Genomic DNA, 72,089 nt, shown 5'->3' on the forward strand with positions numbered 1-72,089 from the left:
TTTCCCCATAGGCCGCCTCAAGGTAATTCCTTGGGTAATGTAGATCATTCATTTTTCATTTTCTCACTCTTTGATTTCCCCATAGAGTATTTCCCTCCAACGTGAGACGTAGGGATCCTAGGCCCTGACGAATGCCCCGAGACCTTCATTGGCTCACTTTTGAGGGCAGAAACATGTTGGCTAGTAATTAGTTAGGTGACCCTGTGAGTCCTTGTCCTCACAGAGGTGTCCCAACCCCCCTTTTTTAACTACACCAGTCAGACACCACCATTAAATTTGTTGCTCTTCACAGGTGTCTGCTTAGGTGTTTTTAGTTTTTCAGTAGATTAGCTGGATCCCGATCTTTCCAGAAACAAGTTTATTTACGCACTCCCTCCTGTTCCTTTAACAGTGAGGTCGAGTCCGCCCAGGTGGCACTGTCCTACCTGGGTGGGTCTAGGTGGTCAAATGATGAAGCATGACACCATATAGTGTGTGAGACCACCTAGTCCGTAAAAGGAAATCCCTTTCTTCCCACCCCTCGCTGTTCCACTCGGTAATTTCCAACTGACATTCCACTGACTTTACCCTTCCAAATAGGAATACATACAACCCAGGACTACGCTAATATCCGCGACGTCCGCTTTTAGAGAACCCCGTACTTTCGTGTGTATTTTGAATTATAGGGAGCTAAGTACGGAGTGTTCCTCCATATTTATCCCCCCTCCTCCCTCTTCCTCTCTCCATGTGTAATGATAGTTGAGCAGCTGCTAGCTGCGAGAGTCCCCCCTCTAGTGAGTAATTATTGCTCCTTTGTCCAGGACCACACACCAACACTAAGGTTGTTTGTCTTCTTCCCTTTCTTTTCCCCTCTCCCCCTACTGCCTCATATCGGTGCTCTTTCTTCCCCAGTATGGCGGAAGGACTCTCCTTCAGTGATGAGGATCTGACAGCCATTCTGTCGGCCCCCTCACTTCTTGGTGATACCACCCTCTCCAAGAGTTTGTCCCAGTTGGGCGACTGGGATACACTAGTAGAACTAAAACGATCTCATGTCAAAACTATTCTCCACGGGGCCGTTCTGACTGAATACCTCCGGAGCAATACAGCACCAAATGGACTGTTGGTCACCAATGCCCCACGTATATTCCTTGAAGATCTAGAATTTAGAAAGGATTGGGCTTTGATAGCATGGAAGTGTACTAGAGATTGGCTCATCCTGATCATAAAAACAGCGACAAGGTTATCCGAGGCACTCCTAATTCAGATAAAAACGAGTGAGAATAACCTAAAATCAGGGATGAGCATTCTCTCCTTTAAAAAGAAACTAGAGGAGGTTAACAAAAATATGAACGAGCATAAGGAATATCTCACTCAGCGAAAGATTTCTAAATTCCAAAAAGATCTCGATCGGTTCTCCCACAAGAAGATATACCCTTATACCAAATCGGATTATGTAGCGAAAACTAACAACATATCCGACACCTCATCAGGTGGTAACACCAGTTCAGATAATGATAGTTCATCATCAGATAATTTGCGGCAACGTCGTGGACGACGTGGGCAACGCCGGGGAAGGTGGAATCACCCACCTATGTTACCCCCCTGCCCTCCATACCATAATCAACAATGGGGTTGGCCTTCCCAATATGGACTCCCACCTCAATACCAGGCGCCCTTTTTCCAACACCCTGCACAATGGTCTTTTCCTGAGCCACCGCAGCCTTTTTTAGACAGAGGCAACGGGAGGGGAAAAGGAAAAAGGAAAGAGGTACATTGGAGGCCAAGAGAGGACACCCCAGAGAATACTGCACAAAGGGAACCCCTCCCAGGGACAAGCAAAACACTGTAACGAGCCTGACGGATAATCAAACTGATAACATTATCAATCTGAGTAACCGGGTTCTGAGTGAAATTGAAACTAAGGCACTAAACAAGGGCTTAAACTTTGTGCCCACGCCCAAAATTGACTTATTTAAAACCCGAACAGAACTAGCGGGTTTGTTTCGAAAGATACGCTTGAAAACGTTCTTCTTGGAGAAACATTACGAGGCTTCAGACAAAAACACTGGCCTACGCCCAAAGTCCACTTTCTGCCCAACCACGGGACAGATGCCCCCCGAGGTCCTGGCTTTTGAGAAATCAGTATCCCTAAAAGTCAACGCACTTACTGGGACCACCAAAAAAACATACCAGAATATGAGTACGGCCGAGCTTTCAGCTCTGAAAGGCCTGACATCTGACCCCATGATAATCATTAAACCAGCAGACAAAGGGGGAGCAACGGTAATTTCTCCACTTAAAATGTATAGAGATGAGTGCGAACGTCTGTTGGGTAACACCCACCATTATAAACGCTTATCTCGAGACCCCACACCTGATATTCAAGACGAAATTTCCTTTTTCGTGATGAAGGGCATAGAGAACGACTGGATTACTCGACATGAGGCAGACTTCCTGATACAGGCTAACCCTAGGATTCCCTATTTTTATATTCTCCCAAAAATGCATAAAGGGAAAATTCCCCCACCAGGGAGACCTATTGTATCCGGGATCGGATCGGTTCTAGAACCCCTGTCTCAATTTGTGGATTTCTTCCTTCAGCCATTGGTCAGAAGAATTCCTACTTACCTAAAAGACACGACGGATGTGTTAGTCTTATTAGACTCTGTGGCTTTTGACACAACTAGAGAACTGTTGATCACCCTGGATGTAGAATCCCTATACACCAACATTCCCCAGGAGGCCACTCTGCAGGTCATTAGCGACCTTTTGGAAGCCAATAGAGGAGAGTCACGTACACCGCCTGACTTCATACTTGACTTGGCACATTTGGCTCTCACAAGGAACTACTTCAAGTTTGAGGATAACTTTTTCCTGCAAATACAGGGTACATCTATGGGTAGCACTTTCGCACCTAGCTTAGCATGTCTCTATGTTGATCACTTTGAGAGACAGGTAGTCAACCACGATGACAACCCGTTTTCCCAGCAGATTAAACTCTGGAAACGATATATAGATGACATTCTATTGGTCTGGACAGGAACTAGAGATGAGGCGATGAATTTTGTAAATTGGTTAAATACAGCTAACCCTTTCCTGAACTTCACCATGACCATAGGTGACAACCAACTAGCATTTCTTGACCTATCAATCTATGAAAGCAATGGGGCTCTAGCCACAGAGGTCTATTATAAACCCACAGATCGAAATAACCTGCTCCAATTCAAAAGCTTCCACCCAAGGTCCCTGAGGGAGAATCTCCCTGTTGGTCAATTTTTACGTCTACGACGGAATTGTTCCACCCTCACAGACTACCGCAAACACGCTGAGAAATTGGTTAGTAAGCTGCAAACCAAGGATTATCCCACACATCTGGTGAAGAGAGCATACAAAAGAGCGGGGAATAATAATAGGGACCAACTACTACAACCACGCACTAGGACGTCTGACACTGAACAAATTGTGTGTGTGACTACCTTTAACCCACTATCCAATAAGATTCAGAAAATCATCAAAGATGAGTGGAAAATCCTTATATCTGGTGGTTTACCTTTTCAGCAGCCACTACATGCGTTTAAAAGAGCCACAAACATACGGGACATGGTTGTCCACACAAGACCCAAAGAAGAAAAAAACAATTCCCTGACGACACAAACCACACTATGGGGCCTCCCACCACCAAGAGGACACTACCCATGTGGCAACTGCAGTGTCTGCTGTTTCACCAAAAAGTCAACCACAATAGACCTAGACCTTAAGACTCCATGGGCTCAAAGATCCCTAACCAACTGTAACAGCAAAAACGTGATATATTTGATTAGATGCCCCTGTAACCTTAAATACGTGGGAATGACATCTAGAAAGGTCGCCACAAGAATCTGTGAACATAGGAGTACGATCCGTTGTAAACGAGAGGCTACTAAATTGACTAACCACTTCCTTCTGGAAAAACATTCGGCAGATGACTTACACTGGACGGTCATTGAGCAACTATCTCCATCGTCCTCCAATATGACACAGAGATTGCTCCAGACCGAACAACGTTGGGTCTGGAGATTACACACGGACACCAATGGTCTTAATGATGAGATCCCTTGGTTCACACTCAATAAATGATTTCTCTGACTAATTTATGAGTCCTCTCTTCCGTCCGCTTCTGCTCTATCTTTTTCTTCCCCTTTCCCCCCCCCCCCCCCCGGTTGCATTTCTTCTACAATATCCATGTCTTTCCCTCTTCTTCGTTTCCCCCTAATAAGAAAATCCTTCATCTCCCGCTCTCCTCTCTTTTTCTCCCCTTTTCATTTTTATTTATCATTATTATTTGTAATTTTATTTCTCTCCCCTTTTCCCCCCCCCCTTTTTTGTTTAACCAACCCCCCCCCCCCCTTTCTTCTACTAACCCCCCCCTGGTTGTCACCCCCTCCCTCCCTCTCTTTTCCTTTTTCTTCCCGTTCTGTCTCTCTTTCCCCCCCCCCCCGGTTGCATTTCTTCTACAACACCCAACCCCCCCCCCGTCCGTTTTGTTCCCCCTTCTCCCTCCTCCCTTCCTTTCGTCCCCCCTTCTTGTTCCCCCCCCCCTCCTTCCTTTTCTTTATCCTTTCCCTCGTTTTCCTCTTTTTTTCTTTCTTTCTTAGCCCTTTGGGCTACGGGACCGCTGGGAACTACATTTCCCAGCGGCCACTCTAAACGCGAGCCTTCCGCTGGTGGCGCTCGGGCCGGAATCTTCCGACTCGGGCCCCACCCTTGCACTCGCCCGCATTCATGCCGGCGCCCCGGCACTGCTAGGGCGCCCGCGGGTGCGGCAAAGCACATCGCGCCATCAACCTAAAGAGGCCCGCCTTTGCACTCGATCACATTCATGCCGGCGCCCCGGCTTGGCCGGTGCGCCCGCCATTACGGCAATCATATCGAGGCTAGTAACGCAAAGAGGCCCGCGGCGGTGATTAACATCAATTGAACTCCAATTTACGCGCTAACAGGGCGCACCTGGAATTTCTTACAGCCATAAATAGACCGTTCTCCCTCAGCCACTTGTCACAAGCGGTCCAAGGAGAGGACGAAGTAGGCGCACGGCGAGCGTCCCCTTTGATGTAGTGAGTGGCATACCGGATCACAGGCAACACAGATAAGCCCTTATTGCTTTTAATCTTACTTTTTTTGTCTATAGTCACTTCGGTTTCTCTTAACCAGTATTTTTCTACCAGCAATAGTGGGTTCCTAATGGGAACTTGGTTTCCCCCCCCTATTGCTCCCTCTGTATCTATTCTGCCTACTTCTGTTCCTCTCCTCACTTCGTCTTTATGTTCATCTCTATCCCTTAGTGTGTGACTATAAGGGGACACTCCCCCTCCTGGATACCAGAGGCTAGCTGCCTCTAAGAAAAAGGGTAAGAACTATAATTCCCTGCAGTGATAGGACTGTCCACTTGTGTAGATATACCCACTCAGTCACTCCACGCATGTATTTTACCTTTTTTTGAACATATGTGTTTCGTGCATGAATGCATCCCCTTGACACGTGTGTAGTTGGTTGGTTTTGCAGTGCTGTGTGCCACCAGAGTGCTAATTAATTGTTTTTTCCCCATAGGCCGCCTCAAGGTAATTACTTGGGTAATGTAGATCATTCATTTTTCATTTTCTCACTCTTTGATTTCCCCATAGAGTATTTCCCTCCAACGTGAGACGTAGGGATCCTAGGCCCTGACGAATGCCCCGAGACCTTCATTGGCTCACTTTTGAGGGCAGAAACATGTTGGCTAGTAATTAGTTAGGTGACCCTGTGAGTCCTTGTCCTCACAGAGGTGTCCCAACCCCCCTTTTTTAACTACACCAGTCAGACACCACCATTAAATTTGTTGCTCTTCACAGGTGTCTGCTTAGGTGTTTTTAGTTTTTCAGTAGATTAGCTGGATCCCGATCTTTCCAGAAACAAGTTTATTTACGCACTCCCTCCTGTTCCTTTAACAGTGAGGTCGAGTCCGCCCAGGTGGCACTGTCCTACCTGGGTGGGTCTAGGTGGTCAAATGATGAAGCATGACACTATATAGTGTGTGAGACCACCTAGTCTGTAAAAGGAAATCCCTTTCTTCCCACCCCTCGCTGTTCCACTCGGTAATTTCCAACTGACATTCCACTGACTTTACCCTTCCAAATAGGAATACATACAACCCAGGACTACGCTAATATCCGCGACGTCCGCTTTTAGAGAACCCCGTACTTTCGTGTGTATTTTGAATTATAGGGAGCTAAGTACGGAGTGTTCCTCCATATTTATCCCCCCTCCTCCCTCTTCCTCTCTCCATGTGTAATGAACCAACATGTACCACCCATCAGGAAGACTGCCCAAATCCACACTCACTCGATACCACGGAGAGGACAGAATCGGCTCTGTAATGATAGGTGCAGGCATGTCAGCAGGGCTGAGGGTCTGACAGATGTGACAATGTTGAATCGTCTGTTCTACCCTGGCGTCCATGCCAGGAAACAATACTTTGCTCCTCAGTCTCGCTTTTGTTTTTACAATCCCTAGATGAGAGACGTGAGCTAAGTCGATAGTTCATTGCTGCAAGTCTTCGGGGATCACTAAACGATGACCTCGCACCAGGCACTCTTCTGGTGACACCACCAATTCTTGTCGAATACTGTGCTCCAGGTCGAGACACCACCACAAATTGATATTCCTCAAGCTAGAGGATCCACTTTTCTATTCTGGGTGGAGGTTGAGATGCTGATTTGTTGAACAGAGGTATTAGTGGCTTGTGATCTGTATGTACCACAAACGGATGACCATAGATGTATAAATGAAAATGACGACAGCCCCAGTGGACAGCCAGCACCTCCTTTTCTATATGAGAGTAGTGTTGTTTGGTGGCCGTCAAAGCCCTACTTGCATAGGCTACAGGGGCCCATTCTCCATCAGTTCCTTTCTGAGACAAAACCGCTCCAAGGCCCACGGGACTGGCATTCACCGATATCTCAGTGTCTTTGGAAGAGTCAAAATACACCAGCGTGGTGTCCGCAGACAATGCTCGTTTAGTTGCTTGAAAAGCCTCATCATGGAGGGCAGTTCATTCCCACGGAGTGTGGGTTTGCGTCAGTTCGCTTAACGGTGCTGTGAGAGATGTCAGATTTGGAATAAATCTTCTACAGTAGGTCACCATTCCTAAAAAACTACGGACCCCAGTGACAGATATAGGAGGAAATGCCGATTGAATATCGGCCACCTTTTCCGGATCAGGCCGGACCCCTTGTGCCAAAAAGTGATAGCCAAAAAAAGCGATGTCTTGTCTTAGGAATTCACATTTCTCCCTGTGTAGCGTCAGTCCATTTTGTTGAAGCCTGTGGAACATAGCACGGAGGCCCTCATCCTGACCTTGGTGGGCGACGGAGGCCGCCCGCCAAAGTCCCGCCGTCAGGTTACCGTTCCGCAGTCGAAAGACCGCGGCGGTAATTCTGACATTCCCGCTGGGCTGGCGGGCGGCCGCCTTCAGGCCGCCCGCCAGCCCAGCGGGAAAGAGGCTTCCACGATGAAGCCGGCTCGGAATCGAGCCGGCGGAGTGGAAGCTGTGCGACGGGTGCAGTTGCACCCGTCGCGTATTTCACTGTCTGCGCAGCAGACAGTGAAATACATTTAGGGGCCCTCTTACGGGGGCCCCTGCAGTGCCCATGCCTAGGGGCCCCGCGACCCCCCCTACCGCCATCCGGTTCCCGGCGGGCGGACCGAAGGGAACTGGATGGCGGTAGGGGGGGTCGGAATCCCCTCGGCGGCGCAGCAAGCTGCGCCACCTTGGAGGATTCCAAGGGGCAGCGGAAAACCGGCGGGAGACCGCCGGTTTTCCTGCACTGACCGCGGCCAAAGCGCCGCGGTCAGAATGCCCTGCGGGGCACCGCCGGTCTGTCGGCGGTGCTCCCGCCGACCCTGGCCCCGGCGGTCTAAGACCGCCGGGGTTAGAATCACCCCCGGAGTCTCTTAAGATGCCCTTCCACCGTGGGGGCGTGTACAAGAATATCGTCACTCACGTTGATGACACCTTCAAGCCCAGCCAAAACCCCATGTATCATGTCCTGAAACACCTCAGCTGCACTAGCAATGCCGAAACTGAGATGCTTGTACCGACTCAGCCCAACATGGGTGGAAAATGTGGTTATTGCCCTAAATTCAGGAGCGAGCAACAGTTGGTGGCACCCAGCCCGAAGGTCCATCTTAGAAAACCATTGTGATCCACTGACCTCCGTCACAATGTCATCCACCGTCGGTGTGAGGTGCTGCTCCCTCCGAATGGCCACATTCGGCAACCTCATGTCCAAACAGATGCGCACCTCGCCTGGTTGTTTTGGCTTGCGGGTGGCGACTATGGGCGAAATCAAGGGTGTTGGCCCCTCAACCTTCTCAATGATGTCAGCTTTTTCCAGTTTGGCTAACTCCTCTTCCACTTTTGGCCTCAGATGGAATGCTATGCGTCGATGTTTCAGGGCCACTGGTTCAATAGATTTGTCCACATGTAGCTTCACCTGTCATTCCTTTAGAATATCCAATACCTTGGAAAATGTCCAAGTACTCTTCTTCCAGACTTTCTAAGGCCCCCACATGTACACTAAAAGCAAATGTGACCAATTCCAGCTCCTCAGCTGTGCGACAGCTTAATAACATCCCTGTTCCAGTTTTTGTGACATATATCTTTGCCCTGGTGGTGATGTCTTCATGCACAATGTCTGTCATGAATACACCTGCCAACGGAATTGGTGTCGCTGACCCGAATGCAAACACTTGCACGGTGGTGGGCCGAAGTTGGGGGCGAGTGGGGAGTTGCCGGAACACCGACTGTGCGAGAATATTTATAGAGGCTCCAGTGTCAATAAGGGCAGGCACTTGATGACCTGCAATGGTTACTCTACACCTCGGAACTCTCTTCCTGTGCATATTGCCTGATCGAGTGGTGTGGATGACATACACTGTGCCTTCCGGTTCATCATCGTCATCCATGTCAGGCCCGCCTTCCTGTTGTTGGATGGTTTGTGCCACATGCGTAATTTTCGGTCCACCTGACTTATGCTTCGCGGGTGACCGGCAAACGTTCGCGAAGCGGTTGAGACATTGACAATTTGTGCATTGCTTCTCCATCGCTGGACATTTACAGTGGTGCGGATAGGCTCCTCCATACATGTAACAGACTCGATCCCCGCCCACTGATTTGTTTCTTTCTTTCCTTTTTGTGGGTGTTGCCGCCACCACCACATTTACTGGTTCTGCCTTTATGGGTTTTGCGAGTGCCGACTCCATGTGTGCCGCCCTCACACGAGACAGTTCCTTTGAGCGACCCATTGTCAGCATGTCCTCCATTGACATGCCTGGAACCTGTAAAATGTTTTCTCTCAGCTTGGTGGAATGACAGCCTTGAATGAAATGTGCGCGGATTTCGTCGGCCGGATCTGGTAATGTGCATGTACTCGCTAAGTCCCTGAGTCTTGCATAGAAAACGTCAACTGACCCCTCAGGGAGTTGCCTGGCTTGCCTGAGAAGGAAGCATTCATAGTCAGGATTCCCCAGTGGCTCAAAATAGGCTGTGACTGCACGTTTCAAAGTTTGATATGTTAGCGGGGGCCTTCTTCTACTACCGACTTGCTGATCTTATGGCCTGCAGGTCCACCCAAATGTAACAGCATCGGCCGTCTCCTGTCGGGGTCTATTGCTGGTGCCTCAAAATAGTTCTCCAGGTGCTCCACCCATATTTTCCATTTAGCTGCATGTGCGGACTGAGGACCGTCAACTAGGAAAGGTTCTAGCTCGGGAAAGGAATTCATGGTGCAGACCAAAGTTATTTGCCGCCAGGACCCACTCCAAACTGTGATAGCGTCCTCTCTGGAGCCCAAAGTGTACAGACTGTGCTCCCTTGACTGGTCAGACACTCAGATGCTTACAAACCACCTAGGTGCAGGCCTCTTCTCATTCCACAGAGTGGCTGATGTTGATTTCTTGGGCTTTTACCACTTCAATGCCTTCCTTATGTGGTGTTGTGCTGTTTATTGCATGAAACTTGTTCCTGTCATTCACAAGAAGTCCAGCAAAAAAAACAGCTCCCTGCTCAGCTGTGATCCTCAGCGCTCCTCACGGCCTTTCCTCTAATTTCTGTGGGCGTGGCAACAGCCGGCTGCCTCGACTTCACCTGGTGCTCCACTGCCTTCAGCCCAGCGCTCCTCGCACGCCGCTGCCCGGTGGGGTGTGGCCGCCACCAAAACCCAGCGTCTGCTCGGGTGGACTCACCGCAGCGCTTGTTGCCGCCGTCTGGTGTGGCCGCCGCCGAAACCAGCTTTCTCTCCACGCAGCCGGACTCTCCCACTCCAGAGTCTCCTCCACTCCGGCAGACTCACCCCGGCTGCCACCAGCGGCCACTCGGCTTGGGCAGACTCCACGCTGCTGGACTCGAGATAATTACTTGGCCGTCACCTACACAACGGCCGTCACTCTTGCGCCCCTTGGGGTGAAAGCAGAAGGAAGCTGGGGTTTGCGAGGGTCGTCCCAAGTTTGTTGGGTGCCCTAAACACTATTTACTCGGCGTGGCCGAGGCAAGGGAGGTGACGTAAATAATCACACTGGACACAGAGGTGATCAGTGGGGAACTAACTCTTGGCGCCAAAAGCCAAAACCTTTATTATTTAGGCTCCTTACGTCAGGAGCCAACCAACAGGACAAAACACAGAGGGGTTTCTACGCATCCGCATACCCGCGGCTAGTGTAAACCACCCCCGTCACAAACGCAAATGGTAGCGACATAACAAATCCCTATACTCATTCCTCCGTGCGAAGACACTTCACATCTAATGTACTCACCCTGCAATAACCCTAACAGAATCCTCTGAAGGCCACGCATCACCACGAGCAACCCATTACCAGAAATATTAAATCTTGTGCTCCTCAACGCTCAGTCTGCATTTGTTGCACAAATGATAAATCAGACGCTATTATTGCTCACAATCTCAATACACTTATTATCGAAACAAGATTCGAACCCACCCCAACACACACATCCAAGACGTTTTCATCTCCAAATAGTACAGCATTAACTATTTCAACCAACGAAATCAAACATGGAGGAGGGCTCTCAATCAGTAATAAAACAACATGGCTAGGCATTGTCTAGAAACTATCTAATAATTGTTCTACAGAACATCTCATCTTCCGCTTTTACATCACTGCCTCACGAAAAATCACCTTGACCCTTTTTGACTGAATACCAGGACACAGCAACACGTTCACGGAGAAAGCCAGTAACCTCATCACAAATGCATCCATCTGTCACAGCAATAACGTTTTCCTCAAGAAGCTCACCCTTCCAGGAGATCTCAATGTCAAAAGCATGCAATCCATACTTTCATCGCCCTTAAAAACATCTACTAACACATAAACAAATCTACACACATCCACATCTATGCCTTTACCTAACTCTCTTCCTATAGAAACGCAGTTGAAAGACCATTACAACATCACATTGACCTTCCACCTATGAGAATATGATATTCCCAAGAAAAAACAGGCAAACAACTTCCTTCCTTCAAAAGTTCCAATACATCTACTCACATCTCCTTAATAGCTGCATACTGCTTAACACTCTCTACAACACACTTCATAAAAACTGTGAACTATAAAAATGGAGCCATCCACTTCGTAGCACAGCCACGAACCTTCTGACAGCATATGCAAGTGAATGGTGGATTACCTCTTCCTAGGAGAGAATGAACTGAAATCCTGAGATTAACAGGCAGGTCAGTGGTGTAACAAAACCTGAGGGGACTCCCCCTGCAAAATACATGAAGGGGGGCCCCAAGCAGGGCCGGCTTTAGCACTGGTGGTGCCTGGTGCGTCTGTCTTTTTTGGTGCCCCAAACCCCCACATGACCTCCATTTCCAAGAATTCCCCCTCTAACTCTCCAACAGTGCCCGTCACATCTTCATAGTCCCTTTGGCACACGTTTCTTTTTCTTTTTTTAAAGCGCTACTCATAGTCCACTCACAGTTTTGTGTTCTGCATGGTACACATTCTTTGCAGCAGGCACATTATACCTCTGCGCTACTTTATGATGAGTAAAACCTGCCACGAGACAAAATTTGGATCTCTCACCAGCAGTAACATTAATCACCAGTTATAATGACATTTTTATTGTTGCCTGAAACCTGTTGGATGCATAATCAAGTTTAGTGCTTCTAAGCCCATAAGTTATTTTTCTTATTTATCTTTTTATTAACGGTTTGGTAAAAACATAACATATATATCCATAGGCACTTTAAACAGAGCATTGCAACAAGTACAACCTAAGGCACCACTGTCATAACTTGCATCTCCCTGTAGGAGTTCAAATCCCCCTCTCCTGCCTCTCGTGTCCCACAAGGGGCCCACGGCGTGTCGGGTCCAGTACTGACATTGTTTAATCGGGTGGATTGGCACGTATATTTCCCCTGTAAGTGTTTCAATGTTCCCATATTTTTACCCATTTTTGGTGGCACCCCTGGCCCTCATATGTCACCTTCTCTGCCACCATGCACCAGTCCATGTCTCTTGCCAGTAGCTCACATCTGGGGCATGGGGTACCCCTCATTACCTCACAATGTTTCTCTGAGTGACTATCAGCCCGAGTGTCATCCATGACACTGCCGCCCTCCAAAGACCCGTGTCATCCCAGATGTTAAACAGACATCATTTTGAAGAACCGACTATCGTGCCACCCCAGACCACATTCATGCAGGCAATCACAGAATCCCAGTATCCTTGTATTTCCAGGCACTCCCAATTATGTGCAGGAAAGAGCCCTCCTAACCACACACCCTCAGACATCGAGTGTAATTTGCTTTTCAATTCTGACTTTAACCGTATCTACCAGGTAGGACCTATGCAGGATCCGCGGCTGCACCAGGCAAAACTGGGCTCTAATTCCTACCTCTGATGGGGAAGCCAGTGCCGCATGCCATTCGTCTCTGTCTAGACTTCCCACATCCCGCTTCCATCTCCCCCTGAGGTCTGTCAGTGGGTCCAGCGTATTGTTGACTAACTTCTGGTAAGTAAGGGATATGACTTTTTTGTGTAGGTATTCTTTCAGCAGTCTACTCCACAGGGGGGGATGATTCAGGCAGGTCTGTCCCTCCCAGAAGCACCAACCCAAGAGCGTGGTGCGCCCGAAGGTAGCCGTAATACTCGGATGGGGCCTTTGCGTACTCAGCTTGTAGGTCTTGAAAGGGGACAACCTGACCCTGTGACCATAGGTGTCCCACTTTTGATATGCCAATTAGATCCCACTTGTCAAACCTGGACAAGTCTCTCAGGGTGCCAAGTGTCCCAGAGTCCCATAGGAGGGTGGCCTGAGTAATTTCCCCACCCAGTCCAAGGCACAGAGTGCGGTGTGCCAGTGAGTGAGTCTTGTCGCCGTCGGCTCGCAAGTGTGTGTCGTCTTGGGGTTGCATATAGGGTTCTCAAATACTAGGCCAGGGTGGAGTTCACAGAATCCTGCTTTGCGGACCTCCACAAAGTGCCTAAAAACTCCGCCGTGCTATGTGGAGTTCCGCGAGCGGCCAGGTTTGGGTAAGGTGTGCTGTTTGCACTGATTTTTAGTGCACGAGTTTCTCCCACGCTGTAAAATCAGCATGAATGGCATCACGTGGAGCGCCAGAGGGTGCTAACTTCTTTTTGCCCCTCAAGTAGATTTTCTATTTGAGCTGCAGCTTCCTCAACGCGAGCGACAGCTTTCTCATCGCGAGCGGTCACGGCCTATCGACACCGCTAGCATTCGGAAATTCTGCTCCTGCTTGCCAACTTAGCAATGTCTCCCGCTTGCGCTCACCAACTTAACATTGCGAGCAAGTGAAAAAACTCTGCTCCATGTCACTTTGTGGAGTATTTCAGAATGCCAGGTGGAGTGCGGAGTGGGAAAACTCTGCGAACTCTGCCAGCAGAGTGGAATTCTTTACCCACCCCTACCAAATACCCCACTGGCTTCATCAGCCACCTGTTTATACAGTAGGTATCCAATAGTTTATGGTTGTGAGTTGCGCTGCCCGGTGGTACTTCCTGATATCGGGAAGGGAAATACGGCCGTCATACCACTTTCTTGTCAGCTTGGCCAGGGCTATTCATGCTGGGCCCCCATCCCATACTAGGGTTCTGAATTCATTATCTGCTATAATGTGTTGAGGGTAGGCAGTATTGTGCAATACCTATAAGAAGCATGGGAGGGACATCACCTTGAAAAGGGTGGCATGCCCCAGCAATAACAAAGGACCCCTCCAAAGTTGAATACCCTGTCTGAGGTGGGCAAAGAGGAGGAGGAGGTTGCAGGAGTAAAACTGACTTTGGTGTGGGTGCTGTGTTTAAAAATAACTTATGGGTCCCGAATGGGGAGAGGTTGTATATAGTTTTTAAATCTTTCCTATGTGCTCACGGTGAAGGGAGCTGATATAGAGTGAAAGTAATTCACATTGTTAATATCCATTAGGTACTTACCTCTCCGGTAGTCCTAAGGAGGCCTATAAGAGAAGGGGCCGAAACGCGTTGCCTTGTTTTTACGAGAGGTTGCCAATAAAATTGAGTAAACCTTTGAGGATTTTGGACAACATCTCTGTTAAAGCAATGTTAGGAAATAAAAAATATTAGAGATGTGATTACTCAGGCAACCATCTCTGGAATGTGGATAAATGTGATGATTAGTACAGAACCACATTACTTTGAATAAGGAAGAGTTGTGAAGCACTTTATACATGTTCATAGATGTTTATATATGTTCACTAGGGTGTTGATATATGTTCATTAGAGTATTTGTATGTCTGTATATTTGTGTAATTCTTGGCCAGACTTTTTTGTTGATGAATACATTGATACAATTAATTTTGAGGCATTAAACACGATACAAGGATTTATTTATAGTTTCATTGAATGTGATTTATTGTATGATCTTTTCCTACTATCTGACCACGTTTATATATATAATTCTGTATTATACCCAGGTACTGTGGGGTTATTTGGGTAGATTCCTTTTGCCTATGTAGTATGATGGATGAGCTCAGGCATTTTGGGAAGTAGTCTAGAAGCTAAGATTCTGCAAAGTATTTTATAGTCAACGTTCAATATGTACAGAGGGCGATATGCGCTCAGATCCTTGGCTGACCTCCTGGTTTTATAAGTGGCACTATGAGCGCCTCTCGGGTGGAGTCTGGAAGAGTTCCTGGTTCTCTAGCCTTCTTGTATTTGTCCACTAATTTGGGAGCCAGAGTCTCAGCATAGGTAGCATAGAATTCCACCAGGAACCCATCTGTTCCCGTTGCCTTTCCCCTGGACAGATGTTTAATGGCCACTCTCACCTCTGGTAGTGTGATTTCCCCTCCCAATTGTTTGGCTTCTTCATGTGTCACTGTGGGGTGTTCCAAGGGAGACAGGTAGTCTTGAATCTCCACTCTGGCAACTAGAACCTTGCTCTCATATAGGGTTGAGTAGTAAGTGTAGAATTCACAGTTGATATTAGATTAACTATACAACACAGTTCCCTGATTTGTCTCAAGCTCAACTATGAATGTGCCTCAATTTGTAGGATTTGCAAGCCATGTCAGAAATTGGCCCATACAGTCGCGTTCTGCATCTGCCTTGATAATATAGTTGCTGTGATCAAAGCAGTGAAGACGTTTAACCTGCTCTGCACCTTTCTCCCTTGCTTTGAGTAGAGCTGGTTGAAGGCCTGGAGATTCCGGTCTATCTACTTCTAGGGTTCTTAGGGTTTCCTCAGTTGAAAATACTTCATTCAATAGGGTGTGTCCAATTCCTACAGATTCTGCGATGCATGGTCCTCACAGTACCACTTTAAATGCATCCCACTTGACCCCAGGAAAGTCACTGTGTCTAAGTTGTTCTCCCTATAAACGGGGTTTTCTAGGGATTCCGATTTCAATCTCCATGTGGATATAGAGGGAGGAGTATCACTTCAATTCAGGTGTTTAAAATTGGGTTATGGTCGGATTTTGCCCTAGAGAGATAATCTATATTATACAGCAGGCCATGAACTTCCAGTGTGCAAAGGAATGTATGTGTATGGGCGAAAAGAAGGAATAGTCTCTTGCTTGCGGGTGTTGTGTCCACCAACAGTCCACTAACCTTCATTCTGTCTGCCATGTGTAGAAGAAGGGAGCTGTTCTCCTGACCGGTGAGTCACCTAAAGGTGAATGGGAATGGTCCAGCGTTGGAGCTGCTACACAATTGAAATCCCCTCCAATGATAACATTACCTACTAAGTAGGGAGCCAATCTCCTTGACATCTCTGATAGGAACCCTGCTTAATCCAAGTTTGGGACATATATGTTAATTATGGAAATGTCTCTGCTGTCAAGTCGGCACGTGACCACCACATAGCAGCCATCAAGATCAATGAGATCCCCTGTATGCTGAAACAAGACCCCTGCTTGAATCCATATGTGTCCCTCTAGTGAATGGTTAATATTTTGTACAGTAGGCTTGACCTCGCCACCGTCAGTGTAATACTGCTCCTTCCTTAGATATTAGGTGAGTTTCCTGAAGGAGTTCTATCTAAACCCCTCATCTGGCTAAATAGGAAAATACCTTATTCCGCCTTGTCATAGTATGTCTCCCCCTCATGTTTCAAGATATTATCTTATGTTTTGTGGAACCCAATCTCGTCCAGAAGTCGTGTACAGCAGCTTCTGCCAGTTCCCACTTGCTCTTAAAGGTAATGTGTTGTTCTGGTGCACAATAATTATAGTGTCTTCAACTTGTAAACAACAATCATCCCAATTCCCCAGCCCCAGGACAGTAGGAACCATCACCCATCCAAACTTATATACAATAATTTTAACAGTATTGGGTGGACCCACTAAAATACAGAAGTATGGATTTCAGGCATTTGGATTTGCCCGCTCTCAAATGGACCCTTCCCATGTATTATAAATACTCAAATTACTGGACTTTCAGGTATCCAGGTGTGTAAATAGTGGCAAAACACAGGGAACACTCTTTTGTTTATTCCATGAATGGATCCTTCCATGCCCCCAAGGTCCATGTCCTTCTAAATCCTATCCCCTTACCATGTCATGGCACAATCATATCAGTTTGTCTGCTGTCCCTGGCATTTCTGGTTCTGAGTCCTCAGCAGAGGTAGATTCCACCCCCCCCATTGGGATCGGATATCCATTCCTCTTCTTCGTCGTTGCCACACATCGATGCAGGTGAGCTACTTCTCTTGCCGCTGCTTAAGGCTGCAGCTGCCTCCAATGTTCTCATTGCATCTCTGCTTCGAATGGAGTCCCTCCCCTGTACTCCTCAAGGTCCACATCATTGCCATTTCCATCCTGGTGAGCATTCAGATTTGTTCTGACTAGGGCCTGCTTGTGGATTTCACTCAATCCAGTCCCACGCTTTCTGTGGGGGTTTGAAGAACTGCACTCCGTCAGGTCTGGCCACTGTGAATCAGGCAGGGAACAGAATGGCATAGGTCACTCCCAATTGTCTAAGGCAACACATTGCCGCTAGGAAGGTGGATCTTTGTCTCTGTACATCCCTAGTAAAGTCTGGGAAGATCATGATCCTACTATTGTCCACTGTTAGGTCACCTCTTCTCCGGGCTTGTGTCAGTGTGCAGTCTCTATCCCTGTAGTAGAGTAATTTTTCCACCACCTGCCGTGGTGGTGCTCCTGGACCGGGGGCGAGCGTGTTGGTCATCTATGCGCGCTCTCTAATACATAGAAGGGTGGCAAGTCCTCTGGAGCTCATTCTTCCTGAAGCCACTGCTCTAAGAAGGCCTCCATATTATTTAACTCCTCTTTCTCAGGTAGCCCACTTACTCACATGTTGTTCCTCGTAGATATATTTTCAGCATTTTCTGCGCAATGTTCAAGGGTTTGGACTTTGCTCTTCATGTTTGACAATCTCTTTTGCATTTCTCGGAGATCAGGGGGGATATCCAACAGTGTCCTTTCTGCCATGGTGACTCTTTCAGTGAGCTGCCGCTGATCGTCTTTCAGTATCCCAAATTCAGCCTCCAGTATATCTATCTTTGTTTCTAGAGTAGCTCTGGAGAAAGTGATCACCTAGAGTATGTCTTGTAATGAGGGGCCACCCAGGGCTGAGTGCGCAATGTCATAGTCTTCGACTTGTACCTCTGAGCCCGATATTTTAAGCATTGAGGATGGGCCTGTGTCCAGGTCTTTCTTTCTAGTGTGTTTACCCATGTCAATACTGTATACACCCTGGTGCTAATTTCTGATTCTTACTCTGTAGCTAGATCTCTCCCCTGGGTCAGAGACTCCCCAGAGGTCTGTGTTTGTACCTGTATTAGATCAGCAGTGTACCAGAGACCTCCCACCATCAGTCAAGTCCAAGTGTTTCGGTGCACTCAGCCTCTTAGAGGCCCTCACCAGATTGTTGTATCTTTAGTCACTGGGATTGGGGTGGGAGTGCTGCACTCTATTGAAATGCACTGGTAGTGGGTCATTTTCTATATGTTGGTACACCGTATCTTGGGGCCCTCTCCCATAACATGCACTCTAAAATCATCCAGGTTATCCAGGAGTGCAACAATAGTCTTGGGGAGCACTCCATGCACAGTCTTCTTTTCATTTTGCCCTCGTCCTGGAGGGGGATACACGAAGAGAGGACTACTTCATATAGCTCCAATACAGGAGAGCAACTGCTAGTTTACCACTTTCGGCACTCTTCAGGCTGCATGCCCCTGTCCTGGGCCTGTTGTCAAGCAATTGGTAGTCTACCTGCCAGACTCTTTTCCTCTGTCCCTTCTCTCTATTCCTCGTTGTCCTAGGGCTAGGTCTCTTTCTGCCTCAGCTATGGTGCTTCAGGGATCTTTGGCAATGCGACGATTATGCTCACTCAATAGTCATTGCCATATGCTCCGTGATTGCTTTTACCTGCCACCTGGTCTGAGCCCCCTGGGGAAAACCCCAGTGGAGTCCTCGTTCCAGCTGGGCCTCATAGGCTGTAGTGATCATTTTTCACTCATTCAGGCAACCATCAGACCCCCCTGAGTGGCAACTCCTTTTGCCACCTTGTAGTCATCTTTAGGGGCCCACCGGGTTCTCTCCTCTGCCTGAGCATCAGCATTGTCCACCCCCAGTTTGTAGTCTTTCTAACTCACCACCAACCCCAGTCTGATGATGTTCCCCAGGGCCCGGCCTCCGCTACTCAGGTACGTAAGCGGGCCTCAGAGGACAACTCTGTTTGGCTGGTTGTTGTGGGGAGGCGAGTCCACGATGATCCTGTCGTTCTGCTCCTGGAGGTAGCACAAACCGCTCCGGGTCATTCTGTGGTTCAGCCAAGGCCTCTCTGCTGTGGTGGCAAGGCTGTGTCCCACAAGTAATGGGCTTACTTTTACCCTTGTTAGTTACCGCCATGCGGTCCGGGCGCTATGGGGGAGACCCGATTCGGGTGCAGCACCTACCAGGGCCTCCAGGATTGTAGGCAGTGGAGCTCAGGTGGCTAAGGAGCAATCGGGCCCTCGCTAAAGGCAATTCCCATTTCCTCTGCGTACTCGCCTCCCGAGTGTTCTCAGTGTTTTTCCTCCCCTCAGGTGCTGGCTATGTTCTCCCTTCTCGTTGCGGTCTTTCCCACTCACCGTTTTCACTGGCAGAATCGCTCCGAGGTCGGGGCTTCCTTTACTAAGTCAGGTACCCAATGCACCAATGCGGGCCTACAGCTCACCGTGGTCACTCGCAGGCTCGCTCCATGTTACGGTTTCCTTCACCAGGTCAGGCGCCCAATGCACCAATACAAGCCTTTTTTCCAGGAGGCCACAGGGAAGCAAAATCACAGTGTTCCCACCCCACCACAAAGCCATGGCTTCCTCTCCGCAGACTCCGCTCCCACAATGCAGCATCACCTCCCAGATGTGGTCAGTTCAGGGACCGCAGGGCAGGCTGCCTGCGTGGATTCGCCTCATGGCATGGGTGTGCTTCAGTTCCTCCGTAAACCCCAGTTCCACAGTAGTATGGGGCATAACACTTGGGGCGGTCTCAGTATGGATGTTAGGGCACCCTACTACTACGATACTCAGGACATGTTACAGGATTTTGGCAGGCCTCGTCCGAGCTCGTCACTGGACGTCTGCTTGTGCCGCCATCTTGGCCATACCCCAAGAAGGCAGATTAGTGATGATGAGGACTACAAGACGGGAATAGTGTTCAGGCTTGTCCCAGTCTAGTTTTAGTTTGATATGGCACTCCTTATGAATTCTTTCTTTTTTGTTTAAATTCCCCTAGTGTTATAATCGTCTAAGAATGCTTGCCTTCTACAATACAAGTACGGTAAAATGTGACAATTTTGGTAAACATCGCTTGTTGTGGTATACCACACTCAGGGTAAAAACCGCAGTCCATCTAATATATTTGCTTCTTATTTTCGGTTTCTTTCTTTTTGGCTTGCTGTAAATTCACTAATAAGGGCCCGTTATCTTGGCTGCACTGAAAGTAATACCAATTTGTCACTGTTCACTGTTTCGCCATTCATATTCATAGCTTAAATATGCCTTGACATTCATTTGGCTGGTGGTGTGGGGCTGTGATTTGTCTTAGCCTTGGTTGACGCTTTATCAGGGAGATGGTGGCATTAGACCATGCCAGCACTACACTTAGACAAATCAATAGAGATGATTTAATGTACATGTGATCAAATGAGAAAAATAGGATGTACTTTTAAAATTAACGTTCTTCAATATTCGTCAAGAAGAAGTTCTGTGAAGGAGCCGTATCAGCAATGACTGGAAAAGCAGACCCCAAATGCTTAAGCAGGGACGTTGTAATGACCAATGTTTTTTTAAATCTGCAGGTAGGTGAGAGGTTGTAGGCCTTTGAAAACGGGGCAATCATGGTTTTCTCCTATTCAGCATTCATTTGGGACATTAGGAACCTTAGTCATGGGGCCACTTCCATTTGCAAGTTTAACTTTGGTGTCTTAGTGGCATTATTCACAAGTACAAATTAGCTTTTGCAATTTAAAATCTGTGAACTAGCACTCAAATTACTCACATCTAAGCATATATGGTATGGTCTAATTTTATAAATCAAGTTCTAGGTAGTGGGAGATGAAGTTCGGGGAGGAATACCATGGGAATATGGTAAACACTCCAGAAATTTTTAATATTCAAAAATCGTATCAACTTTTCAACTAGGCACCACCACCTATCCCCCTACCCCATCAGCCCCCTTCGCAATTCCTAGGCAGCTGGGAAACCTGGGCAGTCTGTGCTGGGCGCTGGAAGTCATCTTCTTCAAAATTATCCCATTTGTGTTCTGGAGCCTATTTAGAGTTAGAGAATCGGCCTCGGTTGTGCTCTTTAGGTCGAGCGCGCAAGCGTTCTGATGTGTCGTCAACTATCTGTGGGCTTTTAACCACGCCCACCGCATGCCCGTCACTATCACTCGTTCACAGGCTTGCCTTTCAAACTCCTTTATCATCAATGGTAAATGCTTTACGTTTGCCCCTCCTTGGGGCGATTTTGTTACAGCCTTGGCCATCGACCCTGTTAAATAACTGCATGTTTGCCGATATGTTTGACTGCAAGTGAACTTCTTTTTCCTTTTTTTGTCTCTCCTTCATGCTCACGCTCATGGCAGCTGTGGCGCTTTATATTGGCTGGCTTAAGTCAACTGTTTTACTTTCATTTTTAATTTATGTGGCAAGAAAAGTTGAGTTGGGAATTTACAACGCTAATAGCTCTAACGCAAGCAAACGCGAGATGCATTGCAAATGCTAGTTTTTCCATTGCTTTTCCCCCGCCTCCCTGCTAACCTACATATCCTCTTGACTACTTGGCATCGGGGATGGGTATGAAAACAGCAGCTATGAGCTCTTTTCTTATCACCTTCCCCCTTGGCCCCACCATTTTTCATGTCTTGTCCTCTAAGGCTGCCTATGTACAGTTCTTAAAGAAGTTATTCTTTTAGTTTTAATAAATGGCTTAGTAAAGCTTTAGTAAATCACTACTAATCTTCTCACTTACAGGATGATTGGTGATTCTGATCTCTGGAAATCCGCTCATTGTGTTTATTCCTTACTTTTCCCAGCTTCCTTCGGCCAAAACAATTACCCAGCTGATGCCCTACATATTCGAAATGGGTAATATTTAATACATGCATCATGTACATTGTCAGTATGAAGCTTCCCAGTAGCAGCTGATAAACTTTGAAAGTGGTGAGGCAAAATGCTTGCCGTGAATTCCAACAAACAAAGCAAACCTATCTTATTCTTAGAAGGTTTGGCCACCACGACCTGAGAACACTTTAAAAAAACGGGTCAAGTAGTGAATTGTAAAGCATAATTTTCACATATTGGTAAAAAGCCATAGACTCTGAAAGGGCAGTCATTAAATATTCAGGTGCTTTTATGGTGTGGCAAGCCAATGAAGCCGGTTCCTCCCAAAGAGACAACTCAATTTTTTTCATAATGTGCTATGGGTTCCTCCTACATATCAATATTTACCTCCGCTGTGCCAGGGTCAGTGTTTTTACATGGGGTGGCCCCCATTGCCAAGGATATCACTTCATGATAAGATTTATCTAAACTATACCAGTGTAAGAATTCTGATGTTGATGCCATCCTTACACCATGGATGACCTTTATGTCAAAACTACCTCTAGTATGTCAGGGACAGCATTTTGTCATGTCTGCACCCCTATCCCCACTCCTCCATTGCTGTCCTCCCTCATGCCACATATTACCTCTAAAATGCTAGTGCAAGCATTCTGCCATGTGTGCACGTTATCCCAAGAATTTTAGTTTATAGGCACCAGGGTTTAGTCATGGTTACTCCTAGAGCTAAGAATAACCTCCAATATATCAACATTTTGCCACCCTGGGTGCCCCTTAGGCTGAGAACTACCTCTAATGTGCCAGCACCAGCATTTGCTATAGGATCTCCTTATGTCAGGAATTACTTACAATACAGTAGTATTTTTGAATGGGTGCCTTTTATGCCACGAATAACCTCTATTGTGCTAGGACCCACATTTTGCTATGGTTGTCCCGCAACCAAGCAGTATCTGCAGTATGCCAGTGCCAGCAGCGTCATTGGTGCCACTTATGCCATAAATTAACTCTAGTGTTCCAACACCAGCATTTTGACGTGTGCCCTTATACCAATAATTTCCTCCACAGTGCTAGCAACACAAAACACACACACACACACACACACACACACACACTCATCCTCACTTATATTTGCGCACTCATTCACATTCATGCTCAGTCACTCATTCTCACACTTACGTGAATATTCAAATTCGGGTTATTTTCAAGCATAAAGCCAAATTATTTAGTATTCTCAGATTATTATTTTTTTGGGATGAGTAGGCTAATTGTACTGAGTCAGAGTTACCCTGTAGGGTCAGAATCTGAAAGGTGAGATATCAAGATGAACCCTGTTTTCCGGTGTTTTAAAATAACATGATCGTGAGCCATTCTTGACTGGAGACCCTAGCCTTGCTATGTCCTCAGGGAAGGAGATGTTTAAATACAGATGAGTGTATTCAGTGTGCAGAAGAAAAGAAGTGATTAATTTTATAGGGAGTAAACTGAGTGGTTCCATGTAAAGGCTGAAGCGCGTGGAGGGTATGGACCTTGAGGAACTTGTTAAAGTGTAAAAGGGCTGGGTGGAGAGTTCAACAGTTTCACTAATGAGAGATTGGCAAGGTAAGGGCTCAAATCTGAAACTATGCCACTGATCTCCATCTACTTTTCCATGACTGACAGGGGTAAGGCATAGGTGAGTGCTGCTGACAGGTCAAGAAGAATGAGAAGGGAAGTGTCCCAACTATCTCTGTCTTCCTATTGTACAATGGGCTAAATCCTGACTACAGATAATCGAGGAGCTAGTTTCCTTCAATGTGGATTTTTAGTTGTTTAGTTACATAGTTTCAAGTACTTTTGCATGAAAGGAAAGGTTTGATATTCGGTGGGAATTGTTGTGATCTTCTGGACCGGCATCAGATTTTTATGAGGAAAAGAATGAACATAATCATTTTTAGGCAATCTGGGTCTATTCCTTAAGACAGAGATACATTAATTTGGAGAGAAGGACACACGTCTTACATTTTTTTACAGGAATAGTATCTGACAACTCAGAGGACAGCTCAAGCTCAAAGATTCTATTCATCAGGGCAGCAAACATTATATTCTGGAATGATGGCAATTTCTTAGTGGATGTGACTATTTAAGCCTCTTGAGGGAGTGACCGAATTTGAGACCAAAAGAGAGGACTCAGTCTTTTTATTTTCTTTGAAGAGGTGGTAGAATTTCTCACAGTTCCCTTAGATGTGCAAGAGGTCTATTTCAGACTTGGGGTTCAGTGGTATTTTTGAAGATCTCGAAGAGTTTATTGGTTTGTTTTGTTTTTTGCCATGTTTATCTCCATTCAGAAGAATGCTGCTTTGGATTGAAAGTTTTTTTACTCCTTTCCTTTATAGCAAAGCAACTCTAAGCTCTGTCTTGAGAGATGTGAATAGGGCATGGATAAAGGATGTACATGGAGAATTAAAAGAAGAGTGAGAAAGGGCTAGTAAACAGAGAAAAGGAAAATAAATTAATTAAAGTTGTATTGCTCAAGAGGAGGTCCCTGTGGCTGAAGGAAATTCAGACCATAAAGATCTTTATATCCCATGAGGATTTTACCTACATCACAGCCCCAAATGTGGAATAAAATGCAAGTTTTGCAGACAATTATACATTTTGCTTGGAATATACCCATCAGTACATACTGCATGCCCTTTAAAATTTTATGTTATGATTACTTATTGTCAAAATGTGCTTTAAAATCACTATTTTGCAATCTTTTGTTGATACTGTTCCTAGAAGGTACCCCCTTATCTAAGATTTCTCACTGCTTTTTGAAAACACGTTACCTCTTGGAGAACAAGGCACACAAGCTATTATTTCTTTACATAAATCAACAGTCCTTTTGGTCAATGATCTATCCTCATCTCGTACATGCGATCAATAGAGGGAGACCAAGCAAGAGTGAGCCAGAGAAATCCAGTCACTGGGAGACATCTCTACCTAAGTGTTTTTATCTGTGGGAACAATAATTAGGCTTCTGGGGGAACACAGACCATCAGGGGTAGAGAAGTCAAGTCTTTAGCTACGGTATAAGGAACATAAGAGGAGGGGTTAGGTTTGTAGGAGGGGCTCACTGGAAATTGCAAATACAGATATTTACTGTTCATGAGCTCCTGATTCTTGCTTCGTAGAGCCAATACTCGACCTCCGTTAATGAAGTGAGGTTAGCATATGTATTATCAGGCCTATCCTGTGTCACCTTCCTTACCGGTGGGAGCACTAACAGTAGACCCTTGTATGTTTTCAACTCTGTTTTATTTCTGCACGCTCACTGCTTTCATTTGGCAAACACCTTTTCAAGTTCTGTTTCTGGTCTAGCCCAAAAAAATAATTTAATTACCCATTCACTATGCACATGATTGATAGTGAAATACACTCACCATGACATCAATAAGTCACATGTAAAAATTCTCAGACTTGAGTTGTAGCTGACATTACTATTACTATTATATATAATATTATAATATTAGTATTAATATTCTCTTGCTACCAGTTGCGGGCATGTCAAAAGTTTGAGTATCAGTTCTATGCAGTAGGGGCATTCTGGATATTCACATTTTGTACTTGGTATCTGGGACACATGTGTTTCAATAGTCAAAACCTTTGCAAACATGAGATTCAGTTCAGTCGATGGGCAGGGTCATGCATATCAAAACCAATACTATTTCATGGGAGCTGGAACTCCGGGTTATCATATAGTACAGTGGATCATAGGTTCAATATTCTACATGTTATAGAGTCATGGCACCCTATGACCTAACTACAAGAGAGTTGCAAACCTGTGTACTATTCAGTCACTCTATTCTGTACATTTCATGAAAGTATTACCAGCTGCTACATGCAAAACAATGATTGAAGAAATCTGCTTGAATTTTACCATTTGTCAACCTTTCTTTTGGGGAGAACAAGAGTGTGCTCAAGTACTCCTTTTAGGCTAAGGACAATTCAACTAGCCCATGGCATTTTAAAGTACACCACATATTGTGAGCTGCTTAACCTGACCCATTGGCCAAAGCCTTTTCCAAAAAATGATTTGAGGGACAAGGAGAGAGTGCCCAAACAGTACTATTAAACTGGGGTCAATGCAACAGGTCCTGGGTCTTTTAGAGTACACCGGTTTTTACAGGTCCACTTTGTTTTTTTAAAGACAAAATTCAGCAAACGATGTCCCAAAAATTACTAGCATTGTTACACAGTGCAGGAAAACCCAACAAGTAAATTTGATACAAGCTCTTAAAATGGCCCCAGCCCTCTGTTCACAGTCTCAGTACTCCCAATGGGGAGCTTAGTTGCACCCCTGCATCTCATCCTGCTTGCTGGTTCACAAGTCAGAACCCCCAATCTCACTGCCCCTGCCTGCTAGTGATAGACAGGGGAATCTGGAGAGTCCCCTAAGACGTTATGGTCCTCAATTTCCCTTTATAACGGACTCTTCTCTTTGTATTGCATGTCACTCCCAAAGGAGTATCTCACACCTAAATCTGGTTCATAGTAGCTCATATGTCATTAAGCTGCACCTCAAGTTCGACAGTCTCAAAGAGCAAAAGATACATTAAACATGGACACACAACAGGCAGCCATACTGTGTTCTAATTTCAAAATTACCCTAAAATATGAAACAATCATAGGCCCTGATTTATGCCAAAGTGGCACATCGCTGTGCTGCGCCAAAAATAGCAGCGCCACGCTGAGCCACTTTTGAAACGCAGAGATGCGTCACTTTTACAGGAATAAGGCGCACCCATGTGCTTCCCCCTGCGCCGGATCTGAATTAAGCTGCCTGCATCAATGCAGGCATCCTTGCACATAGTGCAAGGTTGTCTGCTTTGAGGGGATAGATTGTTTAAGCGTACGAAGGTGTCCCTTCCTGCACATAAACAATCTATAATGGCGATTTGGCACTTCTCAGTGTGCTGTAAAACGTAGCACACATAGAAGTATCAAAGCGTCATTTTTGAATGATTGTTTATGTGGAGGAAGGGACACCTTCCTGCACATAAGCAATCATCCATGGAATTTTACTCCTTCTATGTATGCTTCAGAACGCAACACACATGGAAAAAGAAAAAACGAGGAGGAATAAAAGTAGCGTTACACCTCCTTGTAAATATGGAGCCGTGGTTAGTGCCACCGGGGCGTCACGAAAAGTGACAATCCGGTGGCACTGGAGCTCGTAAATCTGCCCCATAGTGTCAAATTTGGTTAGCTTAAAATCCTTGAAACATAAATGTAATGCTTTTATTACAGCAGTTAAAAACTCTAAATTAGCCTCCCTGGCAAATGCCTACCTTCATGCTAGTAATTACAATATCTGTTTCTCTGCACTTTTCACATCGTTTTCACATCGTTAGCTGTAATTTGTGCTGCCTACTCAGAGCTCTCTGAACAAAAGCCTGCGCTGAATAAAACATCTTTAACTTAAGTGAACTTTTGAATCGCGAAACCTATGTTACCAATTTCTAGCAAACTCAAAGGTCCTTACACAGCTGCAGGCGAGGGCGTAGGAGTACAGAAAAAGTGTTTGCTGGTTAAGTTGTTCTCAACCACAAGGCATCACAGTTCACCGTTGATGTGTGTGACTCATCAGTTGTCTGGTTCAAGTAAGCGCTCTACGTGATTACTGTGTCTACGATTTAGCAGGGTGCCCACCCACACTGGAAAGGAGACCGAGAAACAGGTGAGAATTCATAGAATGTTCTGAGGGTCTTTGGAAAAGTGGTGCCTCATCACGCAGACAAGCCTGTAAGACTGAGGGCAAGTTCAGTTTCTTTGCTTCGTTGGCAGTTTGTCGACACAGAGGAAAAACAGAACCATGCTCTGAAATATCTGTGGCAGCAATCGACTGACCCTATCATTCAATAAGGGCCACTGGAATTGGGCGGCTATGGGGTAGCAAATTGCACAGCAGAGCTGACGAAATTATGCCTCTAGGAAATATTCTTTGGCATTATTATGTAATTGTTTTGACATTTTAGAAATATTACAACAGAAGGGGTCCCAAAACTATAGCAATTATAAGTATGCTCAGTGGCGGCCGGCAGCTTTAGGAGGGAGGGGGGCGGGCGGGCGGTAAGCAAACACACACACACACACACTCATTCTTTCACACACAGACATGCACGCACGCACTCTCAGCCATTAACAACACTCATACCATTCAAACATGCACGCACGCACCAAACATTCATTTAAAAACATCATACACACTCATTCTTTCACACATGCATGCACATCCATTAATACTCATAACATTCAAACATGCACGCATGCACCAAACATTCATTTTAAAAGATCGCACACACTCATTCTTTCACACACACACACGCACGCACGCATGCACATCCATTAACAACACTCATAACAATCAAACATGCATGCGCGCACCAAACATTCAATTTAAAAAATCACACATATACACACACACACTTACCTTCCGCCTCCAGGTCCCAGGAGGGTTGGGACTGCTGCCTAATGATGGAAGGCAGCAGTCCCAGCCTCGTCACAGAGTGCGATGGGGTCAGTGAGACTGCTGACCCCACCCCACTCTGTGACGAAGTGTCACTGATTGACACTCGCCCTGGGCGCTTCAGGGCTTAAACCTCAAGCGCCCAGGGCGAGTGTCAATGGGTGACGCTTTCCTCGTTACCCAGGGGAGGGCCTCAAGGCACCTTTGCTGAGCCGAGGAGGTCACGCCCATAGGAGTTTTGACCTCCTCAGCCCAGCAAAGTTCAGCTCAGGCAGCCAGGAGTCTGCGCAAATCGCACATGTCTGCTCCTGGCTGCCTGACCTGAACATGAAGAGTGTCTGTCAGGCTGACCTTTGTTCAGCCTGACAGACACTCTTCATGAGGGGCAAAAGGTGGGGGGGCATGGCCCCTCCGCCCTAAAGGACGGGCCGCCACTGAGTATGCCTTTAAAAAGAACATTATACACAATTAGTAGGTTACTTTTTAAATTGTATTCACCAACAGGTAATGATTCTGTATTTCTAGAAACATAGGGCCTAATCTGGAGTTTGGACGATTGTATTTAATCCTTCAGGGGATACTCAGGCCGCTCTGAGTGAGTACTTGCACTCTGAATTAAAAGTTGTTCTCCGGCACTCGGACACATCTAGTCATTGACAGGAACTGCCGTCATTGACAGGAACTGCAGTCACAGTGGACACTGTCAATGATTTAAAATTTTGACATATGGCTCTTCCAAGCATAGCGCCAAAACACAAACTTTTAAGCAGTAGTTTATTCTTGAAAAAAACAAAACATAATGACCCACACACCTGGAGTCTTTTCCAGGGATTTAAGTGGGATGAAGAAGTGAGGGTTTCTAAAAAAGGCATGGCCTATGTAATTATAGGCGCAGCTTAAAACGTAAACGAAATTTATATGATTTCCTCAGTGTGCCACCTGACCGGTACATTGGTGTCTCTCTGAGCTGTCAATTATTGCATCCAGATATATGACACAACAATTGACAAACACCTAAAACCAGCCAGGACTACAGCCTTTGTCAATGGATGTCTCTGTGTGATCTGCAGAGAGGCCAAGGATTGGATGGCCTTGTATTCTTAACTCCTTTTTGCCCCACTAACAGGCACTGTGAGAAACTCATTCTGCCTTCAGCCTCAACTCCATAGCTCTCAATCCTGGTCCTGTATAAACACTTCGAGACGAATCAGCTGAATGCATGCACTATACAAGGCTAAAATACAAAAACGTGGCAACCTGGAAGTAGATAACACTCTTATGAAGTGCAAAATTAAATAAAACTGTGAATTATAAACAGGAACTAAATTATTAACATGGATTCACTTGTCGTTTTTCACATTGTTCAGAAATCATCAATAATTTTACCAGTAAAGGTAGTGACATGAATATAGGGCCTGATAGGGTCTCATTTCAGCGTCTGGTATAAATTGCAGCTGGGTCTGAAAACAAGAGGAACACCGGCCCACTTAGGGCCCTGATCTTCTCCCATAGTGTGTGTGTATGTGGGTGGGGGGGGCCTAAAATGTTTTTACTGCCCCCTCCTCCATGTTTTTCATGGCGGTAAGGATTATTAAAAACTGGCCATTAAACCACCCACTCTCAAGCCGACAGACGGTCGAATGGCCAAACCTTTGATGGCCCTTTTTCCGTCAAGCTGTTAGAGAAGCAGGTCAGCGACGGAGGCAGAGTAGGCTCTGTGGCTGACATACGTACAGGCTGCCTGACTGTAAATCAGGCAGGTGGACATTAATTTTGGCTGAGACAGTACTCTTGCTGTTGTGACAGAATACTCCCGCCAAACTCTAAATCAGCCCCATAAACACAGCTTTATATTTACATTGTCCTCTCTAACTCCCAGACTAAAATAGTCTGTATAAAACATACAATTCTACATGTTTCAAAACTGGTCCTAAGCTTCTGGTTTACTCCGTGTAGCCTCTTTAGTCAGAAACTCCTCTCTTTCCAGTGAGAAACAGTCACCTAGACAGTTTTTTATAGTAAAATGTATATGGCTCAGTAGGAGGACCCTTAAGATTCAAGATATCAGACCTTACAAAGAGAAGCAATATACTTGGGAAATGTCTGCACTCTGAAGGCACTGTTGAAATAATCACTGCTTTGAAAGATTGCTTCAGGTGTAGCATGGGTCAGCATGACCAATGAAACAAAAAATAACTCATTTATTTTCACCCTCTTTAAAATAAAATCTAAATATGAAAAGATTTTTCCTGATGCAGACAAATGTCTTGTTGAAGACCATCCTTTGGGGTCTCAGCAGGACAACTCTTTTCATCTCTTTGAATACATGTAAATATACAGAATAGAGGAATCAACAGGTAAAAGGTGACCAGGTAATTTTCACATATTATTTGCTAATGCACTAAGCCATGCGTGCCATGCTCATATGGGCCCGTCAAAGTAGAAAGCGCATTTATGAAATGAAAGCCTGCCAATTACCGTTGAAGTTGGATTATGTTACCAATGCAGAAAATTCACTATTATGTGGAAAGCAATGCGGCCTCAGAATGATATAACTCCATTCCCCGTCACATAAGAAATACTTTTGTCAGCATCAGCTTATTATGACTACCAACAATGCTCTATTTAAAGAAGTGTAAAACCAGCACACCAACTGTAATGCTTATGACCTCACACTTATTGAACCAGATGGGCATCCAAATGTTGTAAAGCATTTTGCAGATTACCTTTACCACCTTGTCAGAGACAACTATCATTATCTGGTATGATTATATGGTTTACTGTCATTTCATTTTGCTTTTACGTGTGGATATTTGTTAGTTTAAATCCGGGGCCTGTTTTACAAGTGTTCTATTTGCAAAAGTGGTTGCAAATTGAGCACCGACTTTTTGCGAATTGTTAGGAATTTTGCGAACCAATTTATGTACTAATAGGTCAGTTCCCAGAATTACGAATTGCTGTGGGTTGCAATTTTACCTACCTTATTAACATGCATGAGGCAGATCACAATTTACAACCCACTACGATTAGCTAGAGTCACAGGCATGAAGGCCTGCTGCAGTTAGCAGACCACCATGTCTGTAAATGCTTTCAAATAAAGCAATCATTTTTTTTAATGGAACCTGTTTTCCTTAAAGGAAACAGACTGCAGTTAAAACATAATTAAAAGTTAAACAAACCTTTTTAGGAGTAGGCAGTAGTTCCATGGACCACTGCCTGCTCCTAAAAAAGCATTTTTGTCAACATTTTCAAAGGGTTAGAGGACCCATTGGAACCCCTTCCCTTTTGCGAATGGCTTACCATCAATGTTGAATTGTTGGTAAAATATTAATGTTTTCAACCAAATTTTGGTTGCAAAACATTAATACATATCTTAAGGAATCTTAATTTGGAAGGGATGCCCTTAACTCATCTCTTCCAAATAGTGATTCAATTATGTTTATTTAACCAATTTAATTATTTGAAAAAAACCTTTTCCCAGTTATTAATTGGGTTCAGTAAATTACAAAAAGTGTTTTAGCAGTCCTGAACCAATAGATTTACCAAATGAGTAGGTCTGCAACTATTATAACATTTTGTAAATCAGGTCCATAGTGAGGAAGATGTAGCTCCCTGTCTGTGAGGCAATTGTTTCCTCTGTTTCTCTGCCCGCATCTCTGCTCTCGCTTGCTGGAACTGGAGTGTTTGCTCTGACTTGGCAGGAGCTGTCAAAGCTCCCGCTAAGTCAGAGAAAACAGCTATGTCCAAGGGGTGGGCATCCGGGACATAGCAGGACCCGGCCCTGAGCATGATGGCTGTCCCCCTGGCCATCTATGGCTTCTCAAGGGGGCGCCCATATGGCCCCACTCCAACATTAAAGTTAGCCCTGGGAGGTGGTGGTCCCCAGGGCTGGGTCCGTGATGGGCCCCCTTCACTATGTTTTTTTTTTCATCCTTGGGTAGGTGGTGATCCCTGGTGAGCGGGGGGCTACCCGGCCTCCTGCATACTATTCATTTAAGCCCAGGGGAGGTGGCAGTCCCTATGGCTTGGGGTGTTCCTACGGACACCCTAGTGTGATTAACCAATTTTGCCACGGGGAGGTGGTGGTCCCCAGGGTGGGGGGGGGGCTCTGCGGCCCCTGCATATTATTCATTTAAGTCCCAGGGTGGTGGCAGTCCCCAGGCTTAAATAAGCCCTGGGATGGGGGCACCATGTGCCCCTCTCCTTTTTTTTTACTTTGCCCACCTGGGGGCTTTTTTAAAACAAGCGCAGGAGACCGTGTTTTTTTTATTTATTTTTACCACAGATTTGTGACCCCATCACGAATTTGCAGCAACATTTATTTTTTTAAGTACTTTTTTGCCCTGGGGGGGCTCCCTCTGGGACCCCAGCACCAGAGCTCAGGTGTTAGGGTGACCCTATCCTGGCCCCCTCTCTTATTTTCTACCTGTTGTTCTGCAACTTGGCTGAAACCAAGTCCTAAGATGGCTGCAGACAATTCGATGTTGAAGTGTTTGCAGCCAATCAGACCTTAGCACAGGATCGGGAGGGTTTGCACAGCTTTCACATACCTATATATACATATTTGTTTTTTCTTTAACATTTCAAAAACTCCTAAAGGGATTTACACCAAATCACAAAAAAGTTGCTTTCTGGACCAAGAGCTAGCTTACTGCCAAATTTGGTGTAAACAATTAGAAACCAGAAAGAGAAGAAACAAAAAGAGCCAGATGACATGAGTATAGACAGTGATGACGACTCTGAAGATAGTCTGGATGTGCTACTATCTGAACGTCCACCCCATGCAATGAGACCAGAAACAAGAGTGGAAATCAGGGTACTGGTGACAATGGTCCGATTATTTTTGCAACTGCCCCATCTAAGTTGACTCGTCCTGTTGGAGCCATTCCAGCTAAAATGCCTTGTGAACCAAGAAGTGAGGGTTTGAGACAGCGTGTCCTAGTTGATCCTACTGTGAGCACTGTTGATGTGTTTACTGTTCCAGTTACTACTGCCCCTATTGCATAAACCAGAAGGCTCTGGGAAAAATACTTACAAGCTGACTGTGCCTAATAATGTTGGAGGACAGAGCGGAGTTCCAAATACTCCAGATGTTAGGGAATTTGTCCCTCTGATCTCAACACATGCTCGCACTCCATGTGCAGCAAGTGCAGATACAACTTTCAACTTGTCAGGTTGCACATCGATAGGTACTTTACAGAAAATACCCACCCATACAACTCCTATATGGGAACCACCTTTAAATTTGGGAAATGGTGCCCAAGGAAATGATTCCATACCTAAGATTCCCGTAGTGACTCGATCCATTAGAGTAAAGGAAATAGATAACTGGGTGCAATTTTTTTGATGGAGGTACTCCATCTAGAGAGATTGAGAGTACAGATATGAGTCAGGGAACAATTCCATCAACACAGACAGAGAGAACTTTGGATGTAGCAAAGCTTACGGTAGAATTGCATGCAATGAATATTAGAAATCATGGGCTGGAACAATTAGAGACTTATCATGAAGATGAGCTCGCATTTACGTATAGGGATATCAGTAAGAAAGCGGGCCAAGTTCATGGTACATTGGCAGAATTGGCTCAAAAATATGAAGTAGACCTAAGTAAAACTAAAGCTTTACAGAAGAGTTATCAACTATGTTTTCTTAGAAAAGACATTGCAGACATGAGAAATCCAGGAATGAAAACTCAGATCAAGGAATTAATTTGTAATATCAGGAAATGAAATGAATGAGACAAGTGGGAGACTAAATGGGTGAAAAAGAAGGCAGTAAACAAATCTTGAGGTGCACTGCTTCCAAGTGGAGCAGAGCGAGGTGTTACAACCTTTCCCTTGAGAGAAGTGCCTGGCGGAGGTTCTGTACATGTGCCATGGAGCAGAAGTGATCTTGCATCATTTACCAGTGATTTTTTAAAGTTAAGAGAGAAGCCAGCAGAATGGTACAAACAGGTCAAAAGATTTGTGAAAATATCACAGGTGTTGAGGATTGATTTGAATACACTGTTCAACATCATTTTTCAGAGTGAATTGTGGACGCAATGCAAAATAGCTGTTCGGTTGCCGCAGATGGAACCGACTAGAAATGCAATAACAAAGGGTCCTTTGCCGTTGGTAATGAGAAAACATCAGGAAGTCAAAACTTTCCTGAAAAGGAAGGTGACTCCTCAAGATATTGATTGGGCTAAAATTGTCATAACGACAAGAGTCAAAGGAGTCAATCCCTTGCTTACTATGAGAGGATGGTGCAGGCATTCAAACAGTGCACTGGTATGGAGGTGTTACATACTAAGAATATATGCCTCCAGGTTTGTGACAGGATTCAGACAAGAAATCAGCATGAGGATACAGAAACATTTGATTTGTAGGCAGATTAAGTCAATTGATGAAATGCTGAGGTACGCCATGTACTTCTATGATGAGATAGAGAGGACGAAGAAAAAACTGAAGAAAAAGCTAATGCTATCTCAAATGGAAACAGATCAAAGAACTAGTCAGATACCACCAGTTGTGAGCAATGTTGGTGCAATGCAAGGTGTATATCAACAAACACAAAATCTGATGCAGGGAAGAGGTCAAGGAATAGATCCTGGTACAGGACTGGATGTAAATATTCTAACAAAGGTGAACTCCTTGTCACATCTGCAATAAAATGGGACATTGGAAGCAGGAATTCTGTTTAAGTCCAGCGTATCAGATTGAAAATGAAGAATGTATGCCCTATCAGGATAATAATCCCAATCAGATGCAGGGTGTAAAAAGACCCAAGACTCAAAATTTCAGCGTGTCTTAAGCTCCAGTGATGCAAGTTGCACAGTCTCCGATGCCACAGCAGAATGCTGTTGGGCCTCGTCAGAATATGAATCAGGGTTTGAGGATGAATACAAATGTGACACAAGATAATAACCCTTTCCAACAGTTTCCTTTGTTTGAATCAGACAAGAGAAATGGCGTGAATCAGTCAGCCTGACAGTGCAGAGGGGGGAGGAAGACAGAATACTTAGCACAGCCTTGGACGTATCCCAGAGTGGACCTTTCATAGATAATAAAGTGGCTGCGCGTTTTGTGTCATTCTCGATTGAAACTGGTGCTACCCATCCTACTCTGAGGACAGTAGAAGTCCCAAACCTACGCCTCTTGGGAAAAACTGTCTAAGTTGTTGGTGTGGAGCATAAACAGATGGCAACTCCAGAAATTGTGGTTATTTCCCCTGGCAGTGCTACCTTATATTGTTCTCAGGGGCCCTCTTTGTTTTCACTATTAGGACTCCAGAAACTGCCCCAGTTACCATGAAAATAGGGTCCTTTGAGGATGATAAACTTCATAATATTTGATTCTAGTCCAGTGAATCTCTTGGGGATGAGATTTACTTTCTGAACTGAATTGTGTTATCTTTTGTACCCCAGCTGGAATAGAAATGCAAACCCAAGATGAGGATGCTGTCTTTAAGCTATCTAGAAATTAATCACATTGCACGTTACTGACTTTGCAAACAGTTGACGATTTACCTCCAGATTTGAAAGAAACAATCAAACATGAAGTGTGGAATTTTTGGGGAAAATATATTGGACTGCTAAAAGCAGCTGAACCTGTCGGAATTTCTGTCAAAACAAATGCTGAATTTCCAAGACACCACAATATAATTTGACCCGTGAAATGATCGGTGGAATAACTCCTGTAATCGAGTCAATGATACAACAGGGAATCTTAAGAGAGGTAATGGGCAGTCCTTGAAGCTCTCCCATTATGGGTCCTCAGAAACCAAGTGGCAAATACAGAATTGTACAGGACCTTAGGAAAATGAATTACATTACTGTTCCTTGTTGCACCATTGTACCGAATCCAGCTGTGATTTTGTTTCAGTTTCCATGTGGGGCTGAGTGGTTTACTGTTATTGATTTGTGTCAAGCCTTCTTTTCAGTACCATTGCATGAAGATAGTCAATTTATCTTCACATTTTTGGCTCAGAAATAGGGTTTATGCATAGTGCTGAGTCCCATAGGGGTATAGTGAGAGCCCTTCCATCTTCAGCCAGATTCTAAAGAATAATCTGGAATTTTTGGTTATGCCTTGTAACTCAGTCTTAATCTAGCATAGTACCAACCTAATGGTGGTGTTGAATACTCAGGAAGCTTGTAAATAGGATACTATTGCGTTACTGAACTACCTGGCTGAGAATGGACATAAAGTATCCGCAGAAAATTTACAATATTGTCAAAAAGAGGTCCAATGTCTCAGACATAACATTGAGAAAGGAGTGAGAAAAGTGTCACAAGAAAGAATATCAGCCTACTGAGAATGACTCTACTAACTACACAGAGAGACGTCAGTTTGCTTTTAGGAATGTGTGGGTACTATAGACAGTGGATATCCAACTTTTCCCTGGTGGCTAAGCCTTTACAGAGGCTGACACACAAGGATGTGTCTGATCCGGTACCATGGGATAACGATTGCATTGTCATATTTCTAGAGCTGAGAGAATGTCACTGTCGTGCCCCGGGTCTAGGGATGTCCGATAATAACAAATCTTTTGCATTTTTCTGCAGTGAGAGGGAGGGCTGTGCTCTCTCAGTGCTAACAAAAATGCATTGGAATGCCAAGAGACCTGTGGCTTATTTTTCCACCACGTTAGACAATGTGGCTTCTACGCTGTCTGGCTACCTTAAAGCAGTGGCTGCGGTCAGCACCAGTATTGAGAGGTGTGAGAATATTGTTATGGGTCATCCATTAACTATGTATGTACCCCACTCTGTTGAGCTATTGTTGACTAAAACTAGAACCCAACATCTTACAAACAGCCAGCTCACTAAGTATGAGCAGGTCATCTTGGCATGGAAAATGTGATTGTCAGACGTTATGGTATTCTGAACCATTCCACTTTGTTGCCTGTGCCCAATATTGAAACTAATGATGATTATGAAGGTGTCCATGATTGTCTCAATGTTTCTGAATTATGCACCAAGCCGAGACCAGATATACAAGATGAACCACTACCTGAATCTGATTTTGTCCTTTATGTTGATCGTTCATGTTTGAGAGGCATTGGAGGAAGTCTGAGAGCAGCCTATGCTGTATGTACTCTGTCTGGAGTTGTTAAAGTTTCCAGCCTACAAGGAACATTTTCTGCCCAAGTGGCTGAACTGATTGCTCTTACTAGAGCATGCTGTGTCTCTAATCAATTGAAAGTGACAATCTTTATCAATAGTCAGTACGGTTTTGGTGTTGTCCATGACTTCAGACAAGTGTGGCCCTAGAGGTGGTTTATGACATCCTCTGGATCTCTGTTCCAGAATGGTGAACAAGTGAGAAACCTTCTTGATGCATCATAATTGCCTGAGCATTTTGAAGTGGCCAAGTGCCCTGCACATTGTTCTGGAGATGATCATGTGACTTTGGGCAATAGATACATTGATGAGGTTGCGAAATACTGTGCTCATGATGTTTGTACATTTAATGGTGAATTTACAAATGAAGGAATGGATGAGACTATCTTTAATCTGTTGTTGACAACAGCCGATACTTGGGATGAAGTAGAAAGGCTTCAAGAGGAAGCGTTTGAGGAGGAACAGCAAAGTTGGGTCAGAGCAAGATGTGTCAAAAGAGATGATGACATTTGGGTTTCAATGGATGGATGACCAGTATTGCTGAATAGTCTGTTACCCCCTATTGTTAGACATTTCCATGGTCAGCTCATATTGGTAGGGGGGCTATGGTGATGTTGTTCAGACAGACTTGGTTCTAATTCAGGTTGATGACTGAAGCGTGTCACAGGTGCATTGTGTGTCAACAGAATAATGTTGAGAAGAGAATTGCAGTTGCCATGAGTCATATAGGAAGATCAGGAGGACCTTTTAACAGGATACAGTTGAACTTTATCGAGATGCCTGTGTACAATGAGTCGAGGTACATTTTGGTAGTGGTATGCATCTTTTCCCATTGGGTTGAAGAGTATAGATCTAGAAGGAACAATAGTCTCACTGTAGCCAAACTGCTGTTAAGAGAACCCATTCCCAGAATTGGCTTCCTGACTTCTTTGGAATCAGATCGAGGAACTCATTTCAACAACAAGGTCCTGAGATTGTTGTGCACAGCATTGCAAATGGAACAGAGACTACATTGCAGCTATGGCCCTGAGGCTTCAGTTCTTGTGGAGCAGGTGAATGGCACGCTAAAATCCAGATTGGCAAAAGTATATGCTTCGACATCCTTGAAATGGCCTAATGTTCTGCCTCTTATGTTGATGAGTTTTCACAGTGTACCAGATTAAAAGACTTTACTGTCCCCTCATGAAATAATTATGGGGAGGACGATAAGACTGCCAGCCATTTCTGGAAATGCACTTGTATATATTACCAATGATATGGTCCTAGATCATAGCAAAGAACTAGCTGATGTAGTGTGTTCTGTGTCTCACAAGGTCGGAGCAGTCACACCCCCTCCGCATCAGGAACAGTGCCGTGACCTCAGTCCTGGTGTTTTGGTCTTGGTGAAGAAATCGTGTCAGGAAGACCTGGCGTGGACCATACCAGGTGATCATGGTTACTATGACTGCTGTGAACTGTGGAAGTCTCCTCAACTGGATTCACACTTCCTGTACTTGCAGAGTTGAATGTCCCCTCCAGAAGAACCAGGGGTTAGAGAAAGGAGACAGGAGTAGGTTAGTCAAGCTATCGGGGACCTAACTGAACCAGAAGTAGCACTTGCTCAGCCTGAAAGTGGTCTTGAGCAAACTAAGATTGAAATTGAAGCAGAAACAACCAAGTTTTGTCCTGTGGTGAATGAGCCAATCTCAGAATCAGGCCCTGATAAAGGATCTAGTGCTGGAAGAAAGCGAGTGGAAGCTGGAGACCAATGGCCCAGAAGACAAGAATGGGAAAAAGTGAGATTGCCTAAAGAACGTGTGCCACCGACAATTGCTGAAGAGACTGAGAACTCTGGCTTGAGCGAAAGCGAAGATGAAGGTGCGGCAGTGAGACGGTCAAAAAGAACAAGAGTGCCTAGTCGTAGGTATTCTTCACCTGAGTGGATATACCTTGCAAATGTCACAGATAAAGAGTTCTAGGAATATTGGGATCAACATACTGGTTTGGCTGAACCTCCATGAGCTGAACATTGTGGTAAAGCTATATCTTGAATTTTCATTGCCATTGGTGAACTTGATTTGTGTAAATATTAGAGACATTTACATTGACCGGGATAGGGAATTGAGAAGAATACCTAGGTCCAAGTTTAAGAAGAGTAAGGGTTGTCATTTGAAGAGCACGTAGTAGGGCTAGGGAAGGCTCACGAAGATTTGTATATTATTGTTAAACTAACTTTGAAAATTTGACCTCTGTTTGCTGTTCACACTGGTGAAATCAATGGAGAAATATTTGCTGCTGCTCTTATTTGATAATAGATCTGATTCTGAAGACCTAATGGAGTCAAATAAGAAACATAGATGCAGATACATGATAGGTACGTTATTGCTTACTTCCCATTATAGTCTTAGCCAATGTGCTGGATAACCGGGGCAAACTGAATGAACAGAAATATTGTTCTACGCGATATATGATATATAGCTTCATATAGATTCCTAAAATGATGCAGAAAAACACAGACAACCTTATCTTGTTCTCATACCATTCTATGTGAAGTCAGGCCCTGAATCTGCTGCACTAGAGATTTCTCCTCTTTGACCCAAGTAGGCCAAGCAAAGAGCTTATACATCTGCTGCACTTCCTTGTAAGCGTGCTGTTGATAGGTTTTAGAGCAATTCATTTCTTCTAATATGTACAAATCCTTTAAATTATGTTCTGCCCTTGTCTTCGTTTCAAGAGTAGTTTGAAGCCCCTGAACCTGTCTGCGATGTTCCTTGACCTGATTGACTTTATATGCTATGATATGTCTTCGTGCTGTGATTTTGAAAGTCTCCCAAATGGAGAAAAAAAAAGCTGTGTATTTGTTAATTTCAAAGAACTCTTCTATAAGCACCTGCAATTCCTGTATCCACTCTTGGTGGGACAATAAATCCCTATCAAACTGCCACCTAGATCTTGTTTTAGGCAAGGCATCCAGTTCAACTTAGTTGATACCACTGAGTGATCAGAAAAGGCGTTTGACCAGATGTCTGTTCCCACTAACTTAAGTGTCTGGGATGCCAGGAAAAAGTCAAGACAAGATGCTTTTTTTAGTGCTGAGAATAACATGTATATTGGGCTCTGGCCGGATTCGCCAGCCATGAAGGATCTATAAGCCCAAAGTCATGCCGTAAAGCCGACAACAACTGCTTAGTCTTGGGTTTCAGCTGCTCTTTGGCTTTATTGGATGTATCTAACAATAGATCATGAACACAATTAAAATCCCTCCTCATAATCAGCAAGCTGACTGACCCCATTGCATTTTGATATACAGCTGACAGAGGGCCAGGTTCATCGCTAATAGGGCCATAATAATTTACCAAACTGAGAGGGGTACCATTGACCAGTGCCTTGAGCCAGAGTTACGTGCCCCCCGTATCCCGGTTCACCTCTCTAACATCCAAGTTGATGCCATTCTTTAAATAAATTACCTCGCCTCTAGCGGCTACCCCTGCTGAGGTAAGGTAAAATAAGAAAACTGCTTACAAACAAAGATTTTGTGGTTATTGCTCTTCACGTGAGTTTCCTGTAACAAAATCACCTGTGGAGGTAGTGACATTAACCATCTTATAAGACCCCCATATTTACGCTTTTTAAGAATTTCATTAGCATTGCACGAAATTATTCTTAATCTAAACATTGCACTTAGACTGTAAACTGCTGCCCATTATGACACCTTATCACTAGAGAGTTAACAACTAGGACAGCCAACTTAGAAGAGCTAAGTTGTTATTCTTCTTTTCCCCTCCACCAGTACCCTCACCGAACCCTAGCCCACCCTTGCCTCCCCACCCTCAGTGCCCTATAATCCTCAAAAGGGGAATTGCCCACACTACCCCTCTCACAACCCAACCATGACCCTGCACCCTACTGCATTCAAGACTCAAGGCCACCTAAAAAGGGGATACCCCCGTCCCTTCAGATATACCTTACTTAAATCACAACAAAAATAGAGCAATGTGCAATCACCCCAACCCGTGATACCAAGTATCACTTAAGGTTGTTGAATCACATCATGTACTCAATACTTGTTTGATAGTTTGTGAAGAAGTTCTTGAGACTCCCCGATATTGGATGAAAGATAAAACTGCCCTTTTGCTAGGACTTTAAGTTTCAACTGTTACTTAATTGATGCCTGGGCCCCCTGACCTGAGAGTTAAATAGTTCTATCATCTTAATGAACTCTTTCCATCGTCTCGCCTCCGATGCAGGCATATCCGAAAAGACCCAGAACTGAAACTGTTTTTTTTTGCTGGAAGAGAAACTTCTTTTTTCAATAGCCTTCAACAATATATGCTCCTTTACCCTGAAATCGACAAAGTTCACTAGTATAGCGCAAGGATACTTGGCACTGGGAGATCGTTGGGCTGCTACTCTATGCGCCCTTGTGATGGGCATGTTTACTTCTAACTCTGGAATGGCTTTCTGAATCAGCGAGCCTACCCACTGAATCGTCTGCTGACCTTCACACCCTTCTGGGACACCTACAAGTCAAAGATTCAAGTGACTGTTGTAGTTTTACAAATCATCCAGCTTACACTCCAAACGGTTCTTACTCTTTTCTAGCTGGAGAAGTTCATGCTGCAAAGATAACACTTTGTCCTCCAAATCTGATATTCTAATTTCAACCTCCTTAAACCGCCCCAGGAATTACGCCATGCCCTCTTCGATCTTCATCAACCTTTCATGGAGAGTGGGAATTTAATTCACCTGTGAAAACGTCAAATTCCTTATTTCTGACAAAATAATGTGAAGAAGGCTTTTTATGGTCTGGTCCTTGCCCCTGGCCTGTTCCAACAGATCACCGTGCTGATCACTATGCCTTCTAGCGGAGAAGCCAAGGGTGCATTTGCTGCCCTGGCTGGTACACTTGAGTTCAGTAGCCCCTGAGGTCCCTCGTGCCATTCTAGTGGCTTTGTAGAAATTGTGGGGCTAGTTTCCACCTCCACTTGCAGTCCATCCAACAAAGCTTGCTGATTGACTTGTATATCCTTCTGTTCAACATCATTAACCAATAGCAATGGAGCTTCAGCATTTATTGATTCTGGCCCTTCCTCTCCAGCTATAGAAGCTGCTGGTACTGCTATCCAACTCATTACGAAAGGCTTTAGGAACAAGGAATAGTGTTTGGCTATAGCAGGGATCAAAATTGCTTCTCTGCTGTCTTCAACTACTGTCTGCACAATGATGTCCATATCATATTTCAGAAGCCCCAGCATATGAGTGAATCCAGAGTCCTCCACCAGAATCAGGTAGCTTCCCCCTCTCCTCCGCAGCTGGCAGCATCTTGACCCCTCTACCCTGACCGCTCACCGTGCCCAATCTTTCATTGTCTAGCAATGCCCTGGTTTGAACCCCAGTTCCATCTTTAATGAGGCTCTGCAGTTCCCTCTAGCACCCTCTCCTTTCACGGGAACTTTAGCTGCAGCCCACAATGCTTCAGCTTCTGGACATGAGTAGAATGTAAGTTTACGGAGCCAGGGTCAGCCCCGGTTTTGGGCTAGTGTTTTCCGCATACTGGCTGATGACTTTAGGGGAGACACAAAAAAAAGTCCACCTCCCACCACATTAACTTGCACCCCTTAAGCGATAGTCCAAGTGTCCTTTGTTAATGGAGCGGCGGCACCATCGCCACCAATATTGGGTATTGCCCCAAACAGCCCCCTCCTGGCAGGGAGCCCTGGCCCGCCCTGACTCCTCGCAGCCAGCAACACTCACCTCATGCCTGGAGGAGTATTATGGTACCACAGTTCTCTTTCCTTCTTGTTCACCAGCAGGGCAACCGGGCACCACACAAGGAATTTTAAAAACATGAGCTCCCACGGCACGCAGATGCACCTCGCTCCTTCCTCCTTCCTCCTTCTTTGTCCTCGCTCCATACGCTGTACTCCATGCTCAGCTCATCAGCTATGGTTGCGCACTTTTAGAAGCCACTATAACCGTTACATCAGCCAGTCAAACATGGCAGTCAGTTATCATTCGGTTTCTGGATGCCGGGACATGCCATTCTGCTTCTGAAAGCCTCCACTTCTCTGCCTCGCCAGAGCTGTACCAGGGAAGGGGCCGAGTGCTCAGCGGCAGTGCATGGGCGCTACGCCTGCCACCATCTAACTAGACCCCACAGAGATAATCAGGTATCTCCAGCCGGACAAGCATTGATCCATCAGGACCAGAGCGGTTTAGTTTCTAATCGGTTGATGGCCTCAAATACCAATTTTTTGATCCATGCTATGGATTATTTTGAGTGTAATCAAATGCCGGCAGTATCAATCATGGTTGATGCAGAGAAGGCGTTCAACCTGGTTAATAGGGATATGTTATTCTTTTCCCTACTGCAATTTGGTTTCTCCAACAATTTGTGATGATGCTTAAAAACTTATATGAGGTTGTGAAGGCCAAGGTTATTGTGAATTCTAGTATCGGGGAGATTTCCATCATTAGAGTCACCCGCCAGGAGTATCCTCTATCCCCCATACTATTTGCTTTCTTCATAGAGACTTTAGCAATTAAATTATGAAGTACACCTGAACTGATTGCACCGCTGGAAGGAATGCCCAAATTAAAATTATTTGCTGACAACATGGTCTTTTATCTTAAACCTGAAATAGCCAATGTGCAATGGGCATTTGAGTTACTGGGAGAATACATGGACATTGCAGGTTATAAAGTGAACCCGTGCAAGATGGAGGTAATATTGGTCAATGCCTCAGCTGAAGATCTGCTGGGGTTTTTACAGCATCAGGCGAGGGCTCGTGGCCCAGTTAGGTATCTGGGCATATACATCACTAGGGATTTTTCCCAATTATTTCAGTTGAATTATACTGCTATGCCTAGAAAAGTGCAAGGTCTGTTGGATGGGTGGTCTCTTTTACCTTTGAAGTTGATTGTATGGGTGGCATTAGTTAAGATGTTGTTTTTGCCCCTGTTCTTTTTTTGTTCTCTATTGTACCTATTAGGATTATTAACAGCTATTTTCAAGAACTCGATTCTCTGTTGAAGAGCTTTTATTGGAATATCAAGGCCCCCAGAGTCAGGTTTACTATACTGCAGCTCCAGAACGACCAGGGAGGGTTAACACTTCTGCATGTGTGGATAAACTGTCAAGCAGCCCTATTGGACTTAGCAGGCAGATTAATGGAAGCAAGAGTGATGGAGGATTTTTTCATTAGAAAATGGTACAGGAATCCGCAATAACATCCCTGCTTTTATTAAAGTTGCGAAGCTTCTAAAAAAGCCCAGTTATAAAATAGTACAGGAATGTTGCAGTAGGTTGTCGGCCATATACAAGATATATTTGGTACCAGCAGGCTTCAATTATTTACAAATTTCAGAACATAATTTTTTTGGCCTTTCACTCTCCAAGTCAGCGGTTTCACTTTGGGTATCATATGGTTGGAGGGAGTTGGATGATTTTACCGTCAGAGGAAGATGATTGACCTGGGACAAGGTGACACAAAGGTTTGGGGGTCAATAGGATAATGCAAGTTGGAGCTTTTTTCAGCTAACCAACTTTCTTTCCAATTCATATGATCCAAGTAAAGAACCACATCAGAACATGGGTTCATTGATTAAGACCAGGTTCACAGGTGTGGGCAATTGGTATAGACTACTTTATTACTGTATAATACATCAAAACAGGACACTGTCCCTAGGCATCTTGATAGAATATACAAGACTATGAGATGTAGGTTGAAGGAGAATGATTGGCAGATCATTTCAGTACTGGGGGATAAATCACTGAGAGCTGCAAATTTTAAGGGGATGACCTTTCTTACACGCTGGATGGCTCATTACACTTCGAGTGTTTTGCATAAGATGTACCCTACAGTTCAGGATCAATGTTTTTACTGCCATCAGGATGAATTTGGAAACTGGCTGCATGTGTTCTTTACGTGCTCAAGATTGAGATATTTTTGGGAGGTGCTGTTATCAGCTATAAATAAGGGAGTGAGGGTCATAATCGCCCGAGGCCTGACTAGTGCTATTTGTAGCATCTAAGGAGAATTGTAAAATTAATAAGGTAGGGCAACACTACATTACAATTGCACTAATAGTAGCCCGATCCTTAATCTTGCAAAACTGACTGTCTCGCCAAGTCCCCATGTTGCAGGAATGGGGAGAGAAAATGTTAAGGATATGTAATTTGAGGAAGTTTATGCAAAACATGCTTGGAGTGTCAAAAGGTTATTGCCATCTGGTCTCACTACCAGCCCTTAGATCTTATGTTGGACGAGGGGGTTGTTGTGTAACATAGCTAGGAAAGCTATGTGTAAGTATTATAGGATGTAGCATTTATGCCACAGTGTTGATTTTTGTCCCCCTACTTTTTAAACCCATCACAAAGCATTTCAATATGGGCGTATGTCTTGAGTAGACTGGCTAACAATAGCATCCTAAAGTATGGTAACTTAACGGGCCATCTGTTTTTGGGATTAGGCTATGATCATAATATGTTTCTTTTAATTAATTGCAACATGGATGTACTATCTCCCAGTTTGTACCTCCCTGTGGAAGCATTTTCTTTCTGGCTACTCTTCTTTTTGCCGGGTTTACCATTTGCTTGTCTTGCACATATTTTATAATGCACTTTATATTTAACTGCTATGTGAATGCTGATGACGATGGTTTTGTAATGTTAGGGACGGATACCATTTTAATGAAATGTTATAAGAGCATGTTTTTACAGTAAATTGTGTGTATTTATTCGTCATAGGTTATGACATGAAGGAATTTTTTATTTTGTCTTTGTATGAACTCAAATAAAAAAAAGAATCCTTATTTTAAAGGTGTAGAAATAGCAGGGAAATATTTTGTTTCATTGAAAGCTTTAGAACACAACACAGATGGAATAAGGAAGAACTAGCATATAAAGTGAAAGGGAATTTATCAGCTTTCACTTTAGACAGGGGAAAATTATGTTTACACATTGATCAGAGATATATAGACCTGCTGTTCATAGGGAAGAGTGATTCTGAGCATGTTTTTGATGTCAGAGTAAAGAGTGAATTATTTTTGAATTGAAAAGATCCTTTGATTCCTTGAGTGTATTTTGTTTGTTGACAGTATGCATACTTTAGGTTACTGAAAGAATGGCATGGTACGTGTTATCTAGCTATAGTGTTTCTAAGAACAGCTTGAAGATCCTGTATGGAAGATGAAACCTAGAACTAAGCTAGGAGCTAGTGCTGCTGAAATAGTGGGATATATTTTTGGTGCATTGATCCAATCTGTAGGAGTGATTTTGAATGACCTGAAGATTAGAAAGTTTTCAACAATAGTGGATAAGTTAGCTACCACCACAGCAAATTCATTGTCGTTGGTAAACACAGACATGGTGGCAATAAGATCAATGGGTTTACAAAATCAACCTGCACTAGATTTGTTGCTTGCAAAAGAGGGTGGAGTCTGTTGAATGCTAAAGGATCAGCAATGCTGTACTTACATTCCCGAAAAGAGTAAGGATTTGCAGAAGTATAACCAGAATATTTCAGGGTTGACAAAATATTTGAAGGAGTTGCAAGCGACAGGTGCATTGGAAGCTATTGGAGATGGATATTTAGCTATAAGCAGATGGTTTGGGAACTTGGGAAGTGCAGTTGTAGGTTTTGTGTTGAGGGAGTTCTTGGTTCTTTCAATAATGGCAATAATTCTGTGGATTGGATAGAAGGGTTTTCATAGAATGAAATTTCAGAAGGAAAGAAAAAGGAACAGAGCAGAGATTGAGATGGAAGACAATCAGTGTAAATATTACGATGATATTAAACGTTTGGAAGAATACAGGCGAATGCTGGTAAGGACAACGACTGTATAGTGTTTCATCCAAGAGTGAAGTGGGTTTGTGATTACTTAATACGTCATCAGAGGGGTGTTGAGAGAGCATAAATTGGCAGTGCCATTATGCTTCTTAAAACGTGAAATAAAGGATTAATCAGTGTCCTATGTAACATGTTAAAATGGCTTTTCATTTAAACGTGATGCACTGAAACTCATACAAGTAAAGTGGACGTATGAGTATAACGTTTTGTGTAAACTGCATTTATTCATTATGTGTAAGAATATTTATTTTACAGTATTTTAGAGATGCTATTTCCATAATCATTTTATATTCATTGTGTTTATGAGAAACATGTGAGAAAATTAAATGTGCGTTTCATGTCTACATTAGCTTGGCTGGAATGAAGGCCCGTGTCCTTTGTGTGTTTTTAACCTTCAATGTGAAGCTTGTTTTATCACATATTTTCTTAAGTTGCAGCTGCAGTGGTACAAGTCTTTGGTTAACAAGGCGCTTATTGTGAAGGAGAGATAAGGAAGCCTGTGAAGATGTGTTACGGAGGACGGAGGGAGTGTCCTGGGTTGGCAGTTGAACTCTCCTCTGAAATTCCTGAGTGCAAGAGTGCTCCAAGTTTGAATGGAATCAACTTGAAAGGATGAAGATTTCAATTGGAACGTATGATGTATAATTTTGTTTTCCAGTGGAATGTTTTGGCTGTGATGTCAGCCCCTGGAAGAATCAATATTTGAGTGATCGTTTAGTTAGTTACAGACGCAGATTCCCTTTGCCTCCTCCTGACTGAAGCAAACCCATGTGAGATACAAACCTCACACTCTATTTTTGTACGTGACCTTACGCTATGCACATCTCTCAACAGAATCTCTACTGAGGTTTATGTGGTGCTAACGCTTTTCTCTGAAATCCCTTTAGTATTTAGAATAGTTAGGAATCTAGATTCAATGGTTAGACAGGAATACTTAAAGGAACACCTGAATTTGCACTTGAAACATCAGACACTTTTTCTAATTTTCTGTATTATCGCTATTGAAATATTGGTTCTGCACATGCTGGTGAAATGTATTATCGTGCAACGTTTTAATTCTCCTTTGATGATTGTGTACATTTGTACATTTATACTATGGTTTTGAGACACATTTATGTAACTTTGACTTTCAGTCTGTAATAAAGCCCTTTGAAACATAAATTGGTCTCTGGGATTGAATGTGTGGCTCATTGAGTTACACTATAATTAAGGTTGAATAATTTTATGTATGTCTCCTCACCCCTTGGAACTGGGAAAGAAAAGATTCATTGGACCTACAAATTTAGGAATAGTGTTAACCACTGGATCACTAGGTCCTAACTATAACTACCTACTGGCAACTGCCAAACTGCCCAGTAGTTGTTTTATGTACATATATATATCCAACTGCAGTCACCCCACTAAGGTGTACTTCAGTGCACTTTGCAGGTTCCCGGTGGTGCCGGTCTTCGACTGGGCTGGCAAAAATATCTATACTGCACTCTTTCCTAATGTTTGTCAAGGAAACAGACCACACTCCAAGGTGGCTGCAAATCCTTATTCTTTATTCAGACGCTGCTTTTTTGTGAAAAAACGCCCAACGTGTTTCGCTCTCCTGGACATTGTTCCCGAGCATAACATCTTAGTCCCTTTTTTGTGTTTATAACAAAGTAATAAGTGTGCATGTATCGTTCACTCAGAATCATACTAAATGCTTTTTTTACGTTTTCAAAAAGCAAGTCCAATTATATTAATTTAACTGTAACATAAATGTTATACAAATCACTCCTTCAAGGATCATAAATATTAATTTCCCAACTTTGTTCATTCCTGATGCATATACTTTTACATCGCATTGTGGTATTTGTAGTAACTAGCAATACGGAAACAATTACTAACTATATGGGAACTTCCAACTTTCAATCCTTATCTTAAAATGTGTCCAATGCACCCAACGATCACAAAAAAGATGTGTAGCTTGGCAGTTTTTCATATACAGATACTGGACCACCATAACAGTGATTCTTAAATTGTGCGTTAATGTGAACATATGGATCACCACTAAACATATATCATATTTGTATGAATATCCCTAATTCCGGGTATTACTACCCAACTCCCATGATATCTAAATATCCATTTCGCTATCAATTGTCCATCTCAAGTATCCATCTCCCTATAAAGTGATCATGTACTGCAATTTGTGCAACAATAAATGGCTCTGGTGCCTTGTTGATAACAATTACAACCATTGACAGAACATTCCTTTACCATCGCCAGATTCAAATTACATGTTACAGTATGTACACTTAATTAATTTGTTGGTGAGTACTTGCCCTCATTGGCCTCAAAGTACACCATCCATGTAGTACCCACTTTCAGCGTACTTGTCCCCCTGTTATTTACAATAACATTAATTGGCATAGTATACCACTACTTCTGACAAATTTAAATTCAGTATTCAAATGTATGTACTTCATTATTTGTTTGTACAACATGTCCACCTTTTGGAACTAACTGGATCCTTACATAAACTGAATTTGCAAAACTACTGTTAAAAGCTATTATTCAATAATTCAAAAGAGCCAAAAAAACGGGAAGCACCAAAAATTCTCATCACGTCTCTTATAAAGAATTTCTCTTTCACATGTGAATGCGACACTATTTGGAAATCATTATCAAAAAAATTACATATTCCCTGGTAGAAGATTCAAATTAATCTCTAACCATATCTTTACATCCAATGCTTATTCCAGTCTGTTTTATATTTATAGTAAATGTACAAAAAGTTCTTCATCCGAATTCAAACCAAGGGGAGTGAGAGACTGCATTTCCATTATATGCCTTGATTCCAGTTGGTGGAGCCTTTTTTCTCAACCTCCACACATTCATTTATGGGCACATGATCTATGGCATAGTATTTCAATAGCTGCCATTGACTGCTATATGACAAATCCATATCCATTGACACCGCATGACTCCTGTCCAAATTGATGGTGGCATGAGCATGTTCTAAAATACATTTTCTTGTCTCACATACTGTGCTTCCCACATATTTTAAACTACAAGGACACTCAGGGGCATATTTATACTCCGTTTGCGCCGAAATTGCGTCGTTTTTTTTGACGCAATTTCGACGCAAAACTAACGCCAACTAACGCCATATTTATACTATGGCGTTAGAGGCGAATAGCGCCAAAGTTCCCGGAATGTGCGTCATTTTTTAGCGTGAACCCCTTCCTTGCGTTAATGATATGCAAGGGAGGCGTTCCCGTCTAAAAAATGACTCCCAGGCCTTTACGTGGTATTTATACTCCCGGGCAAAAGAGACGCCCGGGAGTTGGCGTGGCTAAAAACGGCGCATTTGCGCCGCTTTTTAACGCCTGGGTCAGGCATGGCGTTAAGGGACAAGTGGGCTCAAAATGAGCCCAGAGTGCCCTCCCCTGCCCCCAGGGACCCCCCCTGCCACCCTTGCCCACCCCAGGAGGACACCCAAGGCTGGAGGGACCCACCCCAGGGACATTCAGGTAAGTTCAGGTAAGTATTTTTTTTTTTTTTTTTAATAATATTTTGTGGCATAGGGGGGCCTGATTTGTGCCCCCCTACATGCCACTATGCCCAATGACCATGCCCAGGGGACAGAAGTCCCCTGGGCATGGCCATTGGGCAAGGGGGCATGACTCCTATCTTTACAATGATAGGAGTCATGTTGATGGGGGATGGGCGTCGTTAAAAAATGGCGCAAGTCGGGTTAAGACGATTTTTTCGACGTAACCTGACTTGCCCCATTTTAAGACGCCCATACGCCATTTTCCCCCTACGCCGGCGCTGTCTGGTCTACGTGGTTTTTTCCCACGCAAACCAGGCAGCGCCGGTCTGATTGCGCCGTCTAACGCCATTCCATAAATACGGCGCCCGCATGGCGCTTCAGAATGGCGTTAGACGGCGCAAAACTTTTTGACGCTAAACTGCGTTAGCGCAGTTTAGCGTCAAAAAGTATAAATATGGGCCTCAATGACATAAACAGTTAATCGACTTTAACATGTGATATGTTGTCTGATTTGCTTAACTCGTTCATTACCATTGAAATACTCTTTTTTGCTCATGACAATCTTACAGGCCATGCAGCTTGTGCATTTTCAGAATCCAGGTTTCTTTTACCAGCTTTTCTGTTCAAAACAGAAATTACTCCTAACCAGTTTATCCTTCAAGCTGGGAGCCTTCCTGAATGTTATTTGTGGCTGATCCCCTATAATGCCATTAATTGTAGGATCCGTATTAACTATAGACCAATGCTGGTTAATATTCTACGCATATCTGTTGCTTATTTTGAATATGTGGTGATAAACAGTATTGTATTTTCTGGATCCACTACAAGTTTTTTTCTTTTTTATTAACTCTGTTCTCGAGATGTACCTTCTGTTTTTCTTTTGCTATGGCAGTGCATCTCTTGGGATACTGTCTGGCTTTAAATCTCTCTGCCGAGGCTTCTAGATGTCTCTCACATTCACTGGATTCCAAACAAATTCTTTTAATGTGGAGAAACTCACCATAGGGAATATTCCATTTCGTACTCAGTGGATGAAAACATTTAGCAGGTAGCACTGAATTTGTTGCTGTTATTTTCCTAAGGAGTGTGGTTTGTATCTGGCCATTGTGTACATACATTTCTGTATCTAGAAATGTCACTCTAGTTGCACTGATATCATATGTGAAGCTTAATTTTGCCAGATTGTTATTCAATTTCTCAAAGTATTCCATTAATTCTGATTCAGCTCCATCCCAAATCAGGAACAGATCATCTATAAATCTGAGCCAGATTACTAATTTCTGCACATATTTTTCATTCTCTTCGGACCAATCAATCGCTTTTCAAATCACCCCATGGTTAAATTGGCAAAATTTGGAGAAAAAGAAAATCCCATGGCTGTGCCCTTCACTTGCAAATACAATTGCCAACTGAAAAGAAAAAAGTTATTTGTTAGGCACATTTTAATAATCTCCAATAGCATATTATTGTGCTGGAAAAATTGAATATTCGGCTGTTGTAAAAAATATTCACCCGCCTGAATGCCTATGTTGTGTTCTATATTGGTATACAAAGATACCACGTCCGTTGTTATGAGTCTATACGTGTCATGCCACGGGATACCTTCCAAGTGTTGTAACAGATCCCCTGTGTCTCATTAATAGGAGTTGAGATTCTGCACTAATGGTGCCAAAAAATAATTTATGTAATTTGACATGGTTCTATCAGAGAACCATTTGCTGATATTATAGGTCTTCTTTGGAGGATTGGTTGCATGTTTATGAATTTGAGGCAGAAATAATAGCGTAGGAATGATCAGATGTTCCACAGTTAAATATTTAACTTTATCTAGATCAACAACACTCCCTCTTCCCCTTCAGTTAAACGTTGCTGAATTGTCAACTCTAACTGCTCTGTTGGATTAGATTAGATTTTTCTGTAGCAAGTTGTATCCAAAAGCTGACACATTGATTCTTTCACATAATCTTGTTTGTTTAGTATTACTATATTTCCACCCTTAGCAACCAATTTAATTTCAATAGTAACAGCTGACTGAAGATTGCGAAGGGCTTGCTGTTCCACCAGTGATAGATTGCTTTTATTCCATTTCCAATGCATTTTATATAAATCATGAACCAGCAATTCTGCATACCGATCAAGTTTGTTGCCAGGTGGTAATTAGGGGTGTGCGGCGTGCTCCGCTCCACTGGCGGAGCTAAGGGAGTTTTTGGAACTCCGCCTTCTGCTTGGAGCACAGAGACTCTTTTAGCCCTGCCAGTGGAGCAGAGCTCACCTGGTGCGCGCTGCAGCTCAGTATGGGCTGCACAGCGCAGACAGTCTTTGCCTGGGCTGTGCAGCCCATAACTGGGCTGCAGCGCGCACTGAAGCAGAGGAGGGAGTCAGCTGCTGGAGAGGAGGACCCCCCTGGAAGACCCAGGTAAGTCCTCTTTTCGTCTTCTCTTTTTTTGGTCCTTGTTTGTGCACACCAGTGCACAAACAAGGACTGAAATGGCAGCTTTCACTGCCTATGGCCCTGTCCTGAATTCAGTGCCACAGCCGTAGACAGTGAAAGTTGCCATTTCAGGCCTGTTGTGCACTGGCCTACCCCATGTGAACTGTACATGGAGCAGGCCGGTGCACAAGAGGCCTGGCAGCTTTCACTGCCTACAGCCCTGGCCTGAATTCAGCCACGAAAGAAAGCTGCCTGTTCTGTGTGCACAGCACACAGGACAGGCCGGTGCACAAGAGGCCTGAAACTGCAGTTTTCATTGCCAAGGCCCTCTCCTGAATGCGCTCTCCTGGCTGACCAGGCCCAACCTTGCTTAGCGTTTCCGAGATCAGGCGCATGCAGGACTTTGCGGGTCACGGAACTCCGTCTCTGTGGAATTCCAGAGAGTTTTTTTTAACTCTGCAGAAATCCGCAGAGTCGGACTTAATGAACTCCACCAAGGCCTAGTGGTAATACAGGATGAAAAACTGATTTCAGGCGTGTTATTGCTTCAGTTTCTGTCAAAATGTTCTCACTTTCCATATTTTCACTTCAATTCATTAAGGTCATGAATGAATCCTTATCTCGCACTGTTAAATCATATGTGGGTCTGGGCTTGTCACTTTTGTTATTAAATGTTATTAAATGGTGTTTTTGCCTCATTTAATACTTTTGCAAGTTTGATTTTGTGTATGTATTGCTACAGATCAATTCTCGTTTGTATCACCTCCATGTGTGTGGCAGGGCAAAAATTCAAGCCTTTCTTTAACAAGTATTCTTCGTCTGTGGCGGCCCTCCCTTGTTCAGAATATGGCGGTCCAGACCGCCATGCCGGTGGCAGTAACCTCCGCCGCCATGTTCATAATGAGGGCCAAAGTATTTTGTCATTTGTACAGCAAAATCTTTAAGCATAGGACTGGCACAGTGCCATCCTCACTGAGCTTTAAAATTACAAAAGCCTTTCACCATTCCATGCACAGTATTACAACTTTGGATTAGTAAAATACTATCCAAGCCACCCTGGAATATATAAAAAAAGAAGTAGAAGGGTGCCTTAATTAGTGCTAGGCAGTTCATTGAGAGCCAGTACAGGGGGAAAGGACAGGAATGCTCCATATGGCTTAAATATGACGCATTCCTTTCCTTACCCAGTGACACAGTGCAAGCAGCAAAATGACTTGCTGTGCTGCATTGTGCCACTTTGACATAAATATAGCCCATAGTGTTTTAGCATTCTGTTTCCCTTCTATGACGTTTGCCCCAAATGTTATATGTAATCCAGTATACCACTCAATCAGTCTCTGACAATATAATGTCAAAAAGAGGTCCACTGAAATTGAGTTCTGACTGGCAGTTGAGACAACAAGGACAACGCCCAGTATCAGATAACATTTGTCTGTGACAGGGGAAGTCTCTTTGATAACAGCACCACATGGCAAGCCAGAGGGCACAGCTTCTCGAGTTGATTTTGCTGCTGCTCAAGTAGATTTCCTACTCGAACAGCAGCTTTCTGACCATGAACGGTCGCGACCTCCCGGGGTGCAGAAATCTTGCTGGATGCCATCCTAGTGACCGAAAATTGTGCTAGAGGATGCCAAATCTTGCGAACGCTGTACAACTTACTGTTTTCAAGTCACGTGCAAGAAAAAACTCTGCCATGAGGCGGTTGGCAGAATTTGGCCAAAACTCCTTATTACAAGCATAATGTGGAGTGGCCAAATTTCGACCTATTCCACTGGCAGGACTAAATATAAAGCTGCCCCCTACTACTAACCATCACACTCCTACAAGTGTGACAGTTCAAACTATTTCAGGCCCCTAAAGTTATAAGAGTAGCTTGGGTGGCAGGTATTTGTAATTTATTATGTGTACTGAATTAATGAATAATTGTTGTTGTGCTTATCTTCAAGTTAGACAAACTCTGCCACCATGTGGCAGACTGTCATAAGTGCCAATGATGACAATTAAGTGCCAGTGTTGAGCAATGAAAACCACCAGATCAAATTAAGCACTGCATTGAGGTGAGCTTTGCTTCGAGGGGACTGAAATCAGGTAGCATGTCATTCTGGGTGACATAGCCGCATTCCGAGTTTCAGAATTGCAAATATTTGTAAAATTGCAAACTGAGGAGCCTAAATTAGTCTTGGAGTTCAGCAAAGTGCTTCCACATGTTTTGTGTATTTACCACTCTCAAAGAAGATATCCCAAGTCTGTCCCACCCCTCAAACTCTAGTAGAATGGCCACTTGGGAAACTTGTGTACCAACCCAAAACAGAGTTTCTTTGGTCGCTTTGATCAGTTTACCCTGCTATGCCACTTATTTCATCATGTCTTTCCAGCATTTAACCCTTTTGCAGCAAAGCCTTTTCCCCCTCCTGTGCTAAGTCTTTTTTTTGCTATTAGGGGTAGTTTGCCTTAGGCCCCTATAATGTTTTGTCCACATAAGCTGTCCATGGCAAATTTGCGTCCTTTTTTCCAACATCCTGGGGATTCTAACCAGGGTTTGTGGTTTCCCCTGGAGGGGACCAAGAAATTAGTCAAAATACAGCTACATTTTGTTTTTTGGGGGAAAAATGGGAAAAAGTGCTGCATAAGAAAGCATCTGTTTTTCCCTGCAAATGGCATCAATGAAGGGTTTGTGAGGCTAAAATCACCATCTTCCCAGCTTTCAGTAACAGGCAGACTACAATCTGAAAAACACATTTTTCAACACAGTTTCGAAATGTTACTGGGACATACCCCATTTTTCTGATTTTTTGTGCTTTCAACCTCCTTTCAGTTAGTGACAGAAATTAGTGCAAAACCAATGGTCGATCCCAGAAATCTATACATTTAAAAAAAGTAGATACAATTCTTAATTCAGCAAGGGGTCATTTGTGTAGATCCTTCAAGGTTTTCCTACAGAAAGTAACAGTTGAAATAAGGAAATATTGTAATTGGGTTGAAAAAAACAGCCATTTCTTGCTATGTTTTCATCAATAACGTTTTCCAGTTGTGGCAGATTTTCAAAAGCAACATACCCTTGCATCCGCTGGACCCTTCTGGTTGCACAGGGTAATAGGGCTTGTAGGTTCACCAAGAACCCAGGGTATCCAGAGCCAATAAATGAGCTGCACCTTTCAATGGGCTTTCATTGTGTACTGGGTATACAGCAATTAATTTATTAAAATATAAAGAGTAAAACATAGGTATCAATGAAAACCTATGTATTTCCGAAATGGGCACAATATATGGAATTTAGAAGTAGTGGTTATTTGCACATCTCTGAATTTGTGGGTACCCATACTAGGATGTAAATTAGAGAGCATTTCCCAAAATAACGTCCTTCTTGCACACTGTCTTACATTTGGAAAGCCCAAATGCAGAGACAGACAATTGATAATAACACTTGTTCTCCTATCCTGTGTTCCCTCAGGTCTCCCAATAAAAATGGTACCTCACTTGTGTGGGTAGGCCTAGTGCCCGTGATAGGAAACAGCCCAAAACGCAATGTGGACACATGACATTTTTCCACTCAATCTGACCCTTTTTTGTAACGTGCCTAGATGTGAATTTTGGGTTCTAACTCAGCCGGCACCTCAGGAAACATACAAACCCCAGTTTTGAAAACTATATACCTAGAGGAATCCAAGGTGGGGTGACTTGTGTGGCTCCTACCACATTTGTCTACCCAGAATCCCTTGCAAACTTCAAACTTTGACTAAAAAAGCACATTCTCCTCACATTTCTGTGATGGAAAGTTCTGGAATCTGCACAGAGCCACAAACTTCCTCCGATCTAGTGTTGTCCTATGTCTTCTGATGAAAATGGTACCTCACTTGTGTGGGTAGGCCTAGTGCCCGTGACAAGAAACGGCCCAATACCCAAAAAGGATTCATCTTATTTTTCCACACAAAGGCACTGTTTTTTGCAAAGTGAGTAGCTGCGTTTTTTGGCCCGTACCTTAGCTGGCACCTATGGAAACGGAGCAAACCTGTACATTCAGGGGAATCCAGGATGGGGTGACTTGTGTGGCTCTCACCAGGTACTGTTACCCAGACTCCCTTGCAAACCTCAAAATTTGTCTAAAAAACAGATTTTCCTCACATTTCTGTGATGGAAAGTTCTGGAATCTTAGGGGAGACACAAATTTCCTACCACCCAGTGTCCCCCTTGGCCTCCTGATAAAAATTATACCTCACTTGTGTAGATGGGCCCAGTGCCTGCGACAGGGAAGGGCCAAATATGTGTTGAAAGTGAGGGGGGAACCAAAGTGGGCGTAAAAGGGCATTTTATTTTTTTCATATGTTTTTAGGCTGACTCTGCTTTGGGCAGCCACACAAGTGGGGCAGAATTTTTATCAGTACAGATGGGGCAATGCTGGGTGGTAGGAATTTTGTGGATTTCTGCAGATTTCAAAAGCTGTATTGCTGTACTGTAGTAACAGTGTGATATTTTCACCTTTGCACTGTCATCATGCATGCACAAATCTGTGCTTATTAGTACACTCAAAGTCAGCGATCTGGGTGGTGTTTGTTATCACGCTTCAGATTCTACAGGTATTGTTATTCTCTCTCACTGGAAACAACAGAACATTTTTCACAAATGGAAGGGTATTTGCCTATTAATCTGCCAAACTAATGACTGGATCAATGCGCGGATTGTGACCACAAACCAAACCACATCCCTATATTCACGCTTAATGTTAGCTCATTCAAAATTTGATAAAACCTTCCAGCTACTTTATCTTGGTCCCTAATGTCTATGGTTATGTGATGTCAACAGTGGTTCAGCAGGCACACCTGCACTGTATTTTAATGCGTGTTTCCTCAGAAGTTACAAAATCAAATTGCTTGCAACCCCCAAAGTGCTAGCAGCACTGGGTCGGTGGCTCCTGGTTTAGTAGAGGCAGATCTTGAAAATGAAGGAGTTCAGGGTGACCCTCAAATGCAAAATGGAGAAAGTTCCAAACAAGGTCAAAGGGACACTCACAGGTGGAAGCATTTTGATAGTATTAAGCCGATCTGTGTTCCGACCCTCTGCAGAGCCAGACAGGTTGAGGGGGACTCCCAATTGTGGCTTCAAGAGACTTATTCTGGCAAATAAACAGAAGAGGCTCGTGATGGCCCCGCACTTATGACATGTCAGTGAAACTCGTTGATATCAGGATTGCACAATGGGGGTGTCCAGAGAAGGTCTCCCTGAGCAGAGCTACAAGAAGCTTAACTGCACTTGTATATTATGTGCTTAAGGGGTCCTTTTCCAGTTCAGTTTCAGGCCAAAGAAAGGGGGATTTCTTTGGTTATCTAGACACTCTCAATCAACTCCTTAGGCACGTTAGGGCTTCTACACAAGCAAGACAGCAGCAGGTCCCACATGCCTGAACAGGGTTTACTCACTCCAGCCTCCAGGAGACAGTCTGCAGCTCCAAGGTCCAGTCAGATGCATCCACAGTCATCTAATGATTATGTAGCTCTTCAGTGAGCTGCATGATAGCTCCGGGATACATTCTCGTCCTGTGCAGAGAGAAGACGTGGTCTAGTGGCTCCTGGGGACCTATCTTGTGATAGCAGTCTCAGGACTTGACTGGAAATTATAGGATTCAGGACAAAACATTTAACCTCTCATTGCTTAAAATTGTAAGTATGTGAACTGTAGTTTTAGAATTCCAAAATGCAAACCCCTGCACAGAGCTCAGTAGCTTCCCTTCTAGGTTCTGCTATATAAATGCCAATATATGCAGAGCCTCCATATTTCAAATCCCAACCAGTGAGATTGGGGAGGGTTTTCCCTGCTTTTGTAAAAGTGATGATGTGTCTGATCAGAACATGTTTCCCCTTGCAGAGCATGATAGAGATGTGCAACTGAAAAAAATAACTCTTAATAAGCAGATCTGGAAGGAAACGAAGTGTATCACACCCAGACAGCCCTTTTACAAAAAGTGCTGTATGGGATGAGCCCATTGTTTTCAGCATCCATACTTCATGTTATGTGTTGGATTTGCACAAAAGGATGCACGTGATCATTTCAGAGTAACCCTACTGACACCTGCACTAAAGAATATGATTGCAATCATTCCTCTATTCCATGTCAGAACCGGAGGCTTTGAATTATGCTTCTCTATTGGTTACTGCAAAACACACAGCAGCCAATGAAAACGCATCAACGTTTCAGTAGTTATCCGAAAAGTACAAATCCCATGAACAGTACCATAACATCACTCTCCTTCCTTCAATCATGTCCCATTAGTCTATAAAACATGCTGCCACCATTTCCTTATTATTATAGTTTGTGCTATGACCGCTTTTGCTCGCGCTTCACCCGTGCTCAATCCCGACATGAATTGAATCTTACTGAGCTAGTCTTCACCTTGGTGCAATCACGGGGAGCACGCCCCGTTCAATGTATTTTTTCTCACGCTTGATGTCGCACTTGTGTATATATTATTTTTCTTTCCCCTTTCACCTGTGAATTGGACCTCAGCCTTTACAGGTGGCCATCTGGAGTGGAATAAGAAGTGAGGACGCACACTAGTCTCTCGCTCGCAGGCCTCGTTCTATTGTGGGCTCCTGATCGCACTTGTGGAGGATCCCACAAGGAGGTTGCACGGTCTTTTGAGCTCCGACTATGAGGACAGGCACTCTCTGAGACTCGAGCTCCCTCTGGTCTCCTCAACGCCCTTACGGGGCTGCAAATAAACATTCAGAGGCTCTGCTCTAGGGGTCAGACAGCTCCCTCCAGCACATTTCTCCTTCATGGCCCTTTGTATTTTGTGCAGGCTTGTGCAATAATCTCATGGCCATGTACCTGCTTGGGCACAGCCGCTCCCATTTTCTCCTCCATCTACTAGAACCTGCCTCAATTCCACCCTCCCCCCTTTATTATTAACAAAAACAAAATCTAACAATATATAAAGGGAGAGTAATTTTTTTTCTAGCTTACGTGTCAAGGATTTTCAATTCTATTAAGGATTCTATGTCAGGACCGGAGGCTCTGATTAAGCTAGTTTAAAGTCGTTCCATTACCACAGTAGCCACATCCACCTCAGGTTTATGGTAAAACTTACGAAAAGTAAACTCTGAAGACCAATCAGCTGCCTTCATAATGTCTTCTAGACGAGATCCTAAAGCAAATGACTTGGAGGCCATAGCCCCTCTAGCAGAATGAGCCCCAAATTGTTTGGTATCTATGCCCGCTTCATTCATTAACCATCTCATCCATCTAGATAAAGCGGCTGACGTAACAGGTTTGAAAGGTTTTTGCAAAGAAATCAATAATTGACCATTATTATCTTGTCTAAATTCCACTGTAACCACTTCATACTCCTTTAAACATTGAACTACACATAACTTTGAATTATCTGGACACATTGGATATGATACTGACCTGTAATTCGTTTTGTCCTTCTGGTAACCGTAAAGGTAACCCCTTCGGGGGAATACACTGTACCAGCTAAGTCTAGAGCTTGAACATCCGACACCCTCTTACAAGAAATCAGACATAATAACATGGTCAGATTAGCAAATATCTATTGACAGGCCAAGAATCTAAAAGTTTTTAAATAATGTTAACATCCCATAACACTGAATACTTTGCTTGAGGAGGCTTAGATAAACGGATACCCCTCAACAGTTTACAGATTAAAGGATGTTCTCCAACAGGTTTACCCTCAATATGAATATGGCCAGCCGAAATGGCTGATCTGAAATTATTGATCGTCCGATGTGCCAAACCTGAACCTGCTAATTCCGCTAAGAAATTAACAATCAACTCAATATGTGCTTCCACTGGATTAACACCTCTTCCATCACACCAACTATTCCATCTATGACAGGCTGAGGAATATCTTTTATGGGTGCTACCGGCCCAAGCCTGTTGCGAAATGCCTGGGGTACTCCCTCTTGACCTGAAATCAACCAGGCCAACAGAGTCAACTTCTCTGATGAGCTCATTGGATGTTGAAGGCCCTCCGGATTCAATAGAAGATTCTGACGGGGAGGAATGAGAAGAGGAGGGGCACAAGCTAATTGCAGAGCTATTGGGAACCAAGGTTGAGCTCTCCAGAATGGCGTCACTAGAATGATTTCTGCCTTCTGTCTCTGCACCGGAGACAGTACCCTGGCAATCATCAGAAAAGGAGGAAAAGCATACCCCCGAAACTGAGACCAATCTTGGAGAAACGCATCTTTCTTCAGTGCTAAAGGGTCTGGGCACCAACTGTCGAATTTTGGAATCTGGAAGTTGAGACGAGAAGCAAATAGATCTACTTCAAAAGCGCCCCACTCCCTGATTATCTGAGAGAAAATTACTGGATCTAGTTTCCAGTCGCTGGAATCTGTCAGATACCTGGAATTCCAATCTGCTATTGTGTTCTGGTCTCCCGGGAGATATTCCGCTAGGACAAACAGACGTTGGGTCAGACAATAATGCCAAAAATCCTTGGCAATTTCTGCCAAAATTCTGGATCTCGTCCCCCCAGCTTGTTGACATATCTCACTGCTGAGATATTGTACATCCGTAATAAAATGCAGCAATCTGTCTTCTGCGGGGAAAGACTCTTTATGGCAAAAGAGCCCGCTAGAAGTTCCAGACAATTGATGTGCAGGGATTGTTCCCTTTCTGACCATTGACCCCCTGTCACTAGAGAATTGCAACGGGCTCCTCACTCCCAACGACTGGCATCGGACTCGATCACCACTTCTGGGTGAGAACCGAAAATAGCTCTGCCGTTCCAGGCTTCCATGTGATGGAGCCACCATTAAATCTCTGATTTCACTTCAACAGTCAATGGAATCTGTTCCGAGTAACACAGACCCTGTTGAAGATGTCTGATTTTGAGTCTCTGCAGAGCACGGTAATGTAAAGAGGCTGGGAAGATTGCCTGAATAGACAAGGCCAGTAGTCCCACTACTCTGGCAATGTTCCTCGAAGACACAGTCGGGCTGGCCAGGACAGATCTCAATTTCCTCTTGATGTTGCACATTTTTTGAGAGGGAAGAATTAGTTGACATGGGACTGAGTCTATCTGGAATCCCAGGAACTCTATCACCTGAGTTGGTTTCAATAATGATTTCTGCACATTGATAAGGAAACCTAAATCCTGCAGAAGATTGATGGTCCAGTTCAAATGAATTAGAAGGGATTGGGGAGTCTGAGCCATCAGTAAAATATCGTCCAGGTATATGATCAGACGGACTCCATTGGATCTTAGCCATTCCATCACAGATCTCAATAGCTTCGTGAAGCACCAAGGGGCTGACAAGAGGCCAAAAGGAAGAGGAAGAAACTCTAGGCAATGACCTTTCCACAGGAATTGAAGAAATCTCCTGTGAGGAGGGAAAGTTGGAATCGACAGATATGCGTCTTTCAGGTCCAGGCAGACCATCCAATCTCCTTCTAATAGAATATCTCTTAACATGTGAATTCCCTCCATCTTGAAGTGTCTGTACAGTATCCGATAGTTGAAGTCCTTTAGATTCAAGACTAGACGATGACCTCCCCCTTTTTTGTCTAGTACAAATATGGGGCTGAGAAAACCGGAAGGATGAGGGGAGGAAAACTGTATTGCACCTTTGTCCAGTAATGCCTGAACTTCTTTGTCTATAAAATCTTGATTTGCAAGGGAAAAACACATCTGGAGAGGAGGGTTTAGTTGTTTGGGCGTACAGATAAACTGTAGGCGAAAGCCCAAAACAGTCTGGAGAATCCAAGGATCTCCAGAAATCTTTTTCCAATTTTCTAAAAACAATCCCACTCTGCCCCAAGAATCACCTGAGAGAATGGAATAATGCTCACCTGAGTAACTTGTGTCTTGTATTGCTCCTTGCTGTCCCCTGCGGGGACCTCTGCGGAAGCGAGGACGGCCTCCTCTGGAGAGCGTAGGGTAGAAGGTGGAATCTTGCTCTCCAAACCAACCTCCTCTTCCGCTGGGGTAGTAGTTCTGAGGACCATTGAACGTTCCTCAGCCGGGCGTGCGTCCTCCATAACGACCGGCCCTGACAATAAGGCCCCATCTAAACACTTTCTTAAGTGACATTTGAGCCTTGTCCAAGGAAGAAAAAGTGGAGTAAAACTTGGCCAACTCTTTAATAAAAGAAGACCCAAAATGAAGACCATTGGCAGAAGGGCCTGCTTCAGAAGAAGCCAAATCAGACAGTTTAGGGTCAATGCGCATCAAAATGGACTTCCTGTGTTCTGATGATATAGCACAGTTAGGCCCTCATTACAACCCTGGCATTAAATCCTGCTTACCGCCGTGCAGAAGACCGCCAACATAACGCTGCGGCTGCGGAATTCCGCTACAGGTATTACGACCCACAGCTCGGAATCCGCCACAATACAGACACCCACACAAGTCCACCACACCAAATGTCAGTGGTACACACCGCCGCGCTCAAAATACACAAACACTTACAAAACACAACCACATTGGAAAATTCAAATTACACACACCTGAAACACATACACACACCACTCCCACACACCCAATCCAATATAAAACACACAACCACATTACCCACAAACCCTTACTACAAGAAATTTGAAAGCAGGCCAGAGAGAGACCATTACCAAAAACAACACCAGCATCCACAGACACACAACACCATCACTTACACAACATCCACGCACCTCAAACAACACACACCAACACATCCCCTCACACATCACAACAGACACCACCTCACACATCACCCACACCACATCATGGCACCTCAAAGACACCACAGGTTCTCTGAGGAGGAGCTCAGGGTCATGGTGGAGGAAATCATCCGGGTAGAGCCACAGCTATTCAGATCACAGGTGCAGCAGACATCCATTGCAAGGAAGATGGAGCTATGGCGAAGAATTGTCGACAGGGTAAACGCAGTGGGACAGCATCCAAGAACAAGGGATGACATCAGGAAGAGGTGGAACGACCTATGGGGGAAGGTGCGTTCCGTGGTCTCAAGACACCAGATTGCTGTACAGAGGACTGGCGGTGGACCCCCACCTCCTCCCCCACAACTAACAACATGGGGGGAGCAAGTCTTGGCAATCATGCATCCTGAGGGCCTCACAGGAGTAGCAGGAGGACTGGACTCTGGTAAGGCAAATATTTACTACCTTATCCCCCCCACCCGCATGCCATCATATACTCCCACCCTTACCCTCACACCCATCACCCCAACAAACCACAGATACCCCACCAACACAACCCACACATCCCAAAACCAAGCCCTGCATGTAACACCAATGCATGGACACCCATCACCCAAGCATGTCCAGTACAGGGACTCACTCATGCCCCAAAATCACCAATCACACAAGGACCAAGCCGATAATGCAAGCACTGGAGTAGAGGGTCACTCACCCATTGCACACAATGGCACACACAGATACAATAACTATGCATTTACAACCCAACAGGACCCCCACCCAACGTCACCGGACAGGAGGTGCCAGACATATCCAGTCCCCCCACAGAAGAGGCCCACAGTGATGACAGCAGCTCTGCACGCCTAGATCAAGATGACCAGCCCGGCCCATCTGGAACCTCGGGACAGTCGGTTCTCCTGCCACTGTCACAAGCCACCACAGACCCTCCCCCCTCAGGAAACACCAGCACAGCACCCACCCAGCGGGCCCATCCCTCTGTCCCCAGGACACGTCAATCAGCAGTGTGTCCACCACTACAGGGAACCAAGGCAACCCCATTAACACAGGACGATCAGGGACCTGGTGGCAGTGGCAGTGGGCACATGGGTCAGGGGACAGAGGCACAGGATAACAGGGAAACTGGAAGGACTGCTGTGCGATGGGGGTGCAGGCCCAGGGAACCGACACTCCATGAGGCACTCTCCAACATCATGGGAGCGTACCATCATTCCCAGGAGACTATGGCAACGGTACTGGCCAAGTTTCAGGAGACCCAGCAGCTGCAGGAGGAACACTACCTTGGGATCAGGGAGGACTTGAAGTCCATTAACACCACCCTGGTCACCAATGCAGGGGTGCTGGCAGACCTTCTCAACACCAGGAGGGACACAGTGGCACAACAAGGGGCCCTTGACACTAGCCTGGACGATGAACAGCCTTCCACCTCCACCGGCGCTAGTGGACAGGAGGCACCGCCACAGGAACAACAGAACACCAGCACCTCACCCCCTGCAGATGGAGAACCACCCCGTAAACGGCCCCTGAGATCCAGGAACAAGACAGAGAACATTGCCAAGACCCCCGCCAGGAAATGAGACCCCCCTGAATGTCACACTTCTGTCCCACTATGTCACCCTGTCCATCCTTAAACTGCCATTGCTCCACTTCCTATGCCCCTTTGGACATTGCACCTGTGAACCAAATAGACTGGACTCTGCCATGGACATTCCTCCACCATCATCCCTGCCCATTTTACAACTCACCTCCACTTATTTTCACAGGAATAAACACACTTCAATCACAAAACAATCTGGAGTCAGTCTGTGCTTTCACAAATGTGTAATTGCAATAACTATGAAATATAGCAATGTCAATGTACAAAGTGGGACCCAGATCTGTGAAATGAAAAGTCAAAGTGACAAGTCAGGGTCCATACACTCAGTGCAAATGAGAGACTTATGCTAGCTCACACAACAGTATGAGATGTGGGAAGCAGTTACATCTTCTTATCTGTGTCTCACTGGAAGTATTGCATGATGATGTTGTTTCGGTTGTCGATATCCTCTTCTTCTGCCTCCTCTTTTTCACTGTCCACAGGCTCCACAGCTGCCACAAGACCACCATCTGGCCCATCCTCCTGCAGAAAAGACACCTGCAGTCGCAAAGCCAGGTTGTGCAGCATACAGCAGGCCACGATTATCTGGCACACCTTCTTTGGTGAGTAGTATAGGGAGCCACCTGTCAGATGGAGGCACCGGAATCTGGCCTTCAGGAGGCCGAAGGTACGTTCGATCACCCTCCTAGTTCACCCATGTCCCTCATTGTAGCGTTCCTCTGCCCTTGTCCTGGGATTCCTCACTGGGGTCAGTAGCCATGACAGGTTGGGGTAACCAGAGTCACCTGCAAATATCGATGGATATCTGTTAGACACACACTAGCCCTTAGGGACAGCCTCATACCCAGAAACCTTTGTCAACTGTATTGGGACCTTGCCCTCACTATTAGCCACACACGGTGCCTCTGGAGTTGCCCCATCACATAAGGGATGCTGCTATTTCTCAAAATGTAAGTGTCATGCACAGAGCCAGGATACTTGGCATTGACATGGGAGATGTACTGGTCTGCCAAACACACCATCTGCACATTCATCGAATGGTAGCTCTTCCGGTTTCTATACACCTGTTCATTCCTGCGAGGGGTACAAATGCCACATGCGTCCCATCAATGGCACCAATGATGTTGGGGATATGTCCCAGGGCATAGAAGTCACCTTTCACTGTGGGCAAATCCTCCACCTGAGGGAAAACGATGTATCTGCGCATGTGTTTCAGCAGGGCAGACAACACTCTGGGCAACACGTTAGAGAACATTGGTTGGGACATCCCTGTTGCCATTGCCACTGTTGTTTGAAAAGACCCACTGGCCAGGAAATGGAGTACAGACAGGACCTGCACTAGAGTGGGGATTCCTGTGGGATGGCGGATAGATGAAATCAGGTCTGGCTCCAACTGGGCACACAGTTCCTGGATTGTTGCACGATCAAGCCTGTATGTGACTAGGATGTGTCTCTCTTCCATTGTCGACAGGTCCACCAGAGGTCTGTACACCGGAGGATGCAGCCATCTCATCACCTGCCCCAGCAGACGTGCCCTATGGAGGAGAACAGCGAGCAGAGAGTCATCCAACACTGAGGTATCACAATTTGTTATTTGCATAAACGCTATTAATCCGCAATGTGCCGGTATCTGTCTATAGTCCCGGCCCAGCTAGGTGTGACGCAGTTAACATTCATTCCATGTGGCCTCCTGAAATGGCAGATGCCTGACCTGTAAGGTGGAACAAGGGGATATGAGGTAAATGCGCTAGCGTTGTACACCGTTGCGGTGGGCGGTCGAACATCGAGGCGCAAATCTGCATTGGTTAACATTGGGGCCTATGGGTCCCAGGAGCCAATGACGATGTACGCCTGCGGTGACGGTACGCACCGCCATGGACGTGACCGCCATTTTCTGTCTGTCCAATCACTTGATACCTGACCTTTAACAGGAGAGGACCTACACTGCAAGTGCTGCTATGACCTGTGTCTGGAAGCGACAATGGCTACAGTGTCTGGGGAAAGGGCCCCTGCCTTCACTTTGGAGGAGTTGGAGAAACTAGTGGATGGGCTCCTCCCCCAGTACACGCAACTGTACGGTCCTTCAGACAAACAAGTGAGTACACTGTGAGCTTCATGGGTAATGCATGTTTAGAGTGGTGTGGATGGAAGATACATTGGGGGGGCTGAAGCCTGCATGTGCGGATGGTGAGTGTATGTGCGTCAGGGCATGGGTGGGAACTGGTGGGCAATGAGTAAGACGGTCCGGACGGGTAAGTAATTTCCTTTCCCCCTGTATCATTCCTCTAGGTCAGCGCCCACCAGAAGAAGGGTATTTGGTGTGTCATTGCCAAGGACGTTCGGACTCTGGGGGTCTACCACAGACGGAGCACCCACTGCCGGAAAAGATGGGAGGACCTGTGCCGCTGGAGCAAGAAGACGGGGGAGGCCCAGCTGGGGATGGCCTCCCAACGTGGGAGGGGTGCCTGTCGCACCATGACCCCCCTGATGTTCCGGATCCTGGTAGTGGCCTATCCAAGTTGGATGGGTGCTTGAGGGCATCACAGCAGCCACAAGGGGGTGAGTACACTCTCATTCAGCTGACTCTGCATGCATTACGAGGTGTCTGGGTGGGGGAGGTGGGCAGTGGGTTCCCCTAGGCCAGGGCGAACTTGGTAGGCAAGGTCCCTTGTGAGGCAGGCTATGTGGCACCCCAACCCCACCAGTGGTAAGAGCCATCTACACCTAGTCAGGCTCCTGTGACTTCTAGGTGTGCAGCAATTGGTCTTAAGCCTCGTACCCCATGGGAGCTGAAATTTCTAGGAACTGTTAGTGCATGGCATAGCACAGAGGGCTGCTCCATGTGTGTTGTGTCCGCCAACGGTAGTGGTGTTGCAGGCACTGAACATGTCTTTCTTCTGTCTTTCCCCCTCCATTTTTGTGGTCTCCCTGTTCTTGTGTGCAATAGCATCACCAGGTGGAGGAGCATTGGCACCGGAGCAGGAGGGAGCTGTAACCCACTTGGCCCTGGAGGGTGAAGCAACGGAGTCTGAAGCCACCAGTGGGACGGAGGGCGAGGGGAGCTCCACAGCAGGGACAGGAGCAGACAGCAGTGACAGCGACTCCTCCTCTGATGGGAGGTCCCTTGCGGTGGCGGGCACCTCTGTGCCCACTGCATCAACAGGTACAGCCGCCACCCCCCCTACCAGCACCGCCCTCCCAGCAGCCCATCAGCATGTTTCCCGTGTCCGCTCACCCAGGAGGGTGGTCATCTCCTTCACCCCAGGCACCTCAGGCCCTGCCCCAGTCAGCCCTGCTGCCCTCAGTGAGGAGGCTATTGACCTCCTGAGACCCCTCACTGTTGGGCAATCTACCATTGTGAATGCCATCCAGGGTGTAGAGAGGCATTTGCAACAAACAAATGCATACCTGGAGGGCATTCATTCTGGGCAGGCAGCCCAACAGAGAGCATTTCAGGCTCTGGCCTCAGCACTGATGGCAGCCATTGTCCCTGTGTCCAGCCTCCCCCCTCCAACTTCCTCCACCCGGACCCAGTCCCCAGTACCTCAGCCTATCCCAAGCACACCATCAGACCAGCATGCACACACATCAACACACAAGAGTGGACATGGCAAACATAAGCCCCACACATCCCACAGGCACTCACACAAGCACCATCCCCATGCAGACACACCAACATCCACTGCCTCCACTGTGTCCCCCTCCTCCACGTCCTCCTCCTCCCTCCCTGTCTCGTCTCCACTCACACCTGCATGCACTACATCCTCAGCCACTACCTCCATCACCAGCACGCCCATCTCCACAAACCGCTCACGTGCACTCACCTCCCCCACTACCATTCACACATCCCCAGTTTCCTTTCCCAGTGTGTCAGTGAGCCCTCTTCCCAAAGTACACAAACGCAGGCACACACCCACCCAACAGCCATCCACCTCACAACACCCTCCGGCCCATGCACCTTCACCCAAATTCAGCAGATGTACACCTCCTACAACCACTACCTCTACCTCCACTCCCAAACCCCCTCCATCTTCCCATCCCAGTGTGTCTAAAAAACTCTTCCTGGCTAACATTGACCTCTCCCCTACACCTCCCCCCACCGTCCTTCACCTAGGGACAGGCTTTCCAGGTCCCAGCCCAGCACCTCAGCCACCACATCCCCAGTGACAGTGGTGCCAGCAACTGCGGGGTCATTGAGTGTGCCATCCATCAGGGCTGCCAGTGTGCCACGTAGCGAGGGCAAGGACATTCCACCACCTGCCAAGGTGAAAAAGGTGCCCACATCCCGTAGGGAGAAGCTGAAACTACCAGCCACCAGGGGCTCAGCAAAAACCAAAGGGGATAGTGGCAAGACAACTGCGGCCCTATCAAAGGTGGGGAAGGGCCAAAAGCAGAAGAGCAGGTCAGGAGAGGGCATGGTGGCACCGACTGAGGGACCAGTGTCACAACTTCTGTCCATGACCACGCCAGCCTGTACGGCAGCGAACACCGCTAGCTACCCCGCCACCACAACCGCCACCTGCACCGCCCCGGCACGTCTACAGCCTCAGCGACAGTCCCCAGCCTCTTCTCCAGTGGGGAGACGTCCTGCTTTGTCCCTCAGCAGGTGCTGACCCATGCACCGCCACGAGCACCGCCGCCACAGACACCGCCGGCCAGCACCGCTGCCATAGACACCGCCGCAAGCACCGCCGCCACAGACACCGTTGCAAGCACCGCCACTGGCCCCGCGGCGTCCTCGGACACTGGCACCACCGCTGACATGGCTACCATCCCCAGTGGTCAGTCGTCTGAGGCTGGAGGTGAGTTCCTGGACCCTAGGCAGCTTCCATGAGGCATGACTTCCATCACTGTTTGCACCTGCAGGTGGAATGCGAAGCCGCAGCGGTGTGGGGTATGTCACTGCCTCCATGGCGTATCATGCTACCTGAACCTCGCCAATCTCGTGGCACGCACACCTAGGTGAGGGAATTGTACCGGCCACACTGCACTTGGAGTACTCTGGGCACCATGCCCCCTCCAGAACCAGTGGAGATTGACATCCACTACCTCAGTCCTTGGCAGGATGATGCACTCTGGGCACCATGCCCCCTCCAGAACCAGTGGAGACTGTTATCCACTTGAGAGACTGTGGCTTTGCACTCCACAGGATAAAGCAAGTGGCAAACCACCCACTGGAGAGACTTGAGAGACTGTGGCTTTGCACTCGTCAGGATAAAGCAGTGGGCAAACCACCCACTGGAGAGACTTGTGAGACTGTTGCTTTGCACTCCCCAGGATAAAGCAGTAGGCAAACCACCCACTGAAGAGACTTGTGAGACCGTGGCTTTGCACTCACCAGGATAAAGCAGTGGGCAAACCACCCACTGGAGATACTTGAGAGACTGTGGCTTTGCACTTCCCAGGATAAAGCAGTGGGCAAACCACCCACTGAAGAGACTTGTGAGACTGTGGCTTTGCACTCCCAAGGATAAAGCAGTGGGCAAACCACCCACTGAAGAGACTTGAGAGACTGTGGCTTTGCACTCCCCAGGATACAGCAATGGACATGGAGCCCCCTTGTACAAAAGTGGTGTTGTGCGTTCATCAGGCTGAGGTGCTCCCTTTCCCCTCCCCCTGAAGTGCCTGTGTATTTTCGATCTGATGCCCCAGCAGTGTTCCCCCGTTTCAAGTTAGGTATCATGTGTGGACTTCGCCCATGCATTTTGGGCCTAGTGGGCCACGGACAATGATTGGTACACTATCTGGACGTGCAGTTGGTGTACATATTTATATATACTGCATTTTGACTTTTGACTAATGGATTTTAAATGATTACAATCGTTACAATAATTTCCTTTTGTTCTTGCATTCTTCCAGAGGGTGGGTGTATTTGTAATGTTGATGCATATATTTGTGTGAATGTTGTTGCGTGCGAGGGTGAGGGTGGGGGTGTTGCGTGTTGCGTGAATGTGTCACTCTCTTTTCTCCCCCCCTGTGTTGTAGGTGCAGTACTCACCGTAGTCGCCGCCGCCGCCGTTCGTACTCCTGGTAGAAGAGGAGGTAAACCAACATGGGTAACACCTGAAGTTCGGGCTCCATGTCGTCCTGGTTCCTCCTTGGGTGTCGAGAGGTGAGTGTTTTCCCTTCTGTGTACTGTTTCCGCTGTGCTTTTGATCGCGTTGGTTCCGCCCCGGAAAAGGTGGCGGATGGGCGTCTTGAAATACGGTGGACGGTACTTTGTCTTCCGCCTGTCTGTTGGCGGTCACTGCCACAGTGTTTGTTTCTACCACCGTGGCGGTCGGAGTGTTAAAGTGGCTGTCTATGTTGGCGGTTACCGCCACGGTCGTAATCCCATTTTTTTCTGCCTGCCTGTTTGCGGTATTACCGCCGCTTTAACACC

Source organism: Pleurodeles waltl, chromosome 3_1 (genome assembly GCF_031143425.1).
Source record: "Pleurodeles waltl isolate 20211129_DDA chromosome 3_1, aPleWal1.hap1.20221129, whole genome shotgun sequence".
Classification (NCBI taxonomy): Eukaryota; Metazoa; Chordata; class Amphibia; order Caudata; family Salamandridae; genus Pleurodeles; species Pleurodeles waltl.